Source organism: Dipteris shenzhenensis, chromosome 1 (assembly GCF_047967505.1).
Source record: "Dipteris shenzhenensis isolate YYH24624 ecotype China chromosome 1, Dip_SZ_1.0, whole genome shotgun sequence".
NCBI classification, from domain to species: Eukaryota; Viridiplantae; Streptophyta; class Polypodiopsida; order Gleicheniales; family Dipteridaceae; genus Dipteris; species Dipteris shenzhenensis.
In genome coordinates, this window is record NC_141596.1 from 18,380,262 (window position 1) to 18,452,350 (window position 72,089).

At 42.1% G+C, this 72,089-nt stretch overlaps 3 protein-coding genes across 3 annotated transcripts in view; 1 reads left to right on the forward strand and 2 right to left on the reverse strand.

The window, feature by feature from the left end:
* Positions 1 to 11,380: 11,380 nt before the first annotated feature.
* LOC147905489 (omega-hydroxypalmitate O-feruloyl transferase-like) lies at positions 11,381 to 14,044 on the reverse strand. The gene is made up of 3 exons (XM_087380201.1): positions 12,786 to 14,044; positions 12,096 to 12,615; positions 11,381 to 12,001 (listed from the first exon to the last, which is right to left on the reverse strand). Exons 1-3 carry the CDS (start codon positions 13,230 to 13,232, stop codon positions 11,619 to 11,621), a joined length of 1,350 nt encoding a protein of 449 aa, XP_087236327.1. The 5' UTR covers positions 13,233 to 14,044; the 3' UTR covers positions 11,381 to 11,618.
* A 32,271-nt stretch (positions 14,045 to 46,315) lies between these two features.
* LOC147905490 (cytochrome P450 750A1-like) lies at positions 46,316 to 47,498 on the reverse strand. Its single transcript, XM_087375536.1, has 2 exons — positions 46,760 to 47,498; positions 46,316 to 46,631 (listed from the first exon to the last, which is right to left on the reverse strand). The coding sequence occupies exon 1, from the start codon at positions 47,228 to 47,230 to the stop codon at positions 46,874 to 46,876; it is 357 nt and encodes a 118-aa protein (XP_087231662.1). The 5' UTR covers positions 47,231 to 47,498; the 3' UTR covers positions 46,316 to 46,631; positions 46,760 to 46,873.
* Positions 47,499 to 71,142: 23,644 nt separating this feature from the next.
* Positions 71,143 to 72,089, forward strand: part of MIS12 (minichromosome instability 12 (mis12)-like protein) — a 10,852-nt gene continuing 9,905 nt past the window's right edge. Inside the window, exons 1-3 of the mRNA XM_087381192.1 lie at positions 71,143 to 71,361; positions 71,539 to 71,579; positions 71,713 to 71,770. Of these exons, the coding sequence (XP_087237318.1) occupies positions 71,242 to 71,361; positions 71,539 to 71,579; positions 71,713 to 71,770 (219 nt within the window). The 5' untranslated portion in view covers positions 71,143 to 71,241. The remainder of the gene's footprint in view (positions 71,362 to 71,538; positions 71,580 to 71,712; positions 71,771 to 72,089) is intronic.

The window sequence follows — 72,089 nt, forward strand, 5'->3', positions numbered from 1 at the left end:
CCTCTACCTTCTTCGTGAGTGATCAGTGGAGTGCCACTCCCTTTTGTCATCAACCTATCTGAGTTGCCATCTTAACTTTGAGCCCCCGACCTTTACTTCTTGAAGTTCTATAAAGTCAAAGGTGAGACCTCTGCTGCTGATCCATCTTTTAAAATCATTTCATAATCCTTGGACATTGAGAGTAAGGAAGGTGAATATGTCTTGTTTTTGCGTCATTGGGTATTTCTTTTGTTTCTTTTATTCTTAAAATTCACCTGAGGCACAAGGTTGAAGCCTCTCAATAGCCTTCTCTTCTCTCTCTGTAATGGCTCTTGGCTCCTTGGGCTTCTCATTCACAAAGGGGCTAAGTGAAGACGTGGCCTTTTAGCCTGGAAGGTTTTTCTACCTTTCACTAGAGTAAAGGGGGGGTCATCTCTATCCAAGGCTTTGTGTTGTGCTCTGGTTCAAGTTGGGCTTCGAAGTCTTGCATATTTTCTACAAATTCTTCATCCTCTGAGCTATCTGTCTAATTTTCATCATTTGTCTCTCTCGGGTCTCCCTGCTCTACTTGTTGTTCTTTCTTGACCTCTCTCCATTGGCCTTTATCTTTCCTTGTTCTTCTTTGATTTTAGGTCGACTTGATCAACTTGCGAGTGAGTCGTGGGTGCCTCTGGGGTTTCTTTCCTATGGTTATTTCTAACTTGGTAGACTTTAATGAAATGTCCTCCCATGCCATAGAGGAAACAGGAGTTGGGGGTGTTTTTGTAGAAGACCTTCTGGATCAGTTCCGCTTCATCCCCGTCTAGAACTCGGATAGCCTTCGGTGGGTCTGTAGCTAGGTCCATCAAGATGCAAGCTTGGGGGTTTCCTCTCAGACTGATGAACCTTTCGGTTTCCAGGGCTAGGAACTAGCCTAGGAGTGCACACAGTGCTTCAACTTGAGGGAAGAGGGAGAGCAGGACGTCAGGGAATTCTACTCAAATTGGGGCTTTGGAGGGGGGAGGTGAGTCGGGATTGAAGGTAGCTTCCCACATGTGAACAGATAGTGATAGCTAGGAACTGGCCTAGGAGTGCACACAGTGCTTCAACTTGAGGGAAGAGGGAGAGGCGGAGGTTGGGGAATTCTACTCAAATTGGAGCTTTAGTGGGCAGAGGTGAGTCGGGATTGAAGGCAGCTTCCCACATCTAAACAGACAGTGGCGACTGACTCCTTATGGTCCATGAGCCCTTCTGCACTACTTCTAATGCCATTTCGGGCTTTTCAAAAAGGAAAACAATGTATCCATTCCTCAAAAATCGAACACTAGTGACGTTCAGACCTTTTTGGGACCAAAAATTCCTCACCCATCCCTAGAAGAATAGAGCAGGTGGTCGAGGACCGTGGCACACATGAGCATAGCCATTTTGTAGTTTCATTCAACATTTCATTGTGGACTTTCACAGTAGGAAGCTTACCTTTGACACAGCTAGTATCTGGTTGAGGTTTTTTAGCATCTCCTTCTACAGAGGTGGCGCTGGAGGGGTCACAAAAGATCCTCCTTGCTCTTCGTGAGAGCTGCTCCCATGCCAATTGCTTTAGTATCGTGGGGGATTTAAATAGGCTTTGGTTGCCTCCTTGGATAGATCCTACATAGGATCCTTTCAACACCCCCGGCATAGCTATCCCTTTCTTGCTCTATTGCATCGTATGCTGGGGTGGGGCTCTATGAACATGGCAATTGTGAGCTTGACTCACAAAGGAGATAGCTTTTGCATTTTGTAGTCTGCTTGTATCGCTCTAGAAAAGCCAGAAGTTGTTTGGTGCAGACCTGAAGTAGACCTGAAGTCTGCCAGTACACTCTTGAGTCCTTCGTTGACTGTCCCTTTCCTTAGTTCTTGCATATCTTTATCCTCCAGGTGTAAGGTGAAGCCTAGTAGATTGGTTAGATCCGTTGTCTTTTCTCTTGTCATTTCTTGCATGTCCACATCTTGCTCTCTAGTGTTGTCTATCTTATGATTGGGTCTTGTCCCTAGATCTCGTTGGTGGAGTCACCTTCTTTAGTGGCTTTAGGTTGGGTGGGTGGCGACAATCCTATCTCCGCTACCATCGCTAGAGGAGTTCATCTCATCTCAACTCCGATCACTCCTCTACCCTCACTCTCATTTTTTCCTTGTTTTTTACTATGCATCACGCATAATTATAAAAACTTTGCATGAGTAGGTCTCTACCATATGTGATGTGGCCAATGCAAAATGACACTTTGAAAGGAATTGATTTGAGTAATACTCATGTTCTTGAAAAGCTTTATATCGTATAGATATTGTTTTCAAGATTAGGCATGAATAATTTCTTGTTTTTTAGCATATGCACCATGCATAAGTATAAATATCATGCATTGGTGGGATTCTACCATATGTGTGTGTGTCCAATGACTCTTTGATTATGTTTGGATATCCTTTGCATGGTTAGGCATGTGTTTTTTCTTTTTTTTGACCATGCATGATGCATATGTTAAAAGTATCCATCATTGGCATTCTACCATATCTGGTGTGTCAAATGGTATCACTTTACAAAGGACTTAATCTAAGTCATATACATGTTCTTGCAATGTTTATGTGTCATTTGCATGGTTAGGCATGAGGCTTTCCTTGTTGTTTACCATGCAACATGCATAAATATAAAATATATGCATTGGTTGACTTCTACACTATGTGTGTGTGTGTCTAGTGGGTATGATACTTTTTAGAGGTCTTAATTTGATTAAGTTTCATGTCCTCTTAAATTTTTGCACGTGTCAAACATCATTTGCATGGTTAGGCATGCATATTTCCTTGTTTTTTATAATGCAGCGTGCATAAGTTAAAAAATATGTATTGGTGAGCTTCTACCCCATGTGTGTATGTTGGAAAAGTATGATTCTCTTTATAGGTCTTAACATGAGTAAATTATATGTTCTTGCAAAGTTTGATGTGGGTAGCAAACGACTATGCCAAAAGAAGCAATTTTGGGTTTTCTCTGAAGCTAGATGTGGCACAATTGAGATCCATCAACTCAAAGTAATTTAATAATTCTACTCTTAAGCTACTAGAGCTAGTTGATCTACTAACAAAATTAGTTTAAGTTACCACTTGATAGTGGCCTACTAATTGTGGGTTCCTCATACATATCTATGTCTGTTTCCTAGTAGATCCCTTGCTCTTGGATTATTCAAGGCTTGGATGATGTGCACCTTTGAAGTAGGTCAAAGAGCTAGAGTAGTAAATTTGTGGCCTCAATTTCTCTCTAAATTCAAGGTTTTCCTATGGAAGATTCTCTTAAGAAGTATAAAAGTTTTAAAGGCTTATGAGGTATATGTGTTTATAGCAAAGCAAGAATTGAAACCATTGTTGTTTACGAATTAACCATGGACGTGGTAGCTTGGAGGAAAATAGCCTACCATGTGTTCAAAGGAGGAGGCCTTGAGAAGACAAAAGGCCATAGGAAATGGAAGGTTGAATGATTCCTCTTTGTGATGCATTGGAGGTGTTCAAAGGCTACAGATCATACCAAGTATAGAAGAATTCATAGCTTCTATGAGTTCAAGAGTAGCTAGGTTAACAAAAGCTTATCCTTCAACAAACCCTATCGAATACCCACTTACATGCCAATGTCCCAGGAAAGTGAAAGAATAGCCAACTATGATCCACTAATTTTCAAGCTTTATTAAGGATAAGAAGACCTTTGAGAGTTCAAGCTTATGACATCAATGTATGTGGACAAGCTATTTTCCACATTTCTTCTAAGATAAGGCTACAATTTCTATCTACCCATGCTCTCATCTACCATATTTTTTTTAGCTAATGTCTTTCAGTCTATTTGGTGGATTATTAATTGTAATTTCTTTTATCAAAAGGAACAAGAAAAGGCTACTATCTTATTTCTAGAATCTAGTTTATAGAATTTGAATGTTTCCTCAATCTATAGAAGAGAGATTTGGTGACTTAACGAAAGCCATCCTTGTCACTCTACTTTATGAGTGCTCGACATTAGGCCCATGGCCTCATCTAAGATACTGTTTGAGCTCATTTTTCTTGGACTATTTATATATTATTAATTATCAAAAGGGAGAAGCATAGGTTGCTATCTTGTTTATAAAATTTGAAATATATCAAAGGGAAATTTGATGACTTAGCAAAAGCCATGCTTGTCACTCTATCTTTTTCGTGCTTGTAGAGCTATGCTCATTTCGTGATGACTTAGCAAAAGCCATCCTTGTCACTCTACCTTTTTCGTGCTTGTAGAGCTACACTCATTTTGATAAAGTACTATTGCCATTATTTTTTTAAAACTATAATTTTAAATTTGCTTACAATTACTTTTAATCTTCCTAACACTAGTTTGGTAGAAGGACATAAAAATGTCCTAGGACACTTTAATGGCATGTTAACTTAGCCACTTCCTAGAATTATTCAAAAGCATTAATAAGGTTTTAATTATTTGCAATAATACCTTATATGCTGAAAAAAAATTGGAATTATTATCAGTTGGAACTTGCACCTATTACTTTGAGTTCTACCTAAAGTTTTAAGGTCAATCTAACACCGAAATTTCAAGTTGTTTTCTCAAGTTTTGATAAAATGGCCATAATCCTTAAGTAAAATGAGTTTTTTTAGTGTTTTTAAGCTATAGAGTCTAATCATAACTAAAACACGTATGTTTAGATTGCTTTGGAGCTAGATAATCATACTTATTATGATCTATGGCATCAAATGTAATTTTAGTGAATGCTGACAATGAGGCAAATTTTGATCTTTTGCAAATTCTTTGACATGTCTAACAAGTTCCAAACTCAACCATACTTTGTATATGTCTTCAATAGGATATTATAGAGTAGCGTGAGTTTTTAGAGGACCTAATATCATGTAGAACACCAAATTTTGAATGTTCATTATGCTGTAATTCATGCTAAATTCAAGATACAAGGGTTCAAAAATATTATAAGAACCTTCAGACATTTAAATTATACTTATAGAGTGCCTCTTATCATGAATAAGCGATATCAATTTAAAAAAGATACATGCAAAACACTTATATACAAGATAATTCAAAAATATAAAAGTGAGATTTGATGTAGAACTTGTTTGAGTAATTCAGATTAGGAGCACTAAATCTCTTTTATTTTTAGCCTTTATTGAGATGTGGTCACTTTTCCTTATGATATAATACTATTATAGCTAAGATATGACACTTTGTGGCTATTATGTGTAGTATATAAAGATGCTTATTTATGCAATCCAACTTACAATGTGACCCGCTAGGCTAACCACTCTTGTTAATTGCTAAATCAATCTTGCCAAAATGATTTCTTATTGTCACTCTTAGGTGTTTGATATACTTTTAAAAACTTTGTAAAATTTTCTCTCTCATAGAAATCATTTTGTATTTCAGGCATGCTAGATAAAGTTTCAAATCTGAGTACTGTCTGGATGAAACATTGTTTTACCATACATTTGTGAGAATTTTGTAATCACATGTAATAAATATTATTGTCCTTATGGTTTTAAAAAAGAGTCCTATGAGTCTACCTTAAGCTCAAGAGAGGAAATCATAAAAAATCGGATCTACAACAAGTAACTGTTGTGATTTTTTTTACAAAACCTCAAAAGGACACTCTTATGTCCTGTTATGCTACCGAACTAGTGCTAAGATATCCCATTTTCATAAATACTCTTTATCTTGGGCTTGCTGCCACAAAATAGGCCAACCTTTTTTTTTCTTTTTTTTACAAACAAAACATCCCAAAAACTTGGTCATCATCATGTCATAGACTAAATTTGGATTTCCTAGTGAAAATTGTCGAGTGAGATTTAGTGGTGGGATTGATATATGCATGGAAGCAATGCACAGAGAATATGACTTGGAAGGGTTGGAAAGGCCTAAGGGGGGGTGCAAGCCTCACCAAATGCATTTGGTGGAGTAGAACACTGAGGAGAGATAGTGAACCTTTTGCGCTCCATGATCCGCAGTGTGCAAGGAGCCTATTCAAAAAAGGAATCAAGTCATGGGGTAGAGGTTTGGGACTCGCAGTATGTTGATTGGATGGTGATGGAGAAGTTACAAGCAAGATCCGCCCTTACAAATGGGGGAAATGACTTCCTCTAAGCCGTGAGAGATGCAATATCAAATCCTTGGCCATCCAACTGGGTTTTTGCATGGTATGGGAAGGCTAATCAGTGGTGTTTGGGTAAGACCCCCCTGCATAAAGTTTCATCCAGGAACATCTACAAGTACCTTACAAAGGGCAATGCCTACTACTAAAATGATCTAAATAAGAAATGGAACCTCAGATGGAGATCAACATGGTGGAAATCCCAATTCATCAAAATCTAGAAGGGATGCTCTATTGGGAAGGCGAGATTCTTGCTGTAGAAAGCCATGAACCTATGGCTGCCAGTTAGGGTAAAGTTATCAAAGAGACTTTAAGTCAACCCAAATGCCCTCTCTATGGCAAATCTGTAGAATTCATCCGACACCTATTCTGGAATTGTGCAATCTCTAGGGAAGTTTGGTCCAAGGTGGAGAAGACCGTGTGCAAGGCTGATGGCACACTTCACTATTGGACCTCACTTGCGTACGGCTCTCTTGGGAAACCCTTATAAGCTACCTTCAACTCTGGTTGTTGCATAGCCATATATCAGGGCCGCTATGTTTTTGGCGATTTGGGACTACTGCAAAAGAGGATGGTGTTCCAACATAAGGTCCAGTTTGGCTTCAAGGTTTCAACTTTGGTGGTGGGGGTAACCACGTATCTTAAATATTTCAATCTTGTGATAGTCATGAAGGACTGGGATGTAAGGGAAAACCTGGCCATTGGCTAGGTGCTCCTCTTTTGCAGTGTGCAATGTGGACTGCGGGTGGGTAGCCCCTTATGCCCAATTTTTGTATTCGGCTCCTTCCTTTTTTCCTCTAGGACTGACCCTCGTGTTAATACATTTGGCATTTTCTCCCTTTTTTTAAAAAAAACATACGTTAAGAATTTTCCCATTTGCTTAAAATGGCATCCTTTAAACTTAAAAAAAAATACAAGAAAACATGTTGGTATATTAGTGGGGTGGTTAGTCCCCACCACAAAGACAAAGCCGAGTACAAAATTTGGTCATATTACAAATTGGCTGTCCTCAAGCCACGTTGAAAACAACAGATAGAGAAACTACCTTACGAGTAAGAAGGAGCGGACCTCTAAAATGGTTCTACTAAATAGTGGGTCTTTCTTGTTTACTATCCCTCAAATTTGCCCTGACCAGGGCCAAAATGGATGTTTTCAATATACCCCATTGGAATTTTCTACTAAAAGACTATTTGACTCCAAGCTTTGCAAACAACCAAGAAGATGGAAGCCCTCAAGTACATCCAGCTGGCAGCAAGCATCGAAGGAAGGTAAGAACGTCCCCCGTGAGGGCTATCCTCCATTGTGCACCCAAATGGAAGTGCAATATAAGCCCTTATTATCGAACAGCACTCTACACCTAAGCCAAGATACCTCTTGTTACACATCCGTTAGGAACTACAATGATCTAAGGGGTCTCATGACTCTCTGCTTGGGTGCAACCCTTCTTTCCCACTATCTTCCAATGGTTCTCCGAGCGGAATTCATCATCTTTTCAACCATACCAGCAATTTGTGTGATAATTTCCTTAAGAAGGAGAGCCGGATCACCAGACAGAGGCTTGTGGCTGATCGGGGTGTAGGAATCCCTTCAGGCACCTCCATGCCATCTTCGATCTTATCCTCTCATGGTAATGCCGTGTTCGCCAATCTGCTTTGACACTCCCTCACGAAGTGGCCTAGTTTCTTGCAAATGATGCATGCATCTAGGAAAGTCCCAAACCTAAGCTACTGAGCAAAAGACAAGCCTTCTGAATCAGGAAATTTGATCTCCAAATAGTCGAGCACCACTTGGCTACGGTCCCAAAGGATTTAAGCTTTCTTCCTCCTAGTATTAGTGTTCGTCAAGTGAGGTACAAGGAGGACTTCTCCAAGTGAGGTTGCTAGCTTCTCCGTCGCATCACCCAACCAGGGAGGGAAAGTCGTACTTTCGACCCAAACAAGGCACTCGTGGAACAAAAACTCAATCCACGCTATGATAAAAAACCATAAATTACTTCTACCATGATCTACTGCAATAATACGCAAGAGAATAGACACCAAGAAGATATATATTCATAAACCGAAACTGAGAGGATCTACATCTTGAGAGAGCGAGAGTGCTCTAACACCCGAGCCATCATAGATTGAAGTAGAACAAAGGTCTCCACAAATGAAGCATGAATCAGGGTACAACATGCGAGAACCACTAGGAGGGAATTTCGCCATCGAACTCCACCGCTACCTTAGATTTTGTTGCATGCATGTGGTCATGCACTCCTTACACATGGCAACAAGCTAACCAGCCCCACCTTAAGCCTAAGCCCAACCAAAGGCTTGGTTTCCAACACCTCCCTCAAGCTAAGGTTAGGCAAAATGATCAACTGCATAAAAATTATCCTGCCAGCAAATTCTTAGAGGATCCAAACAAAGAAGATCATGAACCGAAGCCGACAAAGGACACAAATATGAGCTTAGATGCCAAACATGTCTTTTACAAGAAAAAGAAAGGACTAAAAAGCCTTTTACCCAAAGCAAAACACATAATCAACTTCTATCCAAGCCAAACAACGACCAGGCTCATCAACTGAGACCCGAAATATTCAAGTGAGTCAATGCCTTACTAATAGACATAGATGTGATTGGGGATTTCGCCTCAACCCTACTGGGTGTTTTCAGCATTCAAAATTGATTACTCTTTATTTGACTCTCCCCATACTACTTGTTGCTACTGCAGCATGCATTTAGAATGCATATGCGTCATAGTCTGTGTCATCCTCAATGACACACAAACCAGCTATCTCTTCACTTACTGCTTGTGCACAATCCTTGGTGGTTTTGATAGTTGCAACCTCCTTACCCTTGTTTCCTTGGGCATCCTTTTTTCGATAACAATAGTCTTCTTTGTGAACAAACTTGCCACAATAGTTACATTTCATTTCGGTCTTCTTCACTTGCTTGCTTTTCTCAACCAGATATGTGCCTTCACCAAACCCAAATCCACGTTTTGATGCCTCTCATCGTCCAGAAGTGTAGCGACCATCTCATTCACTAGTATCTCACTACTCACATTGAGGATTTTAACAATATCATAATATGAAGAGCAAAGACTTGATAGAAGAATGGCCTTTATGTCATCATCATGTACCTTGATACGAAGATCAAGTAACTCCTACAAGATTGCTCTCATTCTACTCATATATGCTCTCCAAGAATCATGGTGTCTTCCGTCTTCAAAGTAGAGAACTCGCCTCAATTCGTCAATCTTGGAACAAACAGCGACTCAATAGCAACCCAATTTTCTACTGCACTGGCCGTTAAATCCAAATGATGGAGAGACCAAGTTCCCAATGCTCAACCTATGATTCCAAGGAAGGAAGATCTTGTCTCTCCCACTATAACGAGCTACTGTTGTTACCATCTTTTTTCGCTCCAAAGACGATAGGCCAAAGCCCCTTCTCCATAAGGTGGAGACATATCGTGAGCTGCCATGCAAGGAAGATTGCCCAAATGAAAGTAACTAGCTTTGCATCTTCTACTTTTGATTACATCTTGTAACCATTGCGTTGAATAATAAGTGGGTGATCAACTTTCAAGATGTAACACCTTCACATACATAGTTTCCCATGCATGCAATGAAACTCTCAACAATGCCCAAATCTGAATTGCCACACTCTAATAACAACTGATAAAAACCTTAAATTAAAATTACTTCTACCATGATCAGCTATAACAATACGCAAAAGAATAGACACCAAGAAGACATTCATAAACTAAAAACTAAAGAGGATCTATATCTCGAGAGTGAGCGTGCTTTAGGATGCAAGCCATCACAGATTGAAGTTAGAAGCCAATACAAAGGTCGCCAAGAAGGGTGCCTCAAAATGAAGCATGAATCAAGGCAAAGCATGGCAAGAGCCACCAACAGAGAAATGAAGAACCGCCCAAAGAGATTTCCGCCATCGAACTTCCCCAACTCTAGAAGCCGTTATTGCCCTAGATTTTGTTGCATGCAAGTGATCATGCACTCCTTACACATGACAAAAAGCTAACCAACCTTACCAAAAACTTGGTTCCCACACATTAAATGCAAGACTCCGTGAGATAATGAGCATGAAGCACCTAAGCAAATGAAGGACTTGCCTACCAACTCATCACAAACCTCTTCTAGCCCAACACAAGAAAGAAGCCCTTTCCCATGAAACAGGCATAGCTATCAACCAGTTTCAATGACATCATCCAATGGGATTTTACATGCAAATGAATATTTTTTGCCAAATGCAAACCATCCCTTCTACCCAAACTCTTTGGCTCTACACAAGATTTACATGACGAATACTCTATGTATCCTCATCAAGGAGCAACGAAAATTCACCTTGCATCTTACTTACATGCTGTTGATCTTAAGATCAAACTTGCTCCCCTTCTCAAGAGCTCTCGAGATAGGTCCATCCTCACCATACTCTTCCCTCATTGCACCCTCATCGAGGCTCAAGAGGCTTGGTGGGTTGGTACGAGGTACAAGGCGAGGGTGTGTCAATCCTCCCCTAGTTTTCCCATCTCTATGATGAGACGTGTCACTAATGCAACACTGTCTACTAAGCTCAATCATTTCAGTGCCCACTCATTTCAATGAACAATTAGAGCATGTTCATACAAAGAGGTAGGTGGTTTGCAAACCACATGTCCTTGTTAAGGTTGATATGAAACTAGTTTTTTCTTGAGCCCTTACACTAGACCAAGGGCTCAAGGAAAAATCAAGTTTTCCCTCCAAAGCCTAGAGGTGTAAACTCCAATTGGAACCTTGCACTCACCATATTTGTAATCCCCCTTTCCGCATGAATAAGCCTTTAAAATGTCATCCTTAATGCCCTACTCTATAGAAAACACAATTTCCATTGTGTGGGTGAAAAGGAGATTACGAGCAGATAGATATACGAGATTTGCATGGAATAGTATTATAGTAGGTACCCGATGATGAATTTTTGTCCGCCGAGGAGTTGTTTTTTTTTTTGGAAGAAAGTGCAGGCTTTGTCATCAACGAAAAAAAGATAAAAGTGGGTCAGCGGCCAGCCCGTACAAAACCCAGGAGTTAGTTACTATTGCAAGGATTCCGCAAACCGACAGAGCGTACACGGTACAGTTAAGTGTAATAATTTAACTTCGATTGTGTAACTTTTCATATCACAATTAAGTCATAATCCACCGCCATCCTTTCCAGAATTAGCAGATACTCGCTAAATACCTTCATTTTCCGTACATCTGCACGAGGCAAAATAAACTCTAAACGTACGCAAATCACGTCACTTCACTTTGCATTTCATGAGTATCACGAAGCATAAATTAATTAAACAATAAAGCATCATGCATGTCACAGCTGATCCACTACCATCCGGTGTCTGATTCCGGTCCAGAACTGACATAGACCAACTTACACTACTCTTAGACTTAAATCCGACTAAAAAACGAAAATGGTTCTTAAACAAGCTTTCTGCTGAGGTCGTTGAACTCAAGTCTCGAATGTCGTCGTTGGAACTCAAATCTCAAATACAAGCCTCTCAAACTTATCCATCTGCTGAGGCTCTAGAGCAATGTAAAGATTAAGCCCTTCTTGAGTACCATTGGATAACAGTAACACGAACTCCACCATGGCATTCACAACCGGACCTGCGTAGATGGGTTTTCCCCACCCAAAATCCATGAGATAGAAAGGAAGCTTCCACCATGCCGACAGGAAGATGCCTCCGGGGAGATTGGGAACGCCTCCTCCATAGACTGCAGCCCAGTCCATTGATGACCTGATGTATTCATCCGTAATTGCGTTGGTGGCCTCTTGTACCTTTGCCACCGCGAATGATAAATCACTCTTTTGCAGTTCCCCAGCAGGAACTCTTGCAAAGGCGGAGAGAACAGCATTTCCTGTAATGACCCACAAATTCAACTATTCAGTTGCAAAATAAAAGACAGCAAGCCAAGATCATTGGAGTAATCGACATGAGAACCAGTAAGGAACCTGTAAATCCTTTGGGAAGGGGTGGATTTAACCGGGAACGAATGTCGACTGCAAAGAGCATTTTCGAAGGAGTCGAAGGAGCCATCTCGACTGCCTTGGTTCGTACTTGCCAGACGTGAGCCGCGATAGCATCAAACGAAGAGCATTTCTTTATAGAAGGGTCGCTCATGGCAGATTTTTTCAACCGGTTGAGCATTTCGGCGCTAAAGGGGAAAATCTTGTATATATGTCGCTGAGAAAGAGTTATACCGGCCACATCCAAATCTGCCAACTCTGCTGTCGTGAACGAGCTTTGCTGTGGTATCTCAGACATCTTGAGATACTCGGGGTGCTCAAATTTAACTTGTGGAGGATCGCGAGGTTTCAGCATGGTGCGATCAGGCTTGGGTTCAAACCGGAGTCCATCGCCGCGAGCAAGAGCGGAGAAATTGCTAACGAATTCGAGAGCACCAAATCCGTCGAACATGGCATGATTCATGGAAAAGCCAATAGTGAAACCGCCGCACTTGAATCGTGTGACCTGCGTGACACAAAACAGAGGCCGATCCATGGATCTCGAGAATTAAACATGAACAATGTAACATTTTTACTCGAGCAGAACGAACAGAACAACAGTGCATTCAAGTGAAAATGCAGATATGTTTTTGCAGCTTTGTTTTCAGAATAGAAGAGGCCGCATAATGATCTTACAAGCATCATAAGAAGAGGACTATCCGTCATCCTTTGGGCGTTCCCGGCGGCAGGCAACACTAAATTTCTGAAGGCGGGATTCGGGCGTGTAACGTCCCCAAGATCGGCTATCTTGAGGTCCGTCGTTGCTCCGGCAAACAGAGCCCCAGCCCTATTGCAGCTTATTTCGAGCCTGCCTTCAGGGCTGAGCTGCAATCTGCCTGCCATGAAGTGATATGGCACCAATATTTGTCCCAGGGTATCCTTGAGCTTAGCGACCACATCGTGAGTGGGTCTATCCGGGTTCGCAGGGTAGAAATACACAGTATCAACAACGTAAGCCACGCACTGATCAATGTAAGAGAGGAAGAGGGAGCTAGACTCGGTGGGCTCAGCGGGGAGCACAGTCTCGATCTCGCCTACTGTAACATTGAGGTTAAGCGTCGGGAAGTCGCCTTCGGAGCCCATAATTTGGCGTGGAAGGGCTTGGCTGTGTGCAAGTAGAGGCCTGTTGACCCTCTATCCGTTACTCGGAGCGTCAAGGCCTGATGAAATGTCGAGGGATAAGGGCAGTGGGAACTTGGAAGACGAAGAGAGGGGATGAGGAAGGAGGGCGACACGACAGCAAAGAGATGGGAAGTGCTGGGAATGTGCACGGTCCTCGTGAAAGAAAGTAAAGAGCCTTGAAAGAAAGTAAAAGTCGACTTGTGTGTGAATGCCAAGCTCAGTTTTCAAGTTGTGTGAGAGGGAGCGAAGCTAATCTAGGTGAATGGAGTTTAAGCTGTGAGAAAAGCTATCGAATGCAAAAGCTAAAGGAAGATCAGTAGAGCGCCAATGACTTACGAGAAAGAGCACCTGGGTTTAAAGCAGAAGAGCTTTTAAAAGCAAAGCAGAACAAAGCGAGAGAGAGATTCAATATATAGAACGTGAGGTGAAGTGACAAGAGCTGCAGACTCGAGTGGGTCTGAGAGAGAGAGCTGGAGTGAGAGCTATGAAGAAGAGGGAGAGCAGAGAGAGCGTATATTTATCGATGGATGCTGCTGAGACAGATGGAGCGCATTCTCCAAAGCTCTCCGAGGGAGACAGCAAAAGGAGGTCGTCAAAATCGGCTACTGAATGCGATGACAGAGAGCTCAGAGGGGTAGCTAAAAAGAGGAGGAAGGGAGGGTGAAGGTCAGATGGAGAGAGTGAGAAAGAAAGAGAGAAGGATTTTGCATGGGCATGCATGGATGAATTAAGAGAGTCTACGTAATAGGCCGTTGATTGCTGCAATCAAATCGGAAGGTGGTTGTTAGACGACTTATCAAAAGATAAGATCGGTCATTCAATTCTAGCGCACCAAGTCTATTCAAAGCTCCGCCCATACTTCTCCTCTCCATTTAATACTCTCAAAAAAACAGCCTCTTCCAAAACCGCCGGTCTCTTTCTGTCTCACAGAAAATCGCCATTTCCAAACCCGCCCACAGATTACAACGAATTTTTGGTCCACCTTCCACATTCTTTTGGCCCCTCTCCAGCTCATTTCCCCCCGTTGATTTTCACCCGAACACACGACCGCCCTTGCTCCTCCGACTCTCGTCACCATCGTAGCGCAACCAACGCCCACCCCTTTAATAATGCCTCTATGTGACTTCTCCCCTGCTCTTGACAAATTCGCTCACGCCTCACTCTCGCCGCTTCACCACAACCTCCCAAACGTTTTCCTTATAAACTTTCCACGCTCTGCTGATCCTTCCCTATCGCCACTCTTAAGTCCCCATCGCCACTCTTAATGCCCTCTTAGTGTCGTTATACCAAAACCGGATTGATGTATTTTGAGGTCTTTGTTGTTTTCCCAAATCTAACGAGTATCGTCTCCTTTGACATTTATAATGGCTGTGATTGTGAATTTCCAAGTGTAATCTTTTAAATAATTAATTGTTGTTCAAATTGCCACTTATGGAGATATTTTAAAAACTTGTGCACCGTCACTCACAGGCTAGGGACCCATCTTTTGAAAACCTCCCTTTTTCTCTCTTCTCTCTCTCTCTCTCTCTTTGCCACATGCAGCCCTCCTTTGCCTAGAACCTGACTCTCCTGAGTGCTAAGTGGGACATTCTCTATTAGTGCATGTTGCCACAACCCAATATTTTGTATTGGCCACAAATGAAGGTGATTGTATGATGATAAGGCTAGTCTATGGACTCATGCATTGGCTCTAGCAGAGAAATCGCACCTCTCTCTCTCTCTCTCTCTCTCTCTCTCTCTCTCTCTTTCTCCCCCCCTCTCTCTCTCTCTTCCCTCCCCTTCTCTCTCTCTCTCTATGTGTGTGTGTAAAGTGCTGGTCCCGAGAGATAGCCGAATCCCAAGTTGAAGCCTGCGGCTCGAATGCATGCCTTCGAATCCCATCTTGGATGCGTCCCGCTATGCACAAGAGGTGTCACGAACCCTTGCGACGTCGTCGTCCTGTCAAGCCGAGTCCCAAGATGGTTGGTTGCCGAGGGGTCACGAACCTTAGTGAAACATCCTCATGGCCAACTCCCTGTCTGGCCGAGGACTAGCCTATGTGACTAGGTCCTCGCAACCCGAATGTTGCAACGAGTTTTAGGTAGCTTTTGAGACTGGAGCTATCCAATCCGTAATCTCGAACACGAAGAGCTCGTCGTGCCCTACGCACCGGCATAGCATATTCTTAGTTTGGAAGAAAAATCCATCAACTTCAACATCCCTATGAGGTATTGTTCGTTCACATAGCTTAATAGTGTTTGATGATAAGTAAATATTTTTTTGAATTTGTAGATTTCAATCATTAGATTTTGCATGCAATTGGGGTTTTCATTTTTGCTTGGTTTGATACTTTTCTAAAACATGTCATGTTTGTATATTGTTTGTTGATTTCAATGTTATATTATATTAGGTGGAAAGTGTATGAAATCATGAAAGCCCCTCAGAATTTAAAAAAGGTGGGTATCCATTCTCAAATTGATGCAAAGAATGCACCATTTTTAAAGAGGAATGAATCCTCCTTTTAGCAAGTGAAAGTGATTCAGTAGCTCTTCGAAATCAAGGGAAAATACATATGAATTTGTGATTAGAAGGAAACATATATCCAATAGATCCACAAACTTGTGAGACTCCTTAATTCCATGGATTGACCAGCTTAATAAAGTGTCTATGTAAGGGTGAGAATGGTTTGTTAGGATATTATCGAAGGTTGATTGCTCATGGAGCACATAGCCTGCATAACCAATATCAATCTTTGCTTAATGAAAGAGACAAGGATTGCAATGTTGGAGGCTTGGAATCAATATTTAGTATCATCTATGCAAGCTACAAGTCTTCAAATGTCTGCATATGATGGCATAGAGAAGAAAAATCAGGAATTGCAGATAAAGGTTCAAACATTAGATGCTCAATTGGGAGAGAGTCCTATAAATTCAATTCACTTACAGATGCAAACTCTGAAGGATGAGATCAAAAAGTTAGAAAAAACATTATCATTCATGAAGGATACTCTAATGGGTCCAAGACTACGTAAGAGGAAATTGCATTCAATGGATGAAATATCCAAGAAAAGTGGTCACACTGGAAGCATCGAGTGAGAGCTTGTAGGAGTGTTTCAAAACTCATGTCTATCCATGATGAACACTCTGGTGCTATGGGTGAAGTGTTTATGAAAAAAATGTTGAAGTCTATTATACAACATCCAAAATTCAAAAGTCTAAAATTAGAGATAACATCTGAGTCAAAGAACAAAGTTGTGAAGCATTTCAATGCAACTAGTGCACAGAGAGTTTGTGATACTACAGGGATAAGTACAAGGGCATATCGGCTCATATTTAAGAGCTTAAAAACAACATGTCTTTCTATGGGAGCACAAGTTAAAGCCCAGCTTCCTAAACCGACTGATGTCAATAAGGCTAGGCATGCATTGAATTTGGGCATACTTAATTTAGTCGATGAGCCCCAACATGGATGTAGTGCACTAACTTTGAAAACAAAGGTTGGAGAGTCTAAAGAATTGTAATTGATAGTCAACAACAAATTTGTGATGGATGTTCGAAGAGTTCTGCAAGCCATGGTGAAGTTCTATGATATGCCTATGGAGGAATGCAATGGTTAACTAAAGATTATACTAAATCTTGATGAAAGTGAGGTGGTTAAAGGTCAAAAATTAGTTTGACAATAATGAATAGAATGTTGGACCTTGAAGTTGAGCTTAATGATGCAATACAGTTCAGTGTGTGTGCAATCAGAACAGGAGATTTGGTGGTTGGATGCCTTTGAGGTACAATTGAAATTTTAATTTTAATGCGGTAATGTAAAAAGAGTTAGAATATTTTGAAATAATATGTGAATTTTTTTTGTAGGTGCCGAAAAGAGTCAAATTCAATTTTGAAGTGGCTTTTTTACCAAACCGATATTCCAAGTGTGATCAAAGGTCATAATAATGGTGAGCTGCTTGAAGTTGAGGGCCATGGATCCTATTGTGTAGAATGGCATGTAGCTACTCTGCTGACCTCAAGACTATATTAAATGTATGTTTAATGTGGCACATAGAGCAAATACAAGCCATCCTTGTTCACCACTGTGCATGCAAACAAGAGTATCTGCAAAGGGTGGTAAACAGAACAAAAGCAATGGGCTTCTGAACTTGCAGAGATAGATCAAACTAAGGCATCAGATAAGGATGTTCCAGGGAAAGATCCATCATGGAGCCCAATTCTTGAAATTCCTCTTGAGAGAGTACACATTTGTGTGCTTCATGCTATTGTGAGAATAATTGAAAAGTTGGTGGATCTATACATCATTAATGCATATAACTTGAAGCCCCAACAAGAGAGTGATGCATGAATTGAGAGACTACACTCTGGGTAAGTAAAGATCATAAAAGATGAGAAAAAATATGGAAAAATAGGCAATGTTCCTTGTAGCCAAGCTTTGGTGGTGTCAAGACTTTAAAATTCCTTTCTGCAAAGAAGAAGAATGACAATCTCAAACCTACTAATAATGAGTTTGATGTATGGAGAAAGTTACACAATGCCTATTGTGAATGAGAGGGGAAGGGAAAAAATAGATTGGAAAAGGCTCGAGTGTGATTACCTCTCGATAGCTTGGTACCTTTACTACAAAAGAAAAGATTCAAAGATGATGATGCAAAGTGTTCCATCAATGCTGTGAGTGACTTTAGTCGGAATATGGAGATAGCTTGGGGAAAGAATCATTTCACATAGTACATGGTAATCTACATTGAGATGTGCATATTGAATGGTCCTATAATTACTAATTTGTTTTTCTATTTGGCAACACATTTTATATGCTCATGCACCATACATGGCATGAATTATGGAAGCATTGGATTGTGGTCCACTCAGAGCATGGAAAGATCGCATTGGCAAGCACGTTGTGCATATAATAGAGCAACCCAACATGGGGGTGATAGAACTAAGTCAAGCCTAATGGTTCAATTGGTTCAATGGTGGTGAATGCATATGGAAATAAGAGCAGCTACAACACTAGCATTCAAAGAGTCCTTAGTGTCCCATGCAGTGCAAGATATTAACGCGGAACGTCGAAGAAGAATATACAACTCATCAAATGCAAGATAGAATCATGCAAGGTGGCGTGCAACCCATCATAGACAAGGGCGCATAGGGTGGAGACAGATGAAAATGATGGTGTAGACTCTTCCAATGTGGATGCCCATGCATAAGTTTCAAAATTTCTTTGTAATTTTAGTTATATAATTTGCAATAAATCCAAGTATAACGGCCATGAATTGCACTACAAATGAGAAATTTGGAGTTAGTGGATTTTATTTATAAATATTTAGCTCAAGGTTACACCAATTTTAGTTTTTTTATTAAAAATAAATTATAGTTTTGGGCCCTATATAAAAGAATGGGCCCTCATTTTCAGGAAAAGAAATATTTGATTATATTATAATCATATGATTTGTACAATGAAGTCCCTAATGAACAAAATATTCTCCTCTAAGGAGGAAGATCTAGCCTGAATATAAAACTTCCACTGCTGAGAGGAAGGAAACGAAATTTTACATTCACTGATCTGATCAGTAGTTCTTTGATAGCAGGCTCTACCCCACTTATTGGCAGGAAAAGTTTTTTTCATCACTTGAATAGAGAAAGAAAAACTCAATGTATGACAATCAGCTTTCTCGTTCTTCTTTGATTGGAAAGAGAGAAGGAATGATCTGGGTTTACAGGTCCTAGTTGGAGTTTGGTGCAGCTTCCAATAGCTCTGATGTGCTCTTCCAGTTCCACCTATAACTGAGAAATTTGATCATTAAAATTATGGATGTCTTGATTCAACAAGTATTTAGCCTGGTCCATAGAAGATGAGAATTAGTTAGCAAGTACAAATGCATTCTTGCCATACCAACTTATGAATAACTGCTTAGCACTTAAGTACTCATCATTAAACTGAAAGGCATTTTTGGTAATCCAAATGAACCAAAGTGCATGTGCTCACCCATGTGGCATAAGGTATCTTTAGTACATCTCCCAGTAAAAGTGATTTCCAATTGATTGGTTCCCCTAGAACACCTTCCAGACTTTCCTAGCTCTGGGGCAGGTAATAAATAAGTGAAAAATATCTTCTTTTATCCCATGACAAGCTTTGCAAGTTCCATCTCCCTTACCAATACTCAAGCTCCTACAATTGGTCAAGATAGCTTTGTGTAGGATCAACACACAGGAGAGTGGACATTTTTTTTTTAATCTTTTTTTCCCAGATCAAAGAGAATCTGACATTCGATTTTCTCTCATTATCAGAGAGCTTCCTTCTAGAGTTGTGATGGACACCACCTCTTCTATGCCATCAAATGGAGTGGGTAGGGGCAAGAAGGAAGAGCTACCAACCCAACTAAATTCTCCGGTGTAGATTAATACACTGCCCCCTTTCCAAGTAGTGTCACCCTCCCACAGTTGAATTCTATTCATAACCAGTTCTTGATTTGCATTAGTTAGCGTGAATTCCCTTATGATATCCAACCAATACTTCCATTTAAAGTTGTCCTTGTCCCACAGATTCCCCCAATTGTTTAATCCTTTCTTGGATAATTGCCAGGCTCTTAGGAAATCCTCATCACATAACTGATGCTTTGTGAAAAATACCAACACTAAGATTGAATCCAAAGCCACAAATCTCCCTTTGCCATAGAAAGGACTAAGTGGCTCTTGATCTATTCAAAGCACCCCACAAAGTTTTTCAAAGTTGACTTCCCTTAGTCATACAAGGCTTAGGATTGTCAATAGCCGAGAGAAGAGGGAAATTCTTCCACTTGGGGGCCCTATAAGGCATAACAAATTTAAAATTTATGAGAAGAAGGTTGGCCTAGTCACTGTCTGGAGATGTGATAGCTTTTATAATCCAAGTGGTAGCAAGCTTGTAAGCAACCAATTGAATATTGACCACTCCCAATCCCCCTTCCTTTCTTGATCTGGTGCAAAAATACCATGTGACCTTTGAAATTCTCCTTTTTATGTCATTGCCTCTCTCAAAGGAAAGATGTGCAAATCCTCATAAACTTTTCTAAACCTATTTCAGAAGGGCACCGGCAAGAGAGGTAGAAAATGGAAAGTGGGTAGATACAATGATTTAAGACAACTCTTCTTCCATAGGGAATGTGAGGGGAGGAGCGTTAACATGGGTGGGGAAAAGGGATTAAGAGGGGAGGGAAAGAAGAGGGAGGCTATGGCACAAGGGGAGAGGGAGAGGGGAAAGAGGAGTATGTACATGGGTGGAGGAGGAATGTAGAGATGGAGACATCAAGGGAAGAGGGTCATGCTTTATTTGAAAGGAAGGATGAGGGGAAATATCAAAGTACTAGCTAGGTGGCTTCACAAGAATGAGCGTGTCCCATCAAGGAATAGCCCCCTCCTTTTATAGCCAAGAGAGAGGGTCTCTCCCAATAAATGCATCCTCCCACATGCATGGTGTGTGTGGAAGAGTCTCCCATGTGGGCTAGGCGGTTACATACTCTCAATTGTCTGCGATAATGCTTGGCCACATTTTTCCACATATATCAACTCCCATATCCCAAGTCTATGATACTCCCTTGGTCTCTTCCCAATTTTATAATACGTTCAAACATCTAGGAGGACAAGTGGAGGGTTGGCACAAGGAATCTTGCCACCTCATCCTACTTTCCCCATTATTTAACTTGCACTCTTGGACCTTTTATACCTCCCCCACATGGGCCTATCCTATATGGAGGGAATAACCCAATATAATATCCATCTCCACCTATTTTATATTACTTCTCCCATGGACTTTGGGCCATATCTCACTAAATGTAGGCATGGGACCGCCTAGGTGGAGGGGTGACACATGGAGGAGCCATGCCACCTTAACAATTGATGATATTACTTCCATGGATTATGTACAACACACCTTATGGGTCCTCTTACGTGGAAGGGTGGCACATGGTCATGCCCTACCACCTCAACCCTAGGCCCTATGCACTCCATATTTTTTTATACTATTGCCACACATATAAGCACACACTCATATTTATGCCTTTTTACTTTGGTCAAATTTATCCATAACAGTTCCCCCCCTCAGGCAAGGAATGCACAGCATTTCTATGCCTGGGACCATCACGCACAAAGAAGGGCTCGGGATAACGCTTGTTGATCACCTTCTTGCCAGATGGCTCATGTAGCTCCTGAACTTGTACAGACCCATTGCTACGTTCCTTGATGACTTTGTATGGACCGGTCCACAGTGGCAGAAACTTCTTATCGAATATACATAAATCATCTAAAAACACCTCCAAGAAATCCCCCAAATAAGGAGCAAACACCATCTGTATAAATCTTTGAAAGGTAGCAAGAGCATTGGTGAGGCCAAATGGCATTACTTTGAATGCAAATGTCCCCCAGGGTGTGGCAAATATGGTTTTCAGCACATCTTCTTCAGTAATTCTGATTTGATAAAACTGGAAGTAACCATCACAAAAAGTATACATCTCATGACCACTTACCTTCTCAAGAATGAGGTCTTGAAAGGGCAGAGGATGATAATCCCTCTTGGTGGCCGCATTGAGTTTCTTATAGTCGATGCAGACCTGCCACTTGTTGTTTTTCTTTGGGGTGACTACCACTGGTGAGACCCATTTAGTATTGTGAACCGAAACAACAAACCCAACTTCTACAAGTTTCTACAACTATGAGTGCAAAGCATCATTCTATAGGGGCCCTAATCTCCGATACTTCTGAGCACACGCTTCGCATCAGGTTTCAGCTCTATCTTGTGCTCTTTGGCAGTCACATGGCGAAGGTGGCAATAGCTAGTTGCAAAGAGGTCAGGGAAATCTTTGAACATTTCTAGGAAGTCTTTCTCACTTAGAGTGAGGTCTGGGGAAAGCATAGATTCAAGCAGTTGAGGACTAGCTGTTACCTTTTCTATAGGTGGCAGGGTCGGAGACACCCCCATCATGTAAACTTCCTCCTCTGAGAACTCCTCCCCCCTGTCTGATTCTTCCATTGTTTTAGACACCGAGGATGAGAGAGTATCACTGTCTTGCTCCTCTTCTTCTTCTGGTTCCGTGGCACCTAGTTGCACTGGGATCTTCTCCTTTGAAGCACCAAAAGACATGTGTCCTGTCTTCCAATAGCTGACTGCATCACTCTTTCTCAACCATGGTCTCCCAAGTATGGCTAGGTATTTGTTGCCTGTATCTTCAATGTCCACTACATAGAAATTGACGGTGGTGGTCAACCCATTAATAGTGATGGGCAATTCCTAAATGACTCCCAGGGTGGCTCAGTAGGAATGGGAACATCTATAAGGAATAGCCGTTAGTCTATAAAAATATGCCAAACTCATGTTTTTTATGTGGATTGTCCTCACATGCAGTCAAAAGTTGTCCTTTAAAGAGGGGCGAAGCTAAACCTACTAGGGAATCTACACTAGCCTGTCGACCTCCTAAGACCATATGGACTATCAAAGCTACCAAAGGTCAGTGTGATCCTAATCCAAACAATGCTAGAAAATCTCCCAACCCCCAAAAAATGGTTAATCCCCCTGCTACTGTAGTTGAAACAAATATTTCTTATGAAGATCTCATAGATCAAGAGATTAAGCAGTGGATTTAGGAATGGGTTATAGAAGAGGAAGATGTCAAACCAAGTTGGTCTCAAGCATTTGAGAAAGTAATAAACTAGAAAGATACCATCATGAGTGAGAGTGAAGCTGATGACTCTAAAGAGGAACTCGCCCACCCTAGTTGAGACATGTTAAAAGGATTTAACCTTGAAGGGCAAAGATCATGCTACTATCCTTTTAAAAAAAAGATGATCTCAAGTGAAGTGGGGGGGAGGGGGAGGGGGAGGTGGAGATGGAGGGGGAGGGGGGAGGGGGAGGTGGAGATGGAGGGGGGAGGGGGAGGGGGAGAGGGGGATGGAGGGGGAGGGGGGGAGGGGGAGGTGGAGATGGAGGGGGGAGGGGGAGGGGATGGTGGAGATGGAGGGGTAGGGGGGAGGGGGAGGTGGAGGTGGAGATGGAGGGGGGAGGGGGTGGTAGAAATGAAGAGGGAAGGGGGAGGGGCTAGAGCTTCCCCTCCAAAAGCCTTGCCCCCAAGGCTAAAAGGGGGGGGGGGGGGGATGGTAAGTAAGCCAATATCCTTTTTCACACTCAATGTGTGTGGACTTTGTGATCCTCAAGAACTTTCAAGCTAGCTCAAAGAAAATGCATTTTCTCCCACTTTTTTAGCTTTGCAAGAAGTTAAAGTTAGATATGATTACTAGAACAAATACTAATGACAGTTGATAAGAAAAGGGTATGGTTCTAAGAAGGGTAGAGCTGGCACTGCTTTGGGTGTACTATCTCATTACAAGGAAGGCATTCTTGATAGTCAAACAGATAGGTGGGTTTCAGTTGGGTTTCAGTTAGATGAAAATTTTAATTTTTTTCTCTCACAGCAGCTTCAATCTGTGCCCCTACTAGAACACAATTAAGAAAAAATACTCGGAAATCACGTTTTAATACTATTTAGCATGGGGAACTAGTAGAGGATAGATGGTTTAAAAAGGATCCCTAAGGTCCACTCTTGGGGGGATCTCAAAGAGAACTCACAATTGGTTGACTCTACACCATGTATTTTTACTTGGTGCAATAGATAGGTGGGAGAATATAGGAGGGAAACAAGATTAGACATAATTTATATTTCTCAGGGTCTCTTAGACCAGGCCATTTCTCACGTGTACTACAATGGCCTCCTTAACACTTTTTGATCACAAACCAATTCTATCTATCTTTGATTTTAGCTCAGGGAAAAGAATCCCTTTCTAGTTCAAAGCAAACCCTCAACCCTCTAAGTTATAGGTAGTGCAAGAGATATCATCACAGCACAACTACATGCTTTTTGTTTTGATACTTTTGCTTCAGAGGCTTGGTTTTTGGGTTTCCAACACTTAGAAAATACTTAATAATGCTAGAAAAATGGGGCAATTAATTATGCCACAGGATGATGGATAAACTGAGAGATGAACCAAAAATTTTGGAACAAAAAGCTAGGCAACAAGACACTCAAGCTCATATTTTGCTTTGGGGGGGGAAAATGAAAGAGATAAGATAACAAGAGAAAATCAAAATTAGGGAAGCTAAAATCCATTTTAGAGAGTGGTGGGTAGACAAGATTCATAGACCAACTAGAGAAAATTTTAAGCTTATCAAAAAGAAAAGACTCGAGGAGGAAATTCCTTTCCTAAAAAAAGGGCATTTGGCATAGTAGCTAAATCTAATTAAAAGAACATCAAATTCATTCTTCATCATTTTTAGGGATTGCTCAACGCAACAATGAAACAAATCAATCAGAATAAAACAAACATCAACAGAAATAAACTCCGCCACATCCTACTATAAACCTACCTCACAACCAATAGCATTCCTTGAAAGCTTAATAGATTCCACAACTTTGATAGCAACCAATATAGGACCAGAACCACAAGACTTTTGCACACCACCAAAATCCTCCTAAATTAAAATCCCAAACAAACCACACACCACAAAAAATCTCAACAAAAATACATACTTGAACAAGAAAACCTGAAGAACCTTCCCCCTTCTATTGGTCGAACTAACAACTCCATCCACCTTCAAAGCATAGTCACGCACAATTTCTTTCAACACCTCTAGATATTAAAAAATATTACCAGCTTCTTCATAAGGATTCCACAAGATTTCAAAAGTTGTTTGTAGCACTTGCAAATCAAAAGTCCTATCATATCTTTGAAATGTGTCTACACTCTTATGCTCAGTGATAAGGATCACAACCTCAACATTAACATTACAGAGCATCATACTACTCATAGAAGTACTTCGTAAACTGCTATTAGATATTTTGGAAGTCCCTAAACCACAGCTCTACATCATATTCGAGACAATCGCAACAAGAGTTTTCCTCCATACCCGATTCCTATTATACCATACCTACATGCAATAGAAAACACTAGTAAAATAAACAAAAACCAGCAAATCACGTGCAAAACCAAAATTTTTGACAAACAACTAACATACCAATCCCTGAGGACATGAAATAGACTGAAGAAAGACAAATTTTAAGTCCTCATCACTGCAATCTTCACAAATCAAAGGCATGTGCTTCTCCAGCTGGCAATATGTCATCACAACATCACCTTCATGAACCTTCATCGCTACAGGACAAAAATCTTCATGCTTGTAATGCAACAAATCCACCTTGTAATTCTTAAAAGACCCTCATTATACCTACAAACAAAGATAGCCATCAGAAACACACAAAAAAAACAAAAAATCCACCAAATGCAATACATGCAAAGTAGGAAATTTACTCAACATACTCTCCAATAAAATCACGACCAAGCAAAAATCATGCCATGAAAGCTTATACAATTATGAACCTCCATGGATGCAAAAATGACTAACATAGTAATAAGCAAAGCATCTCTAAAGTCCAAGAGTGGACATAAGACTAAAGTTGACATCCTTCATTATACAACATTCTTGCTCCAATCCAATCACATTGGACTTCGAACTCGAATGATTAGCAACAAGCTTCACAAATCAGGCCATCACAGCCACAAGCGCTTTTTGGCTTCCACAAAATATAGGATTGATAGAACTATTGAAGGGAACCTCATCCACACCTAAAGCTGCTACATGCACCTCATGCTCCTTTCGAATGACCCGACCGAAACACCTATACATATTCATCAATGATTCTAAAGGATACACCTATACATATTCATCAATGATTCTAAAGGAAGGTCCTGTTCAACTTGATCAATTGTTTAAAAAAACACCTGAAGCAAGTTGTTCGGCTCTCAAAGGTCAATCTTCTCAATAGGAACTGTGCAATCCATTTCCCTTGACCTCCTCTAGTCATTAAATCTATGCCTCGCCCACTGATCCTTCAATAGAATAATATTTTCACCTCCCTTATTAACTTCATCAACAACATCAGGATGTAGCTTTTTGAAGCATCCTTAATTGGATGAATGTTCATGAAGATAGTTTTGCTTTAATACAAAAATGAACTGGACTCGGGGATTTTCAAAAAGTGTGTGGCAATAATATAATAAAATATGGACTGCATAGGGCCCAGGGTTGAGGTGGCAGGGCATGACCATGTGCCACCCTTCCACATAAGAGGACCCATACGGTGTGTTGTACATAATCCATGGAAGTAATATTATAAAATGTTAAGGTGGCATGGCTCCTCCATGTGCCACCCCTCCACCTAGGTGGCGGTCCCATGCTTGCATTTAGTGAGATATGGCCCAAAGTCCATGATAGAAGTAATATAAAATAGGTGGAGATGGATATTATATTGGGTTATTCTCTCCATATAGGATAGGCCCATGTGGGGGAGGTATAGAAGGTCCAAGAGTGCAAGTTAAATAATGGGGAAAGTAGGATGAGGTGGCAAGATTCCTTGTGCCAACCCTCCACTTGTTCTCCTAGATATTTAAACATATTATAAAATTGGGAAGAGACCAAGGGAGTATCATAGACTTGGGATATGGGAGTTGATATATGTGGAAAAATGTGGCCAAGAATTATCGCACACAATTGAGAGTGAGTAACTGCCTAGCCCACATGGGAGACTCTTCCACACACACCATGCATGTGGGAGGATGCATTTATTGGGAGAGACCCTCTCTCTTGGCTATAAAAGGAGGGGGCTATTCCTTGATAGGACACACTCATTCTTGTAAAGCCACCTAGCTAGTACTTTGATATTTCCCCTCATCCTTCCTTTCAAATAAAGCATGACCCTCTTCCCTTGATGTCCCCATCTCTACATTCCTCCTCCACCCATGTACATACTCCTCTTTCCCCTCTCCCTCTCCCCTTGTGCCATAGTCTCCCTCTTCTTTCCCTCCCCTCTTAATCCCTTTTCCCCACCCATGTTAACGCTCCTCTCCTCACATTCCCTATTCCTCTATGGCCCTCAAGCATTGCCATACCTATCCTCAAGCCTCTTGTCTTGATTTCTTTTCCGGCTAATAGAAATGGTGTGGTTGCTGGGATCGAAATCTCCATGGCTAGTGGTGTAAAATTTGTTACTCCTACGACTGGGTGCAGCTCTATGAACTCTTCCATGTGCAGTTATCTACTTTTGCACCTCCAAACTATGTGCCTTCCTTGTCTCTACGACTACAAAACCTCCCTGCTTCTACACTTCCAATCTGCCTGCTTTCTGCTCACAGTTCCTACGTGTATTCTAGCTGGTGAATCTTCTGCTCATACCGGTCACATCTGTAGAATTGTAACATCCGTGCTCCCTCTGAGTTCTTGTGCCCGCATTCGAGCATCTACTGTGTACATCGCATGCATCACGAATAGATCGTGACGATTTTCTGGGCTCCTGTATCTTCTAGTCACGGACAGTTTTCTCCGCTTCTACAAAACTATAACAGATCCTACCCCCCCCCTCTCTTCTCTTCTTCTTCTTCTCCTTCTCTGGGCTCCTGCGTCTTCTAGTCACGGACAGTTTTCTGGGCTTCTGCAAAACTGTAACAGATCCTGCATCCCCCCCTCTCTTCTCTTCTTCTTCTCCTTCTCTTCTCCTTCTCCTCTCCTCTCCTCTCTTTTTATTAAAGAGTGGGATTTGAACCCAAGACCTCCCCATTCACAAAAGGGAGACTTATCATTGGGCCAGCAGATAAGAAAATGTACTGGTATCGCTTATATATTGAAATCCCATGAACTATAACTCTCTAACCGTGGGGAGTTTTCACATGCTGTAAAAAGCAAAAGTACTTGACTTCAAGGATTTGGTGCTTGGTCCTCCGCTCATTACGGCTACCAATTGGCGAGATGTCTTTCTTGATATTCATGTTGACCTTCAACAGTTGATTGTCTAGTGCATTGCTCAAGGAGACGATGGGTGGGATGATACACCATGGATGATTCAAGGTAAAGAACTAGTGATATGCTGGGAGGACTTTGATTTCAATTCTACTCATTGTGCGGTGATCGAGCTACTTGCTGCTTCAGAGGTAACTAAAAGGGTGTCCTTGTTCGAAGGGTGGGATGCTCCCCAAGCTTGGGGGGAGATTTGGCTCATCTGCTTATTAATTCCTATGGATAAGCTCGTCTTGAATGATTTCTTCTTGACCTCTCTACAAAGGTTTTTAGGGATCGCGGCTATGGTTGGTGATGTTTCGACCAAGGAATCCCTTTGTACCTAATCAACCCTTTGCACCACATTTTGAGCTTCATGTTGTAATTCTTTTTTATCGAAAGATAAACTATCAACAAAGGATAGTAAGTTTGTTTCATGCTGGATGTCTTGCTCAAGTATTGAATTCTCCCCACCCTCTTCTTCTACCTATTTTAGACTATCGAGAAACCTGGGATGTCTAAATTTTAGTCTTGGTGTAATGACATCTTGGATCCTTCAATTTGATGGAGCATACAAACCTTCGACCAAAGTTGCTAGTGTGGGTGCAAAGCTCACATCACCCGGGGGTGAGGTGTATTGTTATAGCAAGTCTACACTTGCAAGTACTTGCAACCAAGCTGAGTACTCGGCACTCATTTTTGGGCTACAAAAGGCACAAGAACATCACATTAAGCAACTTGAGGAGGTGCGAGGAGATTCTCAACTCATGTGTGAACAAGCTAGTGTAAGGTGGAAGGTGCGGAGCGAAGGCTTGGTTCCACAACATCAACAAGCATTGGAACTATGCCAACAAATTGAAGAGGTAAAAATTCAGCATATCCCTCGAGCTCAAAATACAATTGCTAATTTCTTGGCACATGAAGCTTGTACTTCAATCACACATGACCCAAGTGGAAGCACCATCCCAACAAAGCCACAAGCCACGAAGGAGGGTGATCATTTGTAAGGAATGCAAAGATTATGGTCATCATGAAACTAAGTGTTGGGCATATTTGATACGAGTTTACTGACTTCGAAAGATCATCAGAAAGGTCCTCAAGGACATTGCTCAAAAGAAGGATGCCAGACCGCACACCCCTTGAAGAAATAGCATGGTGATTACAAGAATTGGAAGAAGCTGAAGGTGATGTGCAAGAGCTCCAACTGTTGACATTTGTCATGGCATTCTTGTTTGCCTTGATGAACAACCTCATGCAACGCCGTGTTTCTAACCCTCGCTTGTAAAGATGGATGTGATATCATGAGGGTTGGTCCTTTTAAGATTGTCTATGAGCTATTCTATGCTGAAGATTCTTCTCGTGTAGTATTTCACAATACACCAGTCACACCCTACCTTGCCTATGTGTGCTTTGTGGAGGTATCTTCACCTGATTTTCAGTTCAAACTACCTCTTTCCATTGTTTGCCAATAGATAAGCCTCATTTCGACTCTCTCTTTTCCATTTTTCAAGCATGGTTGACATTCCTGTGTTCTGTGGATGGGTTGAAGAAAATCCAAATGAGTATCTGTGGCCTTCAAGCACCAGTGTGTTTCTCTCAACTTTCTTACTGAAGATAGATGGCTGTTGGTTCTTCCCACATTTCTAGAGGGTTTGGCTCAAGTGTGGTATGAGAAGCAGGCCGACGATGTTCGCCAAAGCTGGCCAAGGTTAACAGCAGTGATGATTGAGTTTTTCGGCAAAGAAGAGGAGCCAAAGAATGTATACCTGCAAGTGGCAAACTTGAAGCAGTCAGAAGGTGCGACGGCACGTCGATATGTGGATCGAGCGGTCGTGCTCCTAGACTGTTTAATTGCCACACAGAAGGACAATACCGGATTTTGAGCTGGAATGACTCAGCATGTGCTGGGCTACCTTGTAGCAGGAGCAAGTGATGAATTCTACCTCAAGCTTAAATGGGAGAATCTAGAAACTATGGTACTAGCACATGAGATTGTTCAAAAGTTTGATAAAGTTCAGTCCTGACCCCACTTCAAAGAAGACAACTGTCCCTCCGCAACCCCCTCAATTCTTGCAACAACAACCTGGGGGGTCTAACTTAGGGGCATATCCACACCCCTCATCAGGGATGTATCCACCGCCTCCACCTCAAATGTATGGTCCTCCCTTAGATGCTTACCCTCAATAAGGAGTATATCCTCAACCTCTACATGGAAGATTTCCCCAGCCTCGCCCACGAGCCCCCCTCCTTCCTACTCCCCCGGCCCCTCTTTCTAAATAACCCGGGGTCAGTGACCTAGCCAAGGCCCTGAATGATCTTCAACTTGAGATGGTGGGCATCAAAAATCAATCCAATCACCCTCCAAGAGAACGTGCCAATGTTGTGTGCTACGAGTGCCACTAGAAGGGTCATTATCGCACGGAATGTCCCAATATTCCAACGGTGAATCTTCTAAGTGAATCAAGCACGAAGGATTCTGACGTAGAGATCCTTGACCTGGGGAAAAGAAGTCGTACCACCTCAGACCCCTCTCTAAACTGTGGACCGTCGGGCCGCCCTAGGAAGAAGGTGTCCTTCTTAGAGCCCTCAGATGCTGAGATGGCAGACCCATCAATAGAGAAGACTAAAAGATCTCACAAGAGTAAGTGGTCGCCCTTAGATTTTCCCATCAGCTCGGGGCAAGAGGACTATTCAATCGTTCAGGACCTTGCTCATCGGTCTTTGAGCATACCGCTCCCTCAACTGATAGCATTAAGCCCTAAGGTAAGATGTGAGCTATAGCAAGGGCTCTCAACAAGGAGGAGCAAGAAAAAGGGAAAGGTACGAGAGGTCTCTTCTATCTCTAAAGAAATCGATCGGCACCCACATATAGTACATGTCATCATAGATAATTGCCATGTCAAAAGTGTGTGTGTTGATGGGGGAGCTCCATGTAATATCATGGTGCCCCGAATCATGAAGAAATTGAATTTGAAATGTACAAGGCGTTCCTCCACTCAAATCAAGGTAGCTCCTTTAAGCGCTTGTAATACCCCCTTGCAAGAGGCTCGACCATCTTTTGATGAGCTTCCAAATACGATTTTGTCTCTATTTTTCTGGCTCAAAAAAATTTGCATCCGTCATCTTCTCTCATGATTCCATCACTTTCTCCATGGCCCCCACTATACTTTTGAGTAGACAAAGGTGGGAAGTTGCTAGAGGAAAGCAATCCCTTGGACCAGTCAATCTTAGGGAAATGGAGTCTTCCCACTCCATTCTCTTCATGCAACATATATGGAGGAGGCTGGCATGACTGCAAGTCACACTAGATGATCTTGTCTCTAGTGACACTTCACCACTAGTCTCACTATTGCCATGTTTAGCAAAGGATAACTTTGAGGTAGGGGGAGAATGCACACCATCCGAGTTGATCTCCATAGTCTCCCTCTCCCACTGCAATTTGAGAATTCATATTTGTTACGTCTTCTGAGAAAAGGAGAAACCTTCAAAGGGATTGTGGGCACAAGGTATCCATTTTATGATGAGAAACTACTTATATTAGGCCATTCTATAATAAGGCTATTTCTTTTATGAAACTCAAGCGTGGCCACCTTGAATTCTACTAGGGAAGCTTTGTCTAGGTTAGGTGTGCTTGCCAATGAAAGAAAGATGGTAGGATGGAGTTTGCAAGAATGGCAAAGACACCCTCGTATTGATGAAGAAGAAAGATGAGAGAAGGTAAGATGGAGATACTAGCAATTGTGAAAGACCAACTTATTGTGAAGTAAGGCATGGCAAAGTCATCGTGGAATATCTTGAGCAAACGATAGTCTACAAAGTCGGAGTAGTAGAGCTGGCCTTCCAAAAGAAGAATCTATCTTCATTACTATTCCAAAAGGACAACCTAGAACTAGCCCTCCAAATGGATAACCTATCTTCATTACTATTTTGCTACTCTCTATACCATTAAGGTCAAGATGTACATTGAAATGGAGAATGAAGTTTATTGCAACCCAAAAAAATCATTAATTTGGCACCAATGCAATTACATAGGAACTTGGTATCACATATACTAAGAATGAAGACCGGTATAAAATGAATGTCGAGCAGAGTAAAGAATTCAAGAGCTCACCAACGAGCAAAGATGTCAACAGAGACAAGAATAGTGGATGAGAAAACTCAGATTAGCTTGTCATTGATGAAAAATTGTAAACCAAGCAATAGAATGAGAAATTTGAGTTGTTCAAAACTAAATATGACACTGGGGATAGAAAAGAGAGAGGAACTAAAGAAGTGTGAAGTCCATCTGTGAAGGGAAATTGAACATATCATGGCATAAATCATGGAGAAATAATACCCGATCTTTCATGAAGAAAAAGGAGTGATCCAAGTTCAATAGGGTAAGAGAAACCTATGAGGATGGAAAATCCACTAAGGATTCCACCAACAACTCCACCAATGGACCCTCAAACAATGGAAAAATTGGATGAAAATTTGTGTTTCCATTTATAGAGCTTCTTGCAAATGGTGGTTATATTGCAACACAATACAAAGGGGAAATGCTTGATGTATTTTCCCATGATGTTCTTAAACAAAGCTATTGAATTGTTTGACTAGGATCTGAACCACCACTTCAACATATGGGATGAGTTTGAGGGTACAAGAGCCTCAAAGGCATTCTAAAAAAAACTAGTGTGGGCTCAGGATTTCTTAGTGCGGAACAATTCTTAGCTTTCTTTCCCTCATCCTTTAAAGTACTCGAACTAGAAGAGGAATGACCCTTGCTCTCGTTCATAGTCCACTTGGTTTTATCTACAAGTGGAGGAGGTTAAGGGTCTTTTGATGGTTCATCATTCTTGCCCTTTCTATGAGGACAAACTCTAACAATGTGGGTAGTCAAACTATAGAGGAAGCAAGAATTAGAGATATTTTTGTAAACCAAAGGCTATTCCTTGTAGATTTCCTCATTTCTAGTCATTATCAATAGAGTGTCAAAATATTCCTTGACCACATCCATCTAGATAGATACATCTTTCTCTACCCCTATAACTTTACCCAAGTTATCGCACAACTTGGCAGCTTAGTAGTGTAGAGAGAATGGGAAATTAGGGAGTTCCACCCACACAGGAATTTTAGTGGACCTAGATCTATCAAGGAAAATTTTGGAGTCCACATTTCAAGGTATAAGGGATGGTTTCCCTAAGTCCACAAATCTTGGTGTAAGGCTCGATATGCCCTTATACTTCATTTCCTCATTTTCGACCATGCATTGTATGTAACTTCAAAAAATTATGTGTAGTATACTATATCATATCTTTATGTGTCATATAGCCATGAAACTTTGCCAAATTTTTAAATGGGTAAGACCCTTATAATCACAGAGTTTTATAAGGATTAAACATCCCTTGTATAGTGGGATGTACACAGTTTCTCATTTTCAACTATGCATGATATGTAACTACCAAAAAATTATGCATATTTATGCTTTATCTATGTGTTCAATGGTTATGAAGTTTGCAAAGACCTTCAAATGAATATTTCCTTATACCCGCAAAGTTTCATAAGGATGGGATATCACTTGTATGATAGGATGGACATGCACATTTACGACCATGCATGGTGCATTATTGTCAAAATATTGCGCATCGGTACACTTATCCCATATTTTTATGTGTCTCATGGTCATGAAACTTTGCAAAGTTATTCAATTGAAATAATCCCTTATACTCACAAAGTTTCATTGGGACATGCACATTTCTCATTTTCAATCTTGCATAGTGCATAACTGCCAAAAAGATTGAGATTCATATGCTCACATACCATATCTCTATGTGTTTGAGAGTGATGAAACTTTGAAAAGACATTAAAATAAAATATTCTATTATATTCACAAAGTTTCATAAGCATTCTCATTCTTTATTGTGCATGTTACACAACTAAAAAAACTGGTGCGTTAGTAAATCATATCTCTTTATGTCTAATGGTTAAGAACTATGAAAAACCTTACTAAATTTTTTTAAATAAGAATAGGACATGACTTGTATGGAGGTACAAGTACATTTCCTAAATTTTATACCATGCATGGTACATAACTTTCAAAAAAGTGTGCATCAGTATGCATATACCAGATCTCTATGTGCTCAATGGTCTTCTCATTTTTGGCCATGCATGTTGTATACTTGCAAAAAAAATTTGCATGGGTATGATTATACCATTCCTCAATGTCTCCAATGGCCATGAAACTTTGCAAAAACATTTAAATAAAATAGGAAATTATAGTCACAAATTTCCATAAGATTGGTAATTTCTTGTATGGGGGGGAGACATGCATATTTTCTCATCTTCGACCATGCATGGTGCATAATTATCAAAAAATTATGCATAAGTATGCTTAAACACCATACTTTCATGTGCCCCATGATCATCAAAATTTGCACAAATTCTAAAATGTGATAGTTCCTTAGAATTTCAAAATTTACAAGGATAGAATAGTACTTATATAGTGGGACATGCACATTTTGTCATTCTTGACCATGCATGGTGCATAATTGCCAAGAAATTGTGCATCGATATGATTATATCATAACTCTATTTATCCGATAGTCATGGAATTTTAGAAATACCTTCAAACAAAATAGCACCTTATACTTGCAACATTCCATAAGCATTGAACATGACTTGTATGGTGGGACATGCACATCTCCTCATTTTCGATCATGCATGATACATAACTGCAAAAATAGTGCATCCATATGCTTATGCCATAAACCTATGTATTTGATGGTCATGAAGCTTTGCAATGAACTTTAAAATGGTAAGTCACTTATCTTCACAAAGTCTCACCAGAATGATTCATCTTTTGCGTGATGCAACATATATGTTTTCTCATTTTTGACCATACATGGCACACTAATGGCAAAAATTTGTGCATCAGTATGCTTATATTATACCTCTATGTATTGGATGATGATGAAATTTTGCAAAGCCCTTGAACTAAAACATTTCCTTATACTCAAAAATTTCATAAGGATCAGACATATGGGACATGCATATGTTTTAAATTTCGACCATGCATGGTGCATAATTGTCAAATAAATTACACCGATATTTATATCATACTTGTATGTATCTTATGGTCATGAAACTTTGAATAGTATCTTATATTTGTAAATTTTTATGAGCATCGAACATAACTTGTATGGTGGGACATGCACATTTCCTCACTTTTGACCATGGATTGCATATAATTGCCAAATAATTAAGGATTGATATGCTTATACTATACCTATATATTTTTATAAGAAAACAATACAGCGTCTGTGCTCAACAAATAACAGGATCTCATATGCAAGAGAGAAAAGCAGATAGTATGGAGAATAAAAAATTTGATTACTGTAAAACTGATACAATAGATGGCACTGCCTCCCAGCCGTGTGCTCCTATGTGAGAAGCTTCGATGGCATGCTAGAAACAGTAGAGGATGGAGGCTGGATGCTAAGGAATCACGGTTGCTGTAGCCAGTGATGATCGGACTAGAGGTCGGTCCCGAAATAGGCCACCGACCACACGATAGAACGGTGGTGCAGAATAGAGCAACTATCCTACAATCTTTGTTCGGCCCAGAGCCATCCAGGATCATCTGGGGCTCCAAATGGGCCTCGCAACTCGAGAGTGGCTTGCCTCGGGAAATGCTCCATCTACCCTCAGTGCGGTCAGTCATGGGATGCCTTCCCACACTTGCATGTAGCCTAGTTGGTAGTGTGCCAACTCTATCTGAAGCCGTCCAGCCATGAGGCCACACATGGCCCCCATCTGGTCTCCAAAATAGGACCTACCGAATAACCGAGCTACTCAAATGCCTTCTCCTCATATGGGGGGCTTATAAGTAGAGTTAGCTGGTTCCTGCGTAGTTATATGAGAGTGGAGCATTGATATCCAACACCCCCCCTCAATGTCCACCTGCAAGTGAACTTAGTTTTTTGACCCAATGCCAAGTCGATGAAGATGCCTCTCCAGCAAGTCTCTTCCAAGAGCCTTCGTGAAGATGTTCCCAGCATTCTCTGTAGTCGGATAGTACACCAAGTCGACTTCTCCATCCATGATGAGCTCGCGTACAAAGTGATATTGAATCTCAATGTGTTTTGTGTGAGCATGGAACACAGGGTTCTTTGCGATTGCCATGCAACTCTGATTGTCACATGATAACTGCGTAGGCTTGTTTTGCACTACACCCATGTCCCCTAAAATCCTCCTCAACCACACTGCCTCACAAGAAGCAAAACATGCTAATTTGTACTCAGCCTCGGTAGAAGAAAGAGCAACTGTGGGTTGCTTCTTGCTAACCCATGAACATCTCCAGATCCAAGTGAGAAATAGTAACCTATCACTGATCCCCTGCTGTCCACGTCTCCTACCCAATCTGACTCACAGAATCCGATCAAGATGTTGCCCTTGGTATACGTGATGCCATAATCAAGTGTGCCTTTGATGTATTTCAGCACCCGCATCCCTGCCCTCCACCAATGGTTCTCCTAGGGCATATTGGAAAACCTGCTTAGTACACTAGTCACACAACTGATGTTCGGCAGTGTGTTGCACAAGTAAATCAAACTGCCCACAAGCCTTCTGCAAATCACTTCATCCACCAGTGGAGATGAATTTTCGTCTAAGAGCTTCATGTCAACACTTAGCTATGCCAAATGCCTTTAGTATCTCTCCAGCATACTTCAGCTATGAAATGAAGATCTTTTTTGGCTCTTGCCAAACTTCAATCCCCAACTAGAAATGCATCAGTCTGAGGTCTACTATTGTTTCAAACTCTCTTCCTAGCAACTGCTTTGTTTGTGAGATCTTTTCTTCATGGTTCCTTGTTATGACAAGGTGGTCCACATAAAGGACCATGATCATACACCTGCCTCCTTCTCTGTAGATATACAAATTTGAAGAGATGGGCTCCTCATGAACCCGTTTTGCAGAAAGTAGGCATCAATCCACTGGTACCATGCTCGTGGGGCCTATTTTGGCCCGTAAAGTGCCTTTTTTAGTTTACAGACTTTACCTTATGAACCGGGGATCACAAAACCTAGTGGTTGTTCCACGTGTACCTCCTCCTTGAGATCTCCATTCAAAAAGGTGGATTTCACATCCATCTGAAACACGGGCCAACTTTCCTATGCTGCTAAATCCAAAACACAGCGAATTGTGGTTAGTCGAGCTGTGGGAACAAAAGTATCTTGATAATTAGAACCATGTACCTGTGCAAATCCTTTTGCCATGAGCCGAGCCTTGTACTTATCCAATGTGCCGTCGGACTTGTACTTGGTCCTGTACACCCACTTGGTGCCGATGACCTTGCATTTTGGTGGTTGATCCACAAGGTCCCAAGTGTTGTTCTTCATTATGGAGCCATACTTTGACTACATAGCCTCCATCCACCTATCATCACCCTGTGCCTCTTCAAGACACTTGGGTTCTTTAGCATGGATCACCTCTGTCATCAAAGCGTAGTTGACCAAGTGTTCTCGCACCCTTCTTTGCTCCTCTATAATCTCTTGGACCGGCAGTGTTTGGATGGTTCCTCCTCAATGGTTGGAGGTTCTCTGCCATCCAAAAGCTACTTTACCCACTTCGGGAATGGCCGTTGTCGTTGTGGTTCTGCAGGCTCTTCTTTCTCTTCTTTATCTTGAATCCTCCCAAGCACCATTAGGAGAGTACAGTCTACTATTGGTGGTTGTACTAGATGGATATCCTGGTCCTGGTTGTCTAGGAAGGAAGCATCCTCCTTTGATTGATGCGGTTGTTCTAAGACCACATCGCATCTTACTATTACCTTCTTGGTAACAGGATTATATAGATGGTGACCCTTCACCTCTTCACTGTAGCCTAAGAAAATACACTTTCGATACTTCGGTTCCCATTTGGTCCTGTTAGCATCAGGGACATGCACAAAATAGTCACATTAAAAAACTTTGAAATGTGCAGCTGAAGGTTTCTTACCAGAAAAGGCATGCAGTGGAGTCATGCCATTCACAGCCTTCGTGTAGCTACAATTCAAAATGTAAACTGCCGTGTTACATGCTTCAGCCCAGAAAGACTTTGGCAAAATTTTCCCTTTCATCATACTCCTGCCCATTTTGCAGATGACATGCATCTTGCGCTCTACTACTCCATTTTGCTGTGGTGTATGTGGCAAGGGTTTTTGCCTCTTGATCCCATGATTTTTGCAGTAACTTTTGAATTCACTTGATGTGAACTCTCCACCTCTGTATGATCTCAACTTCTTCACCTTCCTCCCCATTTCTTTCTCGACCATTACATGCCATTCTTTGGACTTACTAAAAGCCTCATCTTTAGTCTTCAGGAAGTATATCCATATCCTTCTACTGTAGTCATTGATTAGCATCATGAAGTATAGGAACCACCCGTAGCTTCCGTCTACATCTTTCCGCAGAGGTCCATGTGAACAAGCTCTAGAGGAGTCTTTGCCCTACTGGCCTCTTTAGGAAAGGGCTGCGATGTTGCTTGCCCATCATGCAAGCTTCACATATATCGGGTAGATCTCTGATTTCTGGTAGGTCTGCAATCATTCCACTTTTATGCATCTCCTTTAAAGAACTAAGGTTTAGATGACCAAACCTCTCATGGCACATATTAGTGTTGCTCACATTGGCTCAAGCATAGAAAGTTGAGAGTTCGTAGATGCTGTTGTGCCATGTACCTTTATCAATGACCTTCCCTTGAAGATCCAAAATTTGTGCGCCATTCTTATCGAACTGAACTTTGAGGTCCCAATCCGTGATCGCAGAAACGGACAACAAGTTACTCTTGATATCTGGCACATAAAGTACATCGGACAACTGTTTTACAACTCCATCTGACTTGAGAGCAATCATACCTTTTCCTTTTGCTGGACATTTTGCATCATTGCCGATTGCTACTAGGATGTCATTCCCTATTGGATGTAGAGAGGTATACCAATCCTTCCAACTGGTCATGTGGCGCGATGCACCACTTTCAATAATCCAAGGTTCTTCTGCAGGTACATGAACTGCCTTCATGCAAATCTCCTCAATTTCTATGAATAACTCTACTAGTACTGCCTCCGTGCTATTGCTGGACTCTTTCTTTACTCCGTTCTTCTCATCTACAATCGTACTTGATACGAGTTCACCGACTTCGGAAGATCATTAGAAAGGTCCTCAAGGACATTGCTCAAAAGAAGGATGCCAGACCGCACACCCCTTGAAGAAATAGCATGGCGACCACAAGAACTGGAAGAAGCTGAAGGTGATGTGCAAGCTCTCCAACTGTTGACATTTTTCATGGCATTCTTGTTTGCCTTGATGAACAACCTCATACAGCGTCGTGTCTCTAACCCTCGCTTGTAAAGATGGATGTGATATCATGGGGGTTGGTCCTTTTAAGATTGTCTATGTGCTATTTTATGCTGAAGATTCTTCCCGTGTAGTATTTCACAATACACCAGTCACACCCTACCCTGCCTATGTGTGCTTTGTGGATGTATCTTCACCCGATTTTCAGTTCAAGCTTTCTCTTTCTATTGTTTGTCCATAGATAAGCCTCGTCGTGTCTCTCTCTTTTCCATCTTCCAAGCATGGCTGACATTCCCGTGTTTTGTGGACGGGTTGAAGGAAATCCAAATGAGTATCTTGTGGCCTTCAAGCGCCGTTGTGTTTCTCTCAACTTTCTTACTGAAGACAGATGGCTGTTGGTTCTTCCCACATTTCTAGAGGGTTTGGCTCAAGTGTGGTATGAGAAGTAGGCCGAAGACGTTCACCAAAGCTGGCCAAGTTTGACAGCAATGATGATTGAGTATTTTGGCAAAGAAGAGGAGCCGAAGAATGTGTACTTGTAGGTGGCAAACTTGAAGCAGTCAGAAGGTGAGATGGCGTGTCGATATGTGGATTGAGCGGCCATGCTCCTGGACTATTTAATTGCCACACAGGAGGACAATGCTGGATTTGGAGCTCGAATGACTCAACATGTGCTGGGCTACCTTGTAGCAGGAGCAAGTGATGAATTCTGCCTCAAGCTTAAATGGGAGAATCCAGAAACTATGGTGCTAGCACTTGAGATTGCTCAAAAGTTTGATAAAGTTCAGTCTGACCCCGCTTCAAAGAAGACGATTGTCCCTCCGCAACCCCCTCAATTCTTGCAACAACAACCTGGGGGGTCTAACTTAGGGGCATACCCCCACCCCTCATCAGGGATGTATCCACCGCCTCCACCTCAAATGTATGGTCCTCCCTTAGGTGCTTACCCTCAACAAGGTGTATATTCTCACCCTCCGCCTCGAAGATTTCCCTAGCCTCGCCCATGAGCCCCCCTCTTTTCTACTCCCTCGCCCCCTCCAGCTAAAGAGGCCCCCTTGCAATAGAACCTGGAGTCAATGACCTAGCCAAGGCCCTAAATGATCTTCGGCTTGAGATGGTGGGCATCAAAAATCAAGCCAATCACCCTCCAAGAGACCGTGATAATGTTGTATGCTACGAGTGCCACCAGAATTATCGCATGGAATGCCCCAATATTCCAAGGGTGAATCTTCTAAGTGAATTTGGCACTGAGGATTCTGATGTAGAGATCCTTGACCTCGAGAAAAGAAGTCGTACCACCTCGGACCCCTCTCCAAACCATGGGGATTGGGCCGCCCTAGGAAGAAGGTGTCCTTCTCAGAGCCCTCAGATGTTGAGATGGCAGACCCACCAACCGAGAAGACTAAAAGATCCCGCAGGAGTAAATGGTCACCCTTGGATTTTCCCATCAGCTCGAGGCAAGAAGACTATTCGGTCATTCAAGACCTTGCTCATCGTTCTTTGAGCATCACGCTTCCTTAACTAATAGCATTAAGCCCTAAGGTGAGACGTGAGCTGCAGCAAGGGCTCTCAACAAGGAGGAACAAGAAAAAGGGAAAGGTAAGAGAGGTATCTTCTATCTCTGAAGAAATTGATCAGCACCCACATACAGTTGATGTCATCATAGATAATTGCCATGTCAAAAATGTGTGTGTTGATGGGGGAGCTGCATGTAATATCATGGTGCCCCGAATCAGGAAGAAATTTAATTTGAAATGTACAAGGCGTTCCTCCACTCGAATCAAGGTAGCAGATGGTCGACGACTCGCCACCCTGGGAGTCATTGAGGATTTGCCCATCACTGTCAATGGGTTGACCACCACTATCAATTTCTATGTAGTGGACATTGAAGATACAGGCAGGAGTTACCCAGCCATACTCGAGAGACCATGGTTGAGAAAGAGTGATGCAATCAACTATTGGAAGACAGGACATATGTCTTTTGGTGCTTCTAAGGAGAAGATCCCGATGCAACCTGGTGCCACGAAATCAGAAGAAGAAGAGGAGCAAGACAGTGATACTCTCTCATCCTCGGTGTCTGAATCAATGGAAGAATCAGACGGGGGGGAGGAGTTCTCAGAGGAGGAATTTTACATGATGGGGGTGTCTCCGACCCTGCCACCTGCAGAAAAGGTAACAGCTAGTCCTCAACAACTTGAATCTATGCTTTCCCTAGACCTCACTCCAAGTGAGAAAGACAAGTTCCTAGAAATGTTCAAAGATTTCCCTGATCTCTTTGCAACTAGCTACCACCACCTTCGCCATGTGACTGCCATAGAGCACAAGATAGAGTTGAAGCCTGATGCGAAGCCTGTGGCTCAAAAGTATCGGAGATTAGGACCGCTGCAAACTGATGCTTTGCGCTCGGAGTTGCAGAAGCTTGTAGAAGCTGGGTTTATTGTTCTAGTTCACAATACTGAATGGGTTTCACCAGTGGTAGTCACCCCAAAGAAAAACAACAAGTGGCGGGTCTGTATCGACTATAAGAAACTCAATGCAGCCACCAAGAGGGATCATCATCCTTTACCCTTTCAAGACCTCATTCTTGAGAAGGTAAGTGGTCATGAGATGTATACTTTTTGTGATGGTTACTCTGGGTTTTATCAAATCAGAATTGCCGAAGAAGATGTGCTTAAAACCACATTTGCCACACCTTGGGGGACATTTGCATTCAAAGTAATGCCATTTGGCATCACCAATGCTCTTGCTACCTTTCAAAGATTTAAGCAGATGGTGTTTGCTCCTTATTTGGGGGATTTCTTGGAGGTGTTTTTAGATGATTTCTGTGTATTCTCGTCACGTAAGGAGCACGTCATGAAGGTTAGATTGGCCTTCCAAAGGGTCAATGATGCGAATGGCAGTCTCAACCCTGAGAAATGCACCATTGGAGCCACTTAAGGGAGGTTACTAGGACATATTGTCTCATTTGAGGGCAACAAGCCTGACCCCGAGAAGGTAGAAGCCATCCTCAAGCTCTCCCCGCCAACAACCAAACGTCAGGTACACTCATTTGTCAATCTAGCAGGATACTATCGCCACTTCATTGATCAATATGCTGCTTTGACACAACCCATGACTATGCTATTAAAAGATGGGGTTGATTTCTCTTGGGATGAGGATTGTGATCATGGGTTTGCACAAATCAAGAATGCTCTGGCTTCAGAACCCATTCTACGCAATCTAGATTGGTCAAAGACTTTCTATATCAATCCTGGGTTTGGTGAGCATACTTTGGCAGGTATTCTTCTCTAGCAAGGGGAGGATCGGTTCATGTATCCTGTTCGATTTGCTTCTCGACAATTGCTTGACACTAAGCGATGCTATTCAGAGGCTGACAAGCATGCCTTGTCTTTGGTGTTTTGCATTGAGAAATTTAAGCATTATGTGGCTGGAAAGTCCTTCATTATACTCACTAGCACTGGTCTTGCAAAGCAGGTTCTTCAATCACCAAATCCCATGGGTCGGTTGGCCAAATGGCTGGCAGTTCTACAAGAATATGATTTTTCTTTCAAAATTGTAAAAGGGGGTTGTTCCAACTTGAAGAATGCTTTGATTGATTTAGAGGAGTGCCTTGATGTAACCCTTGTAGCAGCCATAGAAGTTGGGGATCCATGGTATGGTGGTATCTACAAGTTTCTGATTGCTTTCTCCTTTCCTCCAGAAAGTACTAGCTATGAGAGAAAGAAGATCCGCAGAGATAGTAGGCGCTACACCCTCCTTGATGGGGTGTTGTATCGTCAAGGCATGGATGGGGTACTAAGATGGGCCATTGATGCAAATGAAGTGCCTAAGGTATTGAAGCATTATCATGATGGATTTTGTGGAGGCCACTATGCCAGTGACTATACAGCTAAGAAGATTTTACATGCTGGATACTATTGGCCAACCTTGTTCAAGGATGTCACTTTGTATTACAAAACCTGTGAACCATGCCAATTCTTCGGTAGGAAGGATTTGCATCCTGGGCAACATCACCCAATGATGTCCATCCATCCGTTTCAGAAGTGGGCAATAGATTTTGTCGGGCCCTTGCCCATGACTGCCCGCAAAAAGAAGTATCTTTTGGTAGCCACTCAGTATGTCACTAAGTGGGCTGAAGCTATCGCCCTCCCCACCGCAAATGGTAAGGCAGCTTCAAATTTCATATTTGAACGTATCTACACAAGGTTTGGGACACCCATGGAGATTGTCTCTGACCATGGGAGTCCATTCTTAAATGAAGAAGTGGAGTTACTCATGGATCGCATGGGTATTGATCATCACACTTCTAACATCTATTATCCAGCATCCATGGGTCAAACAGAGTGGACCAATGGCCTCCTTTATAAAACCATGGGAAAAATGGCCATAGGGAACAGGAGCCAGTGGGATTAGAAGGTCACTATCCTTCTCTCGTGCACTTTGGATGTGCGCGGCGCCAGTCATGGAAGGACTGCATGATGAACTATGTGAGGAGGCACACCTCAAGAATTTCATAGAGGTGGACATGTGAGCCCTCGAACTGTTGCTTCCAATGGTGCATTAGCACACTATCTAGCAACTCCTAAAAGGACTGTAAGTTTGGGCACCAGTGGACATCTTCAGGGGGAGAAACTGGCAGGGGATGGCAGAGCATCATCATCTGCAAGTGGCATGGGCTCCAACTCTGTAGTATATGTAGGCGTTGATGTGTTAGCTTCTTGTACAAAATTTGCTGCTTCGTCAAGAAGGTCAACCGGAGCATTGGAGGAGATGGATGGAAGGGCCCATGCTATGTGGTGGTGGTGTTAGAGGCGCTAGACGAGTACTCGGGTAGTGTTGTCCAAGGGAGGGGAGGGTGGGTGGCTTATTGTGTGGGTAGGGCAACATCTAGAGGAGGCAGTAGTGGAATTTCTACATGGGGGCGGTAGTATTAAAGAGGGTGATTGCTTCATTTCCCTCTTCCTCGATGACTTCCTCTGGGTAGGCTACGTGAATTGTTTCAAAATTTCTCACCAAGGGCTCAAGTGAGTCTTGGAGAGCCTATAGCACCCTATTGAAGAGGATTATTATTCCAAGGGGTGGTAGGTTGTGGACTGGTAGGTGCACAATTGATGTCTGCATGCAGACTTGCGGGTGTGCAAACCCACGGCGAGAGTTCCTCGGGCTTTGCAAGTTGCATCACTTCATCGTCCATAGGATAATTAAGGGACTCAGTATTCCTCCTCCTATCATGTACATGCTTCTCTTCCCCCTCTCCCTTTCTCCTTGTGTCATAGTCTCCCTCTTCATTTCCTCCCCTTCTAATTCCTTTTCCCCTCCCATGATAACGTTTCGCCCTCACGATCTCCTTTCCTCTATGGCCCTCGAGTGTCGCCATGCTTAGCCTCTAGCCTTTGGTCCTGATTTCTTTTCCGGCTAATACTACAAACTAGGTAAGACCCACAAAGGGACTCACATGTGAGTTTTTCATAAAATAGAGGATGCTGCAACTAGAAGATAAAGGTGAGAAAGTAGAAAAGATTCAAGATGCAAGTATGTACCAAGACCAAATTAATTAGGCAAGATAAGTTTACTTGGAGATACCTTGAAAACCATGATAGAAGATGGAGGTACCATCTCTTTGATGCTGGCTCCCTAAGTATCTTATAAGGAAACTTGGCATGTAATTACAGTTACATAAATGACCAACAATTGCCCTTATAAGGGGTGGGTATCCTTTACTTCGAGACCTTTTTGGGTGCTTTGGCTCCCCAAAACAAAAGATCAAAGCTTGATGACATGGGGATTAAATATATATTTGTTGTATGGGAAAAGGGAAAGCGTCGCGAGTAAGTGGGGACAATGGAGTTTATCATGATTGATGGTGGAGAGAAAAACGAGGAATCTGATGCTCCATGGCACTCGCACAAATTTAGACAGAGCTTTCCTATTAATAAACATTGGCTGGGGCACCCACGCAAATTTAAGTAGAGTTTTCCTATTAATAAACGTTGGTTGGGGATGGTTGGATGGACTGACGATGTGACATTCACGTCTCATGCATGCCCTGGAGATATGCCTACATTGGTGCCTTGAATTTTGTGCACCACCACCGTTCTTTTTGCTCCTTTTACGTCTCTCCTTCTCTTATCTCAACTATCGCTCTTTCCAAGCTCCTCTCACCATGGTTCTTTGCAAGCTCGTCTAGAGACAAGGGCGGGAAGGATCAAAGGCTCCTCTCACCATAGTTCTTTGCAAGCTCCTCCTCGTGCTCTCCTCTTCCTTCGCACAATCACAATCTTTCCCTTTTCTTTATTCAGCATCATGAACTCCCTTCGCTTTTGCTTTTGATGCGTTCTGTCGAGCATCGCTCCTCACTCCCTAGACAATGGCAGCACAAGGCAAAGAACGTACAGTGGCACACGATGGAAATCTTGACACAACGCCAAGCAGCTATGGGAGTCCGTTGATGATTTAGGGATGCAGGCATTGAACGTGCAACCTTTTATTGCCACTAAGCAACGTCAAGGTTGCAAGGACTCTATCGAAGTTGATCCTCGAGAGCCACAGGAGTGATGTGTAGTTTTTTGAAAATAATGGCCTCTCACCTCTAGTTGTCATGGACATATTCTTTCACGCATACTACATAGTTAGCTCCACTTCTGTTTACTGTCATTGAAATAGTACTAAAGACTTAAAACTTCAACTATAATCTCAATGAGCACTTAGAAAGAATGGAGATTGCTACCCATTTAAAAATAGGAATCGCTACTTCATCTATCTTTTTTCTTTTTCTTTCTTTTTTGGAATAATGTGGGTTTATATTAATATGACAAAGTCAAGTATATACATCTTCAAAAAAGTCCATAAGACTTTAAAATCGGGATCTAATCATCTGAAACGGCAACAGTACCATTGACGGTAGCAGTAAAACACCCCATAAATTCACTAACAGTCTAGTGTGCTTTGGCAACGTATATCCGGCCACTGTGCATTCTTCTGTTGATGCATGCGGAACCAGAAATGGAGCTGGGCGATGCAGACGGAACGTTTCCTTCATCACACAGCTCAAGTAGGGGAGACTGCCGGTGTCCGATCCTTCTACCATGTCTCCAGGGCGCCCCTGCACAACGGTGTCCAGTTCGTCTTGAAGTTTCTTTAGACAACGTGGATTCCTCAGCAGCTCTGCCATCGTCCATTCCAGTGTGTTCGATGATGTGTCTAAGCCAGCGCCCAATAGATCCTGCAAGCGTAAAATACGTGTCTCCAGCAGACAACCCTCTGATACGATTCTTTTTTGTCAAATCCGTCCAATTCTTTCGATTGAAAGCAGCAACCCGAAAGAGATCTATGAGAGTTCAGACATCTTACCAGTATCATTCCTTTTGCGGTGGTTTTGTCGGGTGCTTCCTCACCGCCCGTTATGGTCGACGATTAAAGAACATCAAGGAAATCGCTAGGGGTGTCCGTTGCGTTCTCGTCTCTTTACTGTTGCCTCTCAGCCAGAACATCCTCCAGAAGCATATCAATCAGGCAGTGAAGTTCATCCATAGCGCGCTTGACTTTCACATCTAACCATCCAAGGTAAGGAATGAAGTCTCCTATCACTGGAGTTGCAAACGAGGCAGACACCCTGCGAATGAGATCCTTGAGGGAAGAACGGCCGTTCACTCTGCGGTCGGAAATTCGATTTGAGAGCACCATCCGACCGACAACATCCGACGTCAAAGCACCGAGACATTCACCCAGGTTGATGGGTAGCTTCCCTCCCTGAGAATGCTCTTGCATACCTCGCAACATCAGCCGGAGCTCCTCCGTTCTGATGTGCTGAAGCTTCTCCATCGAGGTCCATGGGGCCCGAAAATGAGACTGTGGTGCCGCCCATAACCAGCACGTTCGGCGAACTCTAAAGGGGGGCGATCTGCAAAAGCTCTATTATGGGTGAGAAGGAATTCTTTGGCTAGAGATGAACTGGAGACGACGACGGCAGGCATGGAACCGAGGCGAAGGAAGAGGAGGGGGCCATAATTGTTAGAGAAGCGGGCGAGGGTGAGGTGTGAGAAATCGGAGAGGAGGTGGAGGTGGCCGATGATGGGCAAAGCAGGAGGGCCGGGGGGAAGCGTGGACGAGGAGAAGATCATGCACGTGGAGATATTTAGCACGGCGGAGGAGGGGGAGCATCCCAAGCTCACATAGCCACAACTCCATCTCTAGAAGGACCTCACAGTGTGCAAAATCTAGAGGAGCCATATCATACATGGCTGTCGGTTCGAGAGGACCGAGCGTGATCAGCTATGCCCACTCTTTGCAGAAGCTCATGATGTTGAACACTCAGAGGAAAAGTAGCACGTGCCTTCTTTAATGCCCTGTCCCTCTTAATTGAAACTCCTCCCTCCCCCTTTTATTCCTTAGTTTAATCATGCCCTTTTCCTCTTCCTTTTCACCACTTGGGGCACATACTCACTCAACTTAACTTTATTCCTATTTGATCTTCTTTTGGCCCGTGAAGGCTAATTAACCTATGTTTGTGCTTGGGTTAAATTATTTTATGCATAGGTTAATCTTTTAAGCCTATGTCTAAGAGGGGTGCACATAATATGTGAAGTTCAAGAAGAATTTGAACCCATAATTTTGTGTTTCACACACGTGAGCTCTACCCCTAAGATATAGAATAGTATAACAAGTGTAAAGCTAACTATAATATCATAAATGGTCCCCCCTCCCCCTTCAGCATATCCCTTTCTCTTTCATGCCTCCTTCATAAGTGGTCCCTCCCCCCTCCCCAATCTCACGTAGCTCCTCTTTAATGCCCCCTACCCTTCCTTCAACTCGATGTTGGATTGAAAAGCTTAGTTTGTATCATCTATTCCTCTCGACAAGCTACCTTGGCTATGGCAAAGCTCGAGTGATTAATATTGAAGTCCATCTGCCCAATTGATTATATGGATAGTGTGAGAGTTAGAGACCCAAAGAGTACCAATGACATTCCATTAGCATATGTCTAGTAATCAGTAAAATAATCAGACTCGCCTTAGCCATATCCACCTTCCCATTTCCATTCGCATATGTGTGCATGATTTTCATTGGCTCGTGTGATGTAGCCTTGCAAGGATGGCTTGGACTTTAAACAAAGGTTGTGATTCTTTGTGCCCACTACAATGGTCCAGCTTTGTGTGCTTCTCACCATGCCTGGCTCTCCCAACTTGCATTTGACCTTCTCTCTCTCTCTCTCTCTCTCTCTCTCTCTCTCTCTCTCTTTACGAAAATACAATTCATGAAAAACCACAAACCAAATAGGTATAGAGACATTAGGCTAGGCTTTATTTTATTTTTTTTGGGAAGAAAAGTAGAGTATCTTTATTGCTTTATTGTTTAACGTGTAATACATCAAAAAGATATCTCTTGGAATATCAGTTCTGATTATAACAACACTTACATCATGAAATAACACAAAACTATCAACTTCAAAACAGTCTAAGAGGGACTTCTCAAAGATGAAAGGAGAAGCTAGAGGTTTCCTCTTTGGAGTCTCAAGCAGTAGTAGCAGTAGTATCTGTAGAGTGACCATGAGTAGCAGTAGTATCTGTATGAGTGACCATGTGCGGCAGCAAGGCCGTGAGAAGGGTCAATAGACATAGAAGACAAGTCTTGCTCTGAACTAGGAAGAACCACTACAAGACCCTGGATATGATCGGGAAGGGTAGAAGGGAACTGAGCAGAGAAGCCAACACAAGGGAACTGAATGTTGGATCTAGGAGAGGCAGCATGTGGCTAATCTGTTGAGTCCACAACCAAGGAGGGGGATTTGCTAGAGAGGCTAACTATAGTAGAATGGAAGGGAGGGACACCAATAGCAAAAGTGGTAGGAGCTTTGCTTAAAGAGCCATCAAGATGAAGAGAGGATGATCCTGGAGAAGAGGGTAAGGGAGCACCAGTTGCTGCAGCTTTCCTTTGTAAGAAGGGGGGTAATTTGGCATGATCATCTGATATGAAGCAAGAACGATTATGTCTGGAGATATCTTCACTTAGTCTCTAGTGTTCAAGGTTGTATGCAGTAATAAAGAGGTCAAGTCTTTTCTTTTCTTGTCCCACCATGCAGCAAACATAGCATCAGTATCTTTATGTGATTAAATTGAAAATTATTTCTAGAGACCTAGATAAACCAAAGAGCATGGACCATTATTAGAAACCAAGGCTCATGCCTTATTTTGCAAGCATCTCCTAGCAATATGGCTTATGATCTCCGACATAGTCACTGTCATAGTATCCATGCAACCGTGGATGACTTCCTCTATATTCTATCCCAAACTGTCTTGTACCTCTGATGTATCTCAAGACTCTTGTGGCTGAATTCCAGTGAGACTGTTTTGGATTTTCCATAAACTATGCAAGTGAGCTTACTGCATAACAAATATATGGCCATGTGATAGTCAGATATATAAGAGATCCAATGAGCTACCTATAGTACCTGTCATTGACTGTAGGCTTTTATGAATCTTTAGTAAGTTTCAAACTCTGTTCCATGGGAGTGGCTGCAATCTTGCAATTTGCCATATGAAACTTCTTCAGGAGACTGTCAGCATACTTGAGCTGACTCATTTATGTGCTATCTAAATCTCTCCAGAACTCAATTCCAAGACAATAGTGCATAAGTCCAAGATCTTTCATGTAAAACTCTATAGATTAGTCTTGTTTTAGTTTTTTGATGAAGCTATCCTTGCTTCCGATCACAATCAAATCATCTACGTACAAAAGTGCAATAGTAATGTCTTCCCCTTGAACTTTGTAGTAGAGAGTATGATCTACATTGGATTTCATGTATCCCAGATCAACAAAATATTTGTCGATTTTGTTGTACCAACTTCTGGGTGCTTGCTTTAAGCCGTAGAGACTTTTCTTAAGATGGCAAACCTTATTCTCCTGTCTTGGTCCAACATAACCTGCTGGTTGTTGCATGTAGACTTCCTCATCTAGATAACCATTGAGAAATGCATTCTTTACATCGAGCTCGTACACATTCCATCTGCTAAGTGTCACTAGTGATATCAAGAATCGTATAGAATCCATCTTTGCTACTCGAGCATAAGTCTCATCATAATCCTAACCATATTGCTGTGCAAATCCTTTTCCAACTAGTTTGGCTTTGTATCTCTGAATATTGCCATCTGGATTGTACTTCACTTTGTATACCCATTTGTTTGCTATGGCCTTCTTTCCTAGTGGAAGGTCACATAATTCCCAAGTATTATTCTTATACAAAGCATCCATTTTTTCATTCATAGTAGTTTTCCATTATGGCTTGTCTACTACGTCTTCAAAGTACACTGGCTCTTTTGTGCCATGATGGTAGTCATAAGAGCATAGTTGGTCGTTTCAACCTAAATTGCTTTGCCTTTCTAAGCATATGTCAATTTGGCTGGTGGTCTACTTTCCCTAGTACACCGTCTGAGCTGTTGTGGCTCTACTTGGGGTGTTGCTAGCAAATCTTGCTCTTCTTCATCAACCTATTCTATAGATGACTACGAAGTCGATGCTTTTATCTCCTATGTATTTGAGGTTTTCCATTTTGATTCCTCATCAAAGATTACATCTCTAGAGATAATGACCTTGCGGTTAATGGGATCATACAACTTGTATGCTTTGCTTTCTTCACTGTAGCCAACCATGATTCATTTGCATGACTTCGCATCCAATTTCCTACGATGATCATCATGTATGTGGGCATATGCTATGCAACCAAATATGCAGAGATGCCCAATATGTGGCTTTTGTATCGCTTCTATAGGAAGCCGATTAAGCAAATAGTTTACAGTGGCTATTGCTTCTGCCCAATACTGATTCGAAAGATGCTTCTCATTAAGCATTGCTCTAGCACTGTCTGCTAAAGTCACATTTTTCCTTTCAGCTCTTGCATTTTCCTGAGGAGTATCTGCACATGTGAATTGTCTTCGAATGCCGTGATTTTTGCAAAAGTTCATAAATGCTGAGGACATGTATTCACCTCCTTTATCTGATCTCATGACTTTGATCTTTCTACCTTTCTAGTTTTCTACCATGGCTTTGAATTCTTGAAATCTAACAAAGACTTCAGATTCCTCTTTCAGAAAGTAGACCTAACAATATCTGCTGTAGTCGTCAATGAAAGTCAAGTAGTAAAGTGAACCATTGATGCTGTAGGTCTGGGCATAACCCCATATATCTGTACGAATCAAATCAAGAATACCTCATGCACGAGAGGTACTTCTACAGAAATTGGTTCACTTTTGTTTGCCGAAGCAGCATGCTTCACAAACTTTTCCAAGAAATTATAGTTTAGGAATCCCGATTTCCATATTCTGATTCCTGAGATCTAACAAGTACTTGAAATTGACATGACCATATCTCCTGTGCCATTTTGCAGATAGTAGCATCTGTTGCAGTTGAGCTGACATGGCATGCTTATCTGGTACTATAGCTAGCATTTTGTATAAGCATCCTTCCTTGACACATTTTGCTACTAGCTAACATCTTTTGGATTTGTCTCTGATAGTATATTCATCTCCATCGAAGATGACTTGATAGTTGTGTTCCTTCATTTGACCTACTGACAAGAGGTTCTTGCTGAGCATTGGAACATAGAGCACATCTTTCACTTATCCTTTCGTACCAGTGAAATTGTTCATAGGGATAACACCTATCCCTTGAACTGGATTCCGTGTATTATCTGCTGTGTAGAGGACATTTTTCTGACCTTCTAATGGTTTCATCTCTGTGAACCATTCTTGATGATTTGTCATGTGATATGATGCACCACTATCGATATACCAAGGATCTTGTTCTACTTTGTCGACTTGATAGTTAAAATCCTCTTTTGGATTGTAGTCAGTGTTTAGGTACACTGTATTAGTTTGATGCATTTCCTCGCTTGCAAGAAACATATTCCCATGTTCATTTGCAAAATGACTATGACTAGAATGTCCACCATGATGATTTCCTTTGCCTCAGAAATTCCCTCGATTACTGCTGGATTGACCGCCTTGGTCATACTGCTTCTTGCGCTGGCAATCTCTTTCATAGTGTCCAAACTTGTGACAGTAGTTGCACTAGATGTTTGACACATTGGTGGATGCATTCCCTCGTCCTTGAAATCTTCCTCGATTGGAATGATTTCCTCTTTGCTGATTTTGATGTTGCTGAGGATGATGCTAATGTTGATTTTGTTAATGATGTCCACTTCTCTAGAATGATCTGCATCTGCCTCTACCTCTGCCTCTACCTCTACTTCTACCTAAAGCTGTGAATGTATGATCATTAGAATGACCTTTTTGTGCTTGAATGGCCTGCGTCCTAAGTTCTTCACCAAGTAGGATTGCTGACTGAAGTTCTTCCAGTGTCAGAATTTGTCGTTGGATGGCAATACTGTGAACTAGATTCTCATATCCCTCTCCTAGTCCATTCAAGAATACTTGAGCCATTTCTACGAGGTTCATAGTCTCTCCTACTACTGAAAGTTGATTGTCGTAGTCTTTTATCCAGAGTACATAAGCATGACCAGTTTCATTGTGCTATTGCGGAAACTCTAGTTGATTTGGTTTCTCAATGTGAGAATCCTGGATGTGTTCTTTGACTCGTAGAGAGCTACGAGCATATCCCATGCTTATTTCGATGTCTTGACTGTGCTAAGCTATCCTAGCATGAAATCTTGCACATTCTGCTTGATCAGATGATAGGCATACTTGTCTTTCTTATTCCATTCTACCTGAGCTCGGGCAATGCCAAGATCTGCTACAGGTGCGGATTGCGTAGCTGTAGATGCTGTTGTAGATCCCACTGCTGGTGTTGTAACAACAGGTGGAGTAGAGCTACTGTTGGCTAGATCATCCAATGGTCTAGGTGTAGATCCATCGACATACTCCCATTTGTCTTGAAGTACAAGAATGGTCTCCATTCAATATTTCCATGTATAGTAATTGGAGTTGTCTAGCTTAGCAGATGTCTCTAGATTGAGGTTGGTAGTCGTAGACATGGTGCAAGAAATGTACTCAAAGTGTCATGAAAATCTCTATATAAATCAACTACAAAACACTGACTGCAGCAAGTGAAATCTTTGAGCTGTTAGTGAAGAACTACAATATATAAAATCTGATCTGTATTATAAGGCTTGTGGCAATGATGTTGGGAATAGCCAAGAGGCTTTACAAGGCTAAAATGATGTGCACAATGTCATGAAATAGCCATGTAGGCTTTACAATGGTGGCATGTGTGTGTGAAATCAAATGCTATAAGCCCACTGAATGATCGGCAATGCCTCTAAACAACTCTATAGTTGGCTCATTGAACTGATGAATGTCAGGTTTCAGGTAATGTAATGATGTGAAACCGTATGTGAGCATATGGACTGACTTCGAGTAGGTACTAGTCGAGAATTTTGGGCATGGCTTAGATTGGCAACTTGGGGAAATTCAAAGCGTCTCCTCTATGGTGATCTAGTCGACTCTGATCTAGATCTATACCAACCGTCGAGCGATGAAAGAACATCAAATAATTCCTTTTCTTTTGTTCTTTTTAAATGCTGGGTCAAATGCGTCGATGTAGAGGCGAATGTGTGTGTAGGAAGTGGATTTGTTGGCGAGGCTCAAAATTGAGTGTAACTTGTGCTGAAATGTGCATGTGATGTGACGAGCACGTAGAGCATAAAAAATTGAGCGACATTCCTTTTGGAGCACCCTCAAATTCTTCCTGGATCAAGAGATACGACTTGATCTAGGTGTAGGGGCAAAAGGAGTGCAAATGGTACTCAATGATGATGTGTTATTGTGGGTCACATGCAATGATGATGTGTCACTGTGGGTCACATGTAGTGATGATGTGGCACTGCCTAGCAAGAAGTGTGCTTGTGGAGCCCTGTGTTGAGGTGGCAAGAGTGGTCACATGCAGTGACTATGAAGCACTGTGTGTGCCTAGCAGGGGTCAGTGCCACATGGCAGTGATGATGTGGTAGCTGACTGGGATGCTGATGTGGTTGTGTTGACTGGTCAACTGTTGACTAATGAGGTGGAAATTAGTTGTGGATTGGTCAAAGTGATGATGTGGCTGTTGATGACATGGCAGATGATGTGGTAGTTGAGGTGGCCTGATGATGTGGATTGCCATTGTGTTAGATGATGTGGCAATGTTGACTTTGACTGATAATGTGGTAGATAAGGCTGATGATGTGGCAACCTCATGGGGCTACTAACATGGCAGTTGCTGAGGTGGAAGATAGAGTGCCAAGTGGCAGTTCTTTTGCCACCCCTTTTGTGTGGTGACCTTGAGATAAGGTCAATGCCACATGTCCAGTTTTGGGGCACCGAAATCTTTTGAGATTTTGACGGAGTCTAAAAAGATTTTATCTGCCAGTGAGGAGATCTGGTCATGGATGGCTATGTTGCTTAGATGGAGCTGTGTTGTGATCGGTCGTTGAGAGAGGCTATGGAAGTCTGTGGCACTGGCATTGTTTGCAGTCTTATGCTTAAGGAGGGTCGAGTGTCATTCGTGTATGATCTCCTTGGAGATGGAGCCTTTGTGCATGGATTAGCCTTGGTCATCGTCCGCGTTGGAGAAGCAGAAGGTTGTTAAAGGTGGAGCTTGGGAAGCTTGGGCTTCGCTGATGTGAGGCTGGCCTTGGAGGATGGTCGAGTCCTAGCGCTGCATGGGCGGCTAAGGTTGTTAGAGCAGCTGAGGCATTTTTGGAGCTATGAGGCATTTTGAAGGCAGGAGCGTTGGCCTTGGCCCGTGATCATATGGTGAAGAGCAAATGTAGAGCTACTTGTGCTGTTGCACTGCTAGGGAGCCATGTTGAAGAGTTCGCCTGGCATTGTAGAAGGTTGGAGTTGAGCTGCTGCTAGTCGCATGCGCAGTTAAAGACATTAAAGTTTGCTGAGAGCTATGAGCTCTATGTTGGCCACCCTGGAGCTTTGGGAGTTGGAGCCTTAGGAATCGGGTCGTTGTAGTTGGATATGCGGGAGGAGTCGTGGATGTGGCTGAAGGTAGCTTGGCTTTGCTTGGTGATTCATTGCTGGAGCAGCCTATGAAGGCGGTGGCTATAGATCTGCAGGCTTTGTGGAGAGGTCGAGCAGCCTACCCGTGAGTGTTGTAGCTTGCATTCACTTGCTGTGATGCTGGGACATTGCCGCTATAGGCTAGTTGCTTGCATGCATGCTAGCCTCGCCTTTGGTCGCTTAGTTGTAGGCATGGAGGAGCCAAAAGCTTCTGTTGATGAAGCCTTTCTTTGATAGCTTTAGAAGTCAGAGGCTCCTTCGCTCTCTATCTCAGACAAGGATAAGAACCTCTCTCTTTCAAAAGGAGTAGAGATCACTCCTTAGACTTTCCTGATCTCTCTCTCACACAAGCAGAAACACTCAAATGTACTCTCTCTCAAATTATGAAAATCTCTCAAGAACAATGATGGAAATTTCTTTCAATGGACAGAATTTTCTCTCAACAAAAGAGAATGGAACACTCAATCTCTCTCGATCTCCTGGTCTCTCTCGCATGAAGGATGGCACCTCCGTGGAAGGTAGAACCATGCTCTGATACCATGACAAAATATGAAGAGGGGAGAGGAGAAGAGTGGAGATGAGGAGAGAGGGCACAACTAGAGAGCACACCACAAATGACTAACTGTACACTAGATTTAGTTGAAAATGTAGAATATATACAAACCCATTTAGGGTTAGGGTTAGGGAATCTAACCCATTGCTTTATAGCACTCTATTGGGCTAGTGCTATGCACATATGATCACATGATGGTGCTATACACATGTGATCACATGATGTTGAGCGTGAACTCTCAACGGAACTCCCTTCTGATTTCAAGCCAAGATTTTCACGTGAAAAGCTCTTTATTCCAAAGCTGGCCCCAAGATTGAAGACCTTTCTTGAATAAGATAGCTGCTACTGTAAACTGATCATCTGCTATTGTAAGATAGCTGTATGGACATCCATACAGACCTCTGCAAGCGAATGCGCGACACTGCTAGGAGTCTGTACAACTTGTCAGAAGGCGATTCCGAGTAGTTTTAGGCTACTTTTGGCATTTTTTGCTCAGATTTGGACTCCCGTGACCTCCAACAGTAATTTGGGTAGCTCCCTTCAACACTTTCACTCATTTTTTTGAGCCTCTTCTGTGCATTCGATGACTCTCTGATCAGCACATTGAGAGTCATGATGTGATCTCCCTTGGTAGCTGCTCTCTGGACCTTCATTCACACATCATTTGAGGGCATCCTCGTGTGGGGATTAAAGGTCACTGTGCCTTTACCCCAGTTATATACAATACCCAAACACATATATAAATGAATGAAAAAGAAGATTAGGGTGGTTCTGCACCCACCAAAACTTGTGTGGCTCTCTGTCTCTCTCTCTCCTTCTTCCATTCTGGGTTCCGTTGAGAGCACTCTCAACTGGTATCAGAGCCCGGGTGATCTAGCTGAGCGTGTGTGAATGCTTGAAGCTCAGCAGCTCTATGAGAGGAAGGAGAAGCTCTGTGGGAAGCTTTGTGGGTGACTTTACTTGCGTCCGAGCGTGTAGAGAACTTGGAGGAACCTTTGGAAAAGTCACTTTGGCTTTGCGAAGTGGTTTTGAGAGCCTGTTAAGAGTTTTCAAAGAAAAAGTCGTTTTTTGAGCTTTTCCTTGTTCTGTTCGATGACAGAGACTCCGTATTGACTTGTAGAGGCAACTATTGATTGCTTTTGGTGTCCACTTCACTTCAGGAGCTTGGAAACACCTTTATTCTTGAATCTGGGATCATTTCATTGGATTTCTGACTCATTGTGTCAGTTTCTGCGTTTTTTGCCCGGGTGTTGGAACTCAAGTTTGGAGCAACCATTTGTAGATCTGTCAGTTCCAGTGGACTCAGAGGTCCTAAAACTTCTATGTTGCTCATCATTCGCACTCCGGTGGAGTTTACAAACAGCTCTGTTTCCAAAAACGTTTCTCAGTCCGTGTGTTGGACCCAGTGATTGAGACCACGGTTTCCAAAACCGTATATCCCATTGCGTTCCGGACGCCCAAAAACCCCAACCTGTCAGTTCTTGGGCAATTCGGTGGACGATTTTCAGAGTTATAGATCTCTGTGTATTCGATTTCATCTCTCTATTATGCATTTTTCATTCTAAGGTTTTGAAACCTTAGATTTATGCCACATGGCAGTGGATAAGTGTTGACTCCCATTTCTCACTCATCGGTTGGGATTTTGGAGTTCTGGCAGAAGAGAGATATTTGCAGATTTTCTTACTGAGTCCGATTATGCAATGACGCCCATGTTTTGAGGCATCTCAGGTTCTATTTTCAGTAGCGGTCATTACCGTGGGACCATGATTTCTTGAGCATACCTTATGCAGATCACTCTGGTTGCAGTTTGAGCAGTGTAGTTTGAGCAGTGTGCGCTCATTCGTGGTGTGCATTGGGTTGCAGTGGATGATTTATAGGACATTTGGATGCATTACGGTCCTTATTGGATGCGCTGATAGGCCCAAATTGCCTTGTGGGATGCTATTTTTTATGGACGCTTTGCACATGGATGCTATTTTATGCTAAGGGACAGCTTTGACACATTGCAGGTGATGCACTGATAGTGTTATGCTCTCTTGGATGAGATATTATTGATGCATATGCCAGTGGACGGTGTTTACGCTTGAGTCATTTGGCACTTATTGGCATTTTCTTTTGGGCCAGATTTGCTCATATGGATGCATAGTATATGCACATGAGTCAGATGCATCTTTTGATGCTTTGATCTTTGAGTTTTGGTGATATTTCACTCTATTGTGGCATACACATTTGGGTGCACCTAGTATTTGGTGTGATTCTCTCTTGCAGGCACTAGCATTTGGAATTTTGTTTCATTTGCATCATGGCATCCTCTTCCATGTCTGAAAAGGATTTTTTCAGCATTAAAAAGTTTGATGGGATAAACTTTTCTTTGTGGAAAGAACAAATAAGGGATGTGGTTATTCAAAAGAAGTAGATTAAACCCTTGGCAGGGAGTGAAGCTAAGCCTGCAAATATGTCTGAGGATGATTGGAATGAGTTGGATGCATTAGCAAAGTCTACTATTAGACTTCATCTTGCAGAGTCAGTTTATTTCATAGTAGTAAATGAGCAGACTACGGAAGATTTGTGGAAGAAACTGTGTGCTACTTATGAGAAGGAAACTGCCTCTAATAAAGTTTACCTTATGAAGACGTTGTTTAAGCTATAGATGAAGGAAGGGGTCTCCATTGCTTCTCACTTGAATGAATTCAATATTATTTTCAGCCAGCTTCAGGCTCAGAAGATGAATTTTGATGCGGAGACTAAGGCAATATTTCTCTTATGTTCATTGCCATCCTCATGGGATACCTTCCGTACAGCTGTCAGTAACTCTGCACGTGGTGGAGTACTGAAATTTGATGATGTTGTGGGTAGCTTGTTGGCCGAGGAGATTAGATGGAAGTCTATGGATGGCAACAAGCAAGATGCAGCCTTAAATGTGCAAAGGGGCAGATCACAGTTCAGGGGGAAGTCCCAAGAAAGAGGGAAGTCTCATAGCAAATCCAGGGCATGGAACATTGAGTGTTACCATTGTGGCAAGAAGGGCCATATGAAAAAGGATTAGTACAAGCTGAAAAGAGAGCAAAAGGATAAGAAAAAGAATGCAAATTGGGGTGCAAATCAAAAGGAAGAGAGTCCAAGGAAGGACAAAGGAGGAAAAGTGAAGATCGAGGAGATCAATGCAGTCACACATGATAGTGACAATGACATTCTCTTCATGTCTAGTTTATCTGCAGAGTTGCTTACCACTTCAGATGATGCATATTCCCAGGATTGGATTTTGGATTTTGGTGCTTCATTCCATGTTACTCCCCATAGGGAATGGTTCTCCACTTATGACAGTGGAAAGACAGGTTGTGTGCATCTTGGAAATGACTATGCATGTGACATAGTGGGAGCAGGTGACATAAAGTTTTCTTTTGCCAATGGGTCTGCATTTATTTTGAAAAATGTGAGACATGTGCCTAAGTTGACCAAGAGTCTTATTTCAGTGGGTCAACTAGATGATGCTGGTTTTCACACCACTTTTGGCTTTCAGAGTTGGAAAATTCAGAAGGGCTCTATGCTTTTGGCCAGGGGTGCCAAGTGTGGGACTTTGTATCCCTTACATGTATCAGGGGTATTTGATCATGTTGTTGCAATAACCGAGCAGCCAAGCACTTCTTTGTGGCATTGCAGGTTGGGGCACATGAGCCAGAATGGAATGAAACTCTTATGCCGTTTGGGTTATGTATCGCATTTGAGTTTCACTGATTTTGAATTTTGTGAGCACTGTCTCTATGGGAAGCATACTAAATCAGCCCATAAAAGAAGGGGAAAGAAAGAGTTTGAAAAGCTTGATTTGGTGCTTTCAGACGTATGTGGTCCCATGCCTACACGGTCATTAGGCGGGGCTGAATACTATGTGACATTCATTGATGATGCAACTAGGAAAGTGTGGGCTTATGCTATAGCTCGGAAGAGTGATGTGTTCCAGGTATTTCAAAAATGGCTGGCCTTGGTTGAGAATCAGTCAAGTAGAATGCTTAAATGCCTACGGACTAACAATGGAGGAGAGTATCTCTCTCATGACTTTCAGCATTTCTGTGATACACGTGGGATTAAGAGGGAGCTCACATCCCCTCGTACTCCAGAGCAAAATCCAGTTGCAGAAAAGATGAACCGTACCATTCAAGAAAGGTTGCAATGCATGCTTTCCAATGCAAGTCTCTCTGGTGGTTTTTGGGCTGAGGCAATGAAGACTGCAGTACATGTGATCAATAGATCACTAGTAAGAGTTTGGATGGTGGTATTCCTGAAGAGGCATGGAGTGGCAAGAAGCCCTCTTACTCTCATTTGTGTATATTTGGGTGTGAGGCATATGCACATGTGCCAAAAGAGCTTCGAAAGAAGCTAGATCCTAAGTCTAGGAAATGTATCTTTCTGGGTTATGGTGAAAGTGGAGAGATGGGCTATCGTCTCTGGGATCTAGAAGCAAAGAAGATGATACGCAGCCATGATGTGGTCTTCAATGAGAAGAAGATGCATAAGGCACCCATGAGGGATGTGGAAATGAGGAGAATCACTTTCCAGGATGTGAATCCACCTACATATGTTGATAGACAGCAAGCTGTCCATGCACCAAATGTGCAAGAAATGGTACCATCAAGTACTCCCACAGGTATACAATCAAGGGTAGATGATGGATCATCTATTGGTGGAAATGATGAGCCAAATGTGGTTGATATGCAGGTGGGACAGCAAGCTGAAATGCCCTTGAGAAGATCTTCTAGAGTGTCTAGACCGCCTGATAAGTTTGTTTCAAGGGTAGACTATGTGATGCTTACTGATTGCGGGGAGCCTTCTTGCTACAAAGAGGCTATGATGCGTGAGGATCAACGCAAGTGGGAGTATGCTATGCAATCAAAGATGAGTTCACTTATGAAGGATAAGACTTGGGACTTGGTTTCTTTGCCACATGGAAAGAAAGCATTGCCATGTAAATGGGTCTACAAAATGAAGGTCACAGGTGATGATGTGCCTAGGTACAAGGACCGTTTGGTTGTTAAGGGTTCAAGCAAGAGAAGGGTGTGGACTTTGATGAGATATTCTCTCCAGTTGTGAAGATGACCACACTTAGATGCATGCTTGGACTAGTGGCAGTAGAGGATATGGAGCTTATGCAGATGGATGTCAAGACATCTTTCTTGCATGGGGATTTGCATGAGGAAATTTACATGGTGCAGCCAAAAGGCTTTGAAGAAGAGGGCAAAGAGCATTTAGTTTGCAAGCTGAATAAGAGTCTCTATGGTCTTAAGCAAGCGCCTAGAGAATGGTATCAGAAGTTTGATGCTTTCATTCGGTCCCAGGGTTTTAGAAGGAGTGAAATTGATCACTGCCTCTACACTAAAAGGGCTAAGGATAATAGCCTGATAATCTTGGCACTATATGTGGATGATATGCTATTGGCTAGCAAGAATACTTATGAGTTAGATGCATTAAAGGCCAAGTTGCATGAGGCCTTTGATATGAAGGATTTGGGACTTGCAGGTCATATTCTTGCTATGCGCATCACGCGTGATCGCAGTAGGAAACTCCTTTGGCTTTCACAAAAAGAGTATATTACAAAAGTATTGCAGCGTTTCAATATGGAGGGGGGGAAGGCAGTGAGTATTCCATTGCCTCCATATGTGAAACTGAGTCATACAGATAGTCCCAAATCAGAAGAGGAGAGGGCCATGATGGCCAAGGTTCCTTATGCATCAGCGGTTGGGAGTCTTATGTATGCTATGATAGCTACTAGACCAGACATTGCATTTGCAGTGGGAGTTGTTAGCCGGTATATGGCTAATCCAGGAAAGAGGCATTGGGAGGCAGTTAAGTGCATCATGAGGTACATGAAGGGTACCAAGGAGATGTGCATCTACTTTGGTAGAGGAGACTTGCGTGTATTTGGGTACACAGATTTAGACTATGCAGGGCATGTGGATAGTAGGAGATCCACTTCTGGTTACGTGTTCACCTTTGCAGGTGGTGCAGTGTCGTGGATGTCTCGCACACAGAAGTGCGTTGCTTTGTCTACCACAGAGGCTAAGTATGTTGCAGCCACAGAGGGTTGCAAGGAGGCTATATGGCTTGATCGACTAGTGGGAGATTTGGGGATTCATACAGGTGTACCGACATTGCATAGTGATTCCATGAGTGCTATTCAGCTAGCAAGGAATCAGGTCTTTCATGCAAAGACCAAACACATTGACGTCAGGTACCATTTCATCACGGAGGTACTTGAGGACAAGCGCATAGAGCTTGTCAAGTTTCATACAAATGATAACCATGCAGATATGCTGATGAAGAGTCTACCTAGTCAGCGGTTTGAGTATTGTCGTGTATTGATGGGCATTGGATAGTATGCTCACTGGTTGTTCTCCCTTAAAGGCACATTGTCCTTTAAGTGGGAGGTTGTGGGGGTTAAAGGTCACTGTGCCTTTACCCCAGTTACATACAATACTCAAACACATATATAAATGAATGAAAAAGAAGATTAGGGTGGTTCTGCACCCACCAAAACTTGTGTGGCTCTCTATCTCTCTCTCTCCTTCTTCCATTCTTGCTTCCGTTGAGAGCACTCTCACCTCGCCTAGTCCTTCACCGACATACCTCTTTGCATTAGGATGTGCACAGTCTTGTGTGGTAGCTACTTCAGGCTCATGGGTTCTCTGCCCTTGCTATGCATAAAATGAATGAAATGTATCTTTACTACTTTCTTGTTTGAGTCAAGGGTACTCTGCCCTAGGTTGTCCCCCAAAATGAATGCAAATAAATCATGTGTGTTGAGTCAAAGGTTCTCTGCCTTGGATAGTCCTCCTAAAAAGATGTATTTTCCTATTTTGTTTTTGTGGGTGGCTCCATGTCTCTCATTAGCCCCTGGAGCCAGAAGGGGATGTACTGTGGGAGCCATATATTAGCTTTGATAGGTTTAGAGGGGGATGTATTATGGGAGCCATGTATTGGCTTTGATAGGTCTCGCTATCAGGCCTGCCCAAGTTCCACGATGTTGGTGTATTCCTAGACCTATGATTTGGTCATGTAGCCATGCTATAATGTGAACCTCTGAGTATGTTGAGTCTCAAGCCATGAGAGTGCTTGGATCAACCTTTGAACACACTCAGGCTTTAGCCTCTAAGTTACATAGGGTGCACAGTTTGATGACTGTCATTGTCATGTTCTGTTCTTAGTTCCATTCCAATAGTCCCTCACCTTAGACCATCATTGTCATGTTCTGTTCTTAGTTCCATTCCAGTAGTCTCTCACCTTGCTGAGGTGTTGGAATATGAAGCCAAAGTGAGTCAAAAATGTGTGTTCTAATGTGTTCTAGTGTGAGTTCTAGTCTAGTGTGTCCTATGGATGCCACGTGTCATATTGGGAGTTATCCCATATGCATAGGTGTTCATATGTGTGTGTGTGCTCTATATAAGAGTTGTACTTGTCTAGTGTCAAATAAATCAAGTATCAAGTTACAAGCTCTTTGGTCTACATGTGAGTACTCTCATTTTTGTTCATTGCTCTAGTCATTTCATTATGTCTCCTTTTGAGTATCACTTCCTCTCTCCCTAGCCTACCCTATCTCTCTCCCTCTTTCCACCATGTTACTTCGGGGGACTCCCCTTGGATGTACAGGGTTTAGGGTTAAAAAGAGCAAAGATAAAAGGATAATTTTTCTAGTTTGGGGCCTTGCAGGGTCTAATATACCTCATATTTCTCAATAGCAGATGTGCCCAATCCTCCTCTAGATGAAGTGCTGCTTTGATAATCCAAGTAGCGAAAAGCTTTTTAGCAGTAGAAAAAATATCTATCACCCCTAGTCCCCCTTCTTCCTTGGGTTTGATATAGTAGTCCCATCTCACTTTGGAAATTTTGTTAATACCTCCTCGTAAAAAGGATCTGCATAATCTGATGAATCTGTCTAGATCTATTTTAAAAGGAGACCAACAAGAGAGATAAAAAATAACAATGGGGTAGAGGCAATGGTTAAGAACCATTTTTCTTCCAACTAGGTTGGCTTGAAAGCTTCTCAAATTATCTAGCTTCTTCTAAGATCTATCCATTACCCAGTCCTACCTCTACTTCATTGTGACCTCAAAACCCATTGGAATCCCCAAAAGTCTAAAAGTTGTCCCTTTTTTGATTTTAAGGCATCCTAACTATTGGAGAACACCCTATTCCTTGCCACTGAGAGTGTCATACTCTATTTTGGAGAACACCCTGTTCCTTGCCATAGAGAGTGTCATACTCTGTTGGAGAACACCCTGTTCCGTGCCACTGAGAGTGTCATACTCTGTTTTGGAGTGATTGATAGAAGATCTCGAGGCTTGACCAAAAACTTCAAGACAATCCATTACACATCTAACATCCTAATCAGTGTTTCTAGGAGTCAAAGTGGTGTCATTAGCAAACTGTTGGTATACCAATTGTTTACCATTAATCAGCTCTATGCCTTTCAGATTTCCCTCTTGTATTTGAATTCTAAGAAGCCAACCTAGAGAGTCTGCCATCCATTCCACCTCCTTGTTAATTGTCTCACTTCATTCCCTCACATTCGAGGTTCATGGATGGATGTCATAATTGCTAAAGTAGTAGAGAAGCAAAGGAGAGAGGCATTTTAAACACGCAATCATGCACTCACACACTCACGCACACACACACACGCACGCATGCACACATGCACGCATGCACACACACACACACACACATGAGGACTTTATTGAAAATTACCCAAAATTACCCCTACTTTCAAAGCCAAATTACACTGTGTTTGAACCCAAATTACACCTCCAGGGCCAAATTACACCTTGTTTGAACCCAACTTATACCTTGTTTTTTGAACCAAAATTTAACATGTGCAAAGTTCTACTATAAAATATATTTTTTGGGCCATTCAACATTTTTTTGAGCTCCATTAGATGTCTTTCACATGGCACTAATTTTCATCCATTTCTTGCACATTTTTTACCATTTTTTGGCCTATGAAGCTCAAAAATCAAAATTAGACTTCACAAACATATGCACCTGCTTAAAGGCCACAACTAAGCATTGTTTATGCACCTAACATTAGGAAGAAGACCATAACTCACCCATTTTTTATAACCTTCTTGTATCCTCAATGCTCTCTAACAATTTAACCTCTCTCCCTCCATGAGCAACATGGTAGAGCAAGGATATGATGAAAGAGAACTACATGAACATGCCAACGATTTCTCCAATCAATCATCCAAAAACTCTCCAAAAATGCCAACCATAATAAGAGAAGACACTTTGGAAAACTAGAAATTCCAAAGTATAATGGATGAGAAGGTCCTCAAAAGCTTCTTCCATCTCTTTGGTGCAATGCATCATGCCAGTCGCATGATAAGAAAATCAACTTGGTTTTCCATGGCCTTGATCAATGAGGCCTCTAAATGGTATCTAGAGCTTCTTATGGAGGAAAGAGCCACATGGGATCTTCTCTCTAATCGATTCAAAATGGTATTCCGATCCAAAAGAATACAAGATGGCCCTACCCTCCAACTCGTGAATAGCAATGAGGGAAAAAAAGAGAAAGTCAAACATACTTAGAAAGAATGAAGAGGTTAATAGGCAAACTTTAATTATTCAATTGCACGGTCCATTTCTAACTCAAAATTCCCATTTGAAAAGAATGAGAAAAGTAAGTAGCTATGAGCATTATAGCAATGCTCATGAAGCCACAATTGACATAAAGGATGGCATGACTGACTCAAACATTGAGAGTGATGACCATAAATCAAGTCATCATGACAATAAGTCTTCTAAGAAGGGAATTAATTCCACGAAGGATCGTGTCACTAAGCATCAAGTAGAAGCCATGGCCTCAAGTGTGAATGCTACCAATTAATTATCAGCCTCCCACTAAACCCATTCAAGGTATGACACCTTATGAGGCATTCACTGGATGCAAGCCATACATTGGGCACCCTTGCATTTTTAGATGCATAGCATATGCTCACATACATGATCATTGTAGAAATTTGGATGTAAATTCATGCAAATGTATCATGGTTGGCTACCTTAAAGAGAGCAAAGCACACATATTGTGTGATCCAAGCAACTTAAGGGACATTATCTCCATACAAGAAGAGAATAGCCCTTATTGTCTGTAGATCCCCCAAAATAGCAACAACTCAAACGGTCTACAAAAGAACAAGGACCACCGTCCAAGTTGGCAATTCTTTGTGCAAAAAGATCACTTTGAATTGATGTGACTTGCCACCAGGAAAGAAGGCAATTGCAAACAAGTAGGTTTACAAAATAAAGTATCATCTAGATGGCATTATTGAGAGATACAAAGCTAGACTTTGTTGCAAAAACTATTGCCTAGTATATAGAGATGATTATGATGAGACTTATGCACGAATAGCCAGGATGGACTCCATCAAATTTTTGGTATCTCTAGCCACACATAACAAACAACTTGGGAATGAACTTTCCGAGAAACATGACAAGCTCTTGGTTTGTTGACTTAGATAAGGACATTGCCTTTATGGTGGTGTGATGGAGTGTAATGTTCCCTCCTTCTTTATGTCCCTAAAATCATCATCTTGAGATTTCATAATATCTTCCCACTTTTGGTTGATGAATAGGACCTCCCTCAAAGCTTTTATCAAGGTCTCTCTTTTTTTTAAAGCCTTTGGAAAAACACTTTTTTAAATAGGAGTCATTATGTAGAAACATAAAAAATTGAATCTAAAGATCTATATGTACTGTAGAATTCTCAACACAAATTCTATGTGCTAAGTACTACTTATTACAAACTTTCTCTGACCCTCACAAGATGGCTACAAGGATTAGACTCCACACTTTCATCACCAAGATTTATAGATATCCCTAGCCCTCGATTGGGTTGATGCAAATCATATTGCAAAGGAGTGTTTAGGAGGGCTTTTTCCGGCAGGAGGGGACTTCTACAAGTTTGCAGTAAGCCTAGGAGCGATCAAGCCTTGGGTCACCCAGAAAGAGCAGGAAAGGCTCGGATGGGGGTAGGGGGGGAGGATGAGAATCGACGGTTGGCATCTGGTTCAGTTCGAAGAAGAAGGGTTGGGATGTTTATGTGTTCTGCATGTCAATATTGAAATCCACGTGTCCCTTGAGATGGGCAAGAAAATAAGGCTACAGGATTTGGGTCTTGTTCTAGATCTATCTCAAGTGTATACTCCCGGAATTCCGATGTATTTCGTGCCACTCCCTTGGCTTTCCCGAAACCTATCTGATTTTCTTTCTCATGAGCGGGGGGAGCGAGCCAACTCCCTCAGGTGACATTCGTTCAAGACGTCATTTCGGCAAACCAAACCTAGTTGTTAAAACAAAACCTACGAATGGGTGGGGGTGAGGCCTACGAGCCAGCTCTCATTTCCGTACGTGACAGTTTCCCGTCCGGCCCTCAATCCTTTGATTTTCAATAATCTGCTGTTGATTCCTGATGTGTTCTCTATGCCTTGTAGTTTCGATTAACCAAGCATCAAGAGAACGAGGCAAAATCGTTTGTCCTGATGGCTCGCTTTGTCCTTTAGTCTTGATGGTAGAATCAACCTTATCGCCCTCAATACAAGGCTCTACCATCTGCACCAAAGTCTAGAGATTTATGCCATAGTGCATTATTTATGGATTCATTTTTCACCACCAATTAAGATTAGCAAATAATTTCTCAGCATGAGGTAAGTTGACTATTACTTCAGTCTTGCCACAATGGAGATGACATCATCAATTTCTTCCATAGAGAAAATTTGGGAATGATAGTGTGCTTACATGCATTCGTGATTGTTGGCATACTTTATACTTGATGTAGCCTTGTGGTGTCATCCAAGACCATTAGTTTATCCAAACATTAGAGACAAAGACTCTCTCTGAGTTAAGTTGAGTATTACTTCAATCCTACCACGATGGAGATGACATCATCAATTTCTTCCATAGAGAAAATTTGGGAATGATAGTGTGCTAACATGCATTCGTGATTGTTTGGCATACTGTATACTTGATGTAGCCTTGTGCTGTCATCCAAGACCATTAGTTTATCCAAACGTTAGAGACAGAGACTCTCTCTCTCTCTCTCTCTCTCTCTCTCTACCCCCGTTCCTCGCTGACATACCGCATGCCAGGTGCCCGCCATAACTCCTGCTTTGCACCACTGCCATTGGTCTAGCTTGTGTGATCTCAGCTCTCTACTTCTACCTCTGTCGCTCGCTAGCTCACCTCTTCTTGGGATTTGCAGCAACCGTCGTAGGTCCCCCTTTCCCATCATCATGATCTAATAACTCCCCCTTTTATCTTGATCTTGATCATTTTTGGCTAGCGGCTTGCAAGCTCAGAACCTCCCAAAGCTCCAAAAGTTCCCCGTACCTCTACCCCAACCTGCAGAATTGCTCTCTAAACCACGTCTTCCTTTAGCAAAAGTATAGAAGATATAGATATAGAAATAGAAGTGTAGAAGTACCATACGTAATCCTGTATTCTATGATGTTATCCAATACTTGGATCCCTCTATTGATAATCATTATGTATTTTTTAATTATCTAACATTATTCAACAAAATTTATTCTACTTCTACATATCTTATGAAGTGTTGTCACTCGCCTTGCCTTTTTGAAACCCCTATTTGTCACAACATTTTGGAGCATTCTTTCTAGTTGCCCTAAGTAGCTTCACATCTGTTAACATCCACAGAGTAGAGCAACCCAATGCAAGGTAATTAGTGATTAAAGGTGACCAGGCCACATGATCTACTTCAATGAACAAGCTCAGGGAGTTTGACCCCCAAATACCCCAAGGCTAGTGATTACAAGCAATGTGCACACGGAAGGAGTATAGCTCAAACTCAGGGAGTTTAATCCCCAGATACCCAAAGTCCACTCCAAAGTCCAAGGATTCAAGGATTCCAGGCACAGGTTGTATGTTCCAGCTAGCACCAAGACCAAGGAGTGCAAGGAACGTGCACATTTCAGGTCTACGTCCACAGAAATAGCCATGCCAATGAAAACAGCCATGAAAGGAGTACAGCTCAAACTTAGGGAGTTTGATCCCCAAATATTCGGAAGCAAAGGATTCCAAGCAATGTGCAGGGTTGTCATGGGGTGTCTCACGGAAGTTAAGCCTTGCCACTCTAGGTTTTGAGCCACACTCATAGGGTTCAAGCCCTAAATGGTTTAAGGTGTGAGGGCACTCAGGGAGTTTGAGCCCCAAATCACTTAAGCCTAGGAGGCGCAAGGCTAACACAAGTGCTATTTGGGAACTAGTTAGGACCACCTCCTAATTCCAGGTTTGTCCCAAGCACTCTAATATGGTTAACACGACTGCTATTTCCGCTAGTAGGGAGAGATGGAAAGAATAGCGATATGCCTTGGCACCCTATGGGCCCAAGAGCCCTTGGTTGTAAAGAGAGGGGGAGTGCTAAGAAGGAAAAGGGTTGGCCCTCCTTTCAAAAGGTGACTTGTATAAAAGGCCAAATGGTTGACTTGTCTTCATTGTTGTTTGCACAAGTTGAATACAAGCTCCCTCTTCTCTTCCAAGAGAGTGTTTTGGGTGTTCTCTTGTTTCCTTCATAGTATCCTTGTGGTTGCCACTCTATCCCCCTTCACTCCCTTATCCCCTTTCCCTCTTCCTCTCTCCTTCTCCCTCCCTTCTCCCTCTCCACTCCCCTCTTCCCCTTTCCTCCCTCCCTCCCTCCCTCCCTCTCTCTCTCTCTCTCTCTCTCTCTCTCTCTCTCTCTCTCTCTCTCGTGTGGAACCACATTGCAATAATCCAGAGGCCGCTTGCGTGACACTTGCGGACGACTCGTGCTATGCATTGCTCCCACAAGGAGTAGCTAGGAGTGGAGACTCCATCGGCATATCTTCAACATCCCCATGACACGTGAGTCACCACCAAGACCCACTATAACATTTGGCACCCTCTTCATATTAGATTCATAATTCACATTGACTTCTTACATGTTTAGCTTTTGTTCATCTAATTATAGCACACAATCATTGACTAATCTAGGAGAACTTATTTTGTTTGGTGCAATTCCACCTTCTCTTCAGCATATCATTTGGGCTTTGTTCCCAAAGGTGAAGGATCATTTACAACTAAAGAGGGAGAGATTAGAGTGAACGTATCTACTTTTTGTATAATCTTCTAGTACATAGTCATTGTGGTGACACATTCACAAAGTCTTCTAGTACATAATCATTGTATAGCCTTCTAGTACATAGTCATCATGGTAACACATTCACATACTCCTATGATATTTTCAAAATTTCATTTTTTAATCTTGGTTGCTATTATATATCATTTAGAAAGGACATAGGGACAAACTCTAACCTAAGGGGTGAAGATGTAGAGATTTCATTTTTTGTAATACAACATAGTGTATAGTTAGTAAACTTGTGCACTCCACTCCCTCCCCCCCTGATCCTCCAAGAAAGGGCTAGAAGAGATGAGTTGTTTGGGCTAGAGATTGAGGAAACGAGGAGGAGAAGTGCAAGTTTGAGGAAAGCCATAGAAAGAGAGTACAAGTACAAAAAATGTGAGTTGAACACAATGATATATTTTCAACCATAGGTTAGAATATCAAGATCATTGACTTGTCTATAAAAGTAGAGATCACCTTTCTTCCATCTCTAATATCAAAATAAACTTGATGTTTAAATGCAATGCCTTGATGTTCCATTGGTCCTCCATCGAACGACATTGCAGATGGAGTTAGATTACAAACATTTCACCTTTTTTTTTGCAAAGCCCATAGTGAGAAAAGTTCTCTCACTTTTTGTTAGGGCTTCGTATTAGAAATCTTACATTTGATAAGGATTTGCATCTTCCTAAAAGACGAGGCAATTCCTCTTCTTTATATTTGGGCTACGTTAATACACTCGCAACATTCTCAACAATTCTAGGTGGGTTAAACTTTCCTTTTGATGCTATTGTTGCTCTCTCTTTGGTAGGCATGTCAATCTCATCCACTTGTTGGATGGAAATTATTGCTTCCATAGCCACCATTAATTAACCTTTAAATTTACTACATTTTTTCAATAGGCCTCTCGCCTTTGCTCGATCTGCCTATGGATGCCATGGATGGGCATCCCCCAATCGCTTGCTTTTCCACCCCAAGTAAATGGACTCCTTGACAAAAGAGATTTTAGTATTAGAAATTTCTACCCATTTTTTTTTGTTTGAAGTGCACCAGTTTTGGCATCTCCAATCTAGTGAAGCTGATAATTTTTGAAAGTTCGCAGAGCGCGAAATCCCCAACCTCTCAGCCCATCACCAGCCAGCCTATGGATCACACACACCAGCAGCATATGGATCTCTCACAGCGCACACCAGCTTCCAGCAGCCGGATCCTGTCTTCCCACCGCCAACGCTTCGAACTCTTTCTCGATGATGTTTTTAATGCGGTGCGATCTGGGTTTCGATATGTGTGCGTGAGAGAGAGAGAGAGAGAGAGAGAGAGAGAGAGAGAGAGAGAGATTGGTTTCGATATATGTGGGTTTCGATGTGTGTTTGTGCGCTTTATGTCATTGCTTTGGCGTTTTTGTTTCTAAATGCCCCTTCATGTCGCGTTGGTTTTGCAGACCTACGACATTTTTGAGGATTCCTTCGAGACCCTTGAAGAGTAGGACCGCAGAAGCTCTGCTTCTTGCTGCATCTAGATTACTAGGTGGCGTTGGTATTACGTCGTTCTTTCGACTTTCCTACTCTGCCGATTAATGTTGTATCACCTGATGAAGTCTTCTGTTGCGTCGCAGAAATGCCCCTCTTCTTTTGGGTAATCCCAATGAAGAGATATCGCAGCGTACAACTATGGTAAGCATCTCGCGCAAATCTATTTTGATTGCGTCGAGTATTAATCCGTTGGATCTTAGCTTCAAAAGTCTATATATGTGTAGGGGCAAGTGGGAAATTATTGTATGGGATCTGTGAGAGTGCACACGTCTTTTAAATTTTCCAAATGTCCACATGCTTGTACGTGACAGCATGCACACTCCTAGACCAACATTTTTTCTAACTTTTTGTATGCGTTCAATTGATGTATTGCAGTGCTTTGTTGCTGCATAGTCAAGATCCAGATTATTTTAGTTTGTTATTTTCTTCTTGAGAGAATCTAGCTGTCTTTTGTGCTTGG

Excerpts from the sequence above, each read along its gene's own strand:
- LOC147905489 (XM_087380201.1), bottom strand. The coding sequence starts at position 13,232 with ATGGGCTCCGAAGGCGACTTCCCGACGCTTAACCTCAATGTTACAGTA. Across the intron at positions 12,616-12,785 it reads GTCCTCTTCTTATGATGCTT|GTCACACGATTCAAGTGCGG; the intron begins GTAAGATCATTA and ends TGTGTCACGCAG. Across the intron at positions 12,002-12,095 it reads CCTTCCCAAAGGATTTACAG|GAAATGCTGTTCTCTCCGCC; the intron begins GTTCCTTACTGG and ends GGGTCATTACAG.
- LOC147905490 (XM_087375536.1), bottom strand. The coding sequence starts at position 47,230 with ATGGAGAAGCTTCAGCACATCAGAACGGAGGAGCTCCGGCTGATGTTG.